Source organism: Pipistrellus hanaki (assembly GCF_964339955.1).
Source record: "Pipistrellus hanaki genome assembly, chromosome: 4".
NCBI classification, from domain to species: domain Eukaryota; kingdom Metazoa; phylum Chordata; class Mammalia; order Chiroptera; family Vespertilionidae; genus Pipistrellus; species Pipistrellus hanaki.
In genome coordinates this window covers 90,338,481-90,409,260 of record NC_140506.1, presented here as the reverse complement: position 1 = coordinate 90,409,260, position 70,780 = coordinate 90,338,481, and the positions used below count along the sequence as shown (strand labels likewise).

Genomic DNA, 70,780 nt, shown 5'->3' with positions numbered 1-70,780 from the left:
ATTGATTTCAGAGAGGAAGGGAGAGATAGAAACATCAATGATGAGAGAGAATCATTGATTGGCTGCCTCCTGCACACTCCCTATTGGATCCCGTCTGGGCATGTGTCAAAACCATCACTTTTTTATAGCATCTTTTTATGCACAAAAGGTTTTAATTATATATTTTTTATTTTTTTAAATTAATGCCAAGAAATCTATGGCATTTCTTTTTTTAAAAATATATATTTTATTGATTTTTTACAGAGAGGAAGAGAGAGGGATAGAGAGTTAGAAACATCGATGAGAGAATCATCGATCAGCTGTCTCTTGCACATCCTCAACTGGGGATGTGCCCACAACCAAGGCACATGCCCTTGACCAGAATCGAACTCGGGACCTTTCAGTCCACAGACCGACGCTCTATCCACTGAGCCAAACCGGTTTCGGCACAAGGTTTTAATTTTAATGAGATCCAGTTTATCTATTGAATTTGCATTTCAATAATCACAAGTGAGGCTGAACATGAGATATATTTTTCCCTTATAGAAGTTTACAGTCTGATTAAACTAGGTAAAACAGGTAAAGCCATATATTCTGAATGGTATACGCTAGTTTTTAGTTTCCCCATCTGTAAAATGGAGCAGTTAGACAAATGTGACCATTAGAAAGGTAGGCTTGCCATTAGTAGGGAATCATGAACACCTTTCTCACTGGATCCTTTAGCTTTAGAACTCTTCCTCCCGAGAATATTCTTGGTCACTCGGAGCCTGTACCACTGGCTTGTGGGGTGTTTTCTCATGCTTCTCACGATCGTGCTCCTCCTCCCCATTCCCACCTGGACAAGTAGCATTGTTGTCCAAGCCAGAAAGCCAGCAGTTGGCCTACTTGGTTTCCATCTCCAGCTAACCCCCCACATGGCCCCCACAGCCTCTCCCTCACCCTGCCCTCTGTATTCCCAGCTGCTGCTGTCCATACCCGGGCCCGGACTCTAGCATTAGCCTCTCTCCCCAGGCTCCTGGCCTCTAGGCTTTGCTTCCAGTCTTCACGAGGCCTCCAGAATGATGTTTAAACTTTCCTTTGATGCTTTATTTGTATCCTACAATGTGGTGGGTTGAATAGTTGCCCTCCAAAACTTGATGTTCACTCGGAACCTCAGTATGTGACCTTATTTGGAACCAAGAAAGGGCTTTGCAGATGCAATTAGCTAAGGATCTCTGGATGAGATCATTATGAATTTAAGGGGGACCCTAAACCCAGGGTCTGGTGTCTTTATAATAAGAGGAGACACAGAGGCACACAGGGGAGAGGCCATGTGAAGGTGGGGGTGGAGACCGGAGGGATGCAGCCACCAGCCAAGGAGCACCAGGAGCCACCAGAACCCAAAGAGGCAGGAAGGATCCCTCCCTGGTGCAGCTCTCCTGGAAGCACGCCCCTGCCTTTCCCTTCCCCTTCCCCCTCCCACCAGTCCTCCCCTTCGAGAGGTCCCAGGCACATTACAGGTAGCTTACTCACTCCCAAGCTCCAAGGAACCTTCCTTTACCTCTATAACTTGTTTCCTAAGCACATTTCCTTTAGGAATTACTTTTTCTATCTCTGTGATTTTCCAAACAAGTGTTCTCTTACAATTTGGGGTTTGCCTCTGAATTATTTCCCAGCCAGAACCCAAGTAAAAAAAAAAGAGAGAGAGAGAAAAAGAGAGACAGGATCCTTCCCATGTAAAATAAAGAGAGAGAGAGAGAGAGAGAGAGAGAGAGAGAGAGAGAAAGAAAGAAAAAAAGAAAAGAGGAAGGATCTTTCCCTGGAGCCTGTGACACCTTGATTTTGGACTTCCCAGCGTCTCCCAATCTGGGAGATAATAAATTCCTGCTGTTTTAAGTGACCCAGTTGGTGGTCCTTTATTGATGGCAGCCCCTGGACACTAATACATACAGGTAAGCCATGTTCATTGTGGAAAACATGATAAAATACAGATAAATGTATTTTAATAATTTTAATAATTTAAAATGTAAAAAATTTTACATTTTAAATTATTAAAATGTAATTATTTAAATTATTAAATTTTACATTTTAAATTTAATTAAAATGTAAAAAAATTTTACATTTTAAATTATTACATTTTAATAATTTAAAATGTAAAAAAACATGATAAAATACAGAAAAGAAAAAAAGTAAAGAAAAAAATGTACACAAGCAAATTTCATCCCCCAGAGACAATCACCGCTAACATTTTAGCATCTATATTGTTAGAGTAATATTTCTACAACGCAAACTTCTAAAATGCTCAAATCTCCCCTCAACGCCTTTGGAATAAAGTCTAAAGCCCCTTCATCGGGCCTCCTGGAACACAGCCTGTTTGTCACAGGCAGTGTGTGGGTTCGTGGCTCTGTGTAGGAAAGATTTCACAGCAAGAGTCCAGGTGGCTTTGAGAGTATGTTTATTAAAGCTGTGGACAGCGAAACAACGGGAGGGCTTAAGGTAGGAGAGCAACAAGAGAGGAAAAGTCAGAGGAAAGGGGGCCCACTGCTCTCCAGGAGACAGGTCCGGGGTTGCCCACTGCTCTCCTGGTGACAAATCTCATGGGGTCCCGTAGATTTGAGGAGAAAACCAGCAAAGACACAAGGCATACACATCCTCTTTTGAGGGTGCACTGTGATCTTTTGTCTTGAGGCTTTTTATCTCTTTTTGGCCTGCCAGAATCCCAGGGGAAGTCTCAGGAGGAGGGTCTTAACAAAATATTAATTAGCTTTTTTTTTTTCTGTAAAACTTTTTTTATTGACTTTAGATTCTAAAGTTTAGAAAGAGAGGGCAGAGGGGGGGGGGAGAGAGAGAGAGAGAGAGAGAGAGAGAGAGAGAGAGAGAGAGAGAGAGAGCGCGCCATAAACGTGAAGAAGAAATAACAATCGGCTGCCTCCTACCTGTCCCCTACTGGGGACTGAGCCTGCAATCAAGGCTGGTGCCCTGACTGGGAATTGAACCAGCGATCTTTTGGAACATGGGACAATGCTCAACCAACTGAGCCACACCTGCCAGGGCTCATTAGCTTTTCAGATGTGTTCTTCAATGTGTTCTTTCATCCAAATGTGTGTATAGAGGGGACAGGGGTTATTTTTCTGGTTAGTTTCTTTTAAAAGAACGTCATTAGCCCTGACTGGTTTGGCTCAGTGGATAGAGCGTCGGCCTGAGGACTGAAGGGTCCCAGGTTCAATTCCAGTCAAGGGCATGTACCTTGGTTGCGGGTACATCCCCAGTAGGGGGTATGCAGGAGGCAGCTGATCTATGTTTCTCTCTCATTGATGTTTCTGACTCTCTATCCCTCTCCCTTCCTCTCTAAAAAAAAAAGCTAATGAGCCCTGGCAGGTGTGGCTCAGTTGGTTGAGCATTGTCCCATGTTCCAAAAGATCGCTGGTTCAATTCCCAGTCAGGGCACCAGCCTTGATTGCAGGCTCAGTCCCCAGTAGGGAAAAGGTAGGAGGCAGCCAATTGTTATTTCTTCTTCACGTTTATGTTTCTCTCTTTCTCTCTTCTCTCTCTCTCTCTCTCTCTCTCTCTCTCTCTCTCTCTCTCTCTCTCTTCGCCACTGCCCTCTCTTTCTAAACTTTAGAATCTAAAGTCAATAAAAAAGTTTTACAGGAAAAAAAGCTAATTAATATATATATAAATTTAAAGAATGTCATTAAGAATGTTATTGAAGCTGAAGCCGGTTTGGCTCAGTGGTAGAGCGTTGCTCTGTGGACTGAAAGGTCCCGGGTTCGATTCCGGTCAAGGGCATGTACCTTGGTTGCGGGCACATCCCAGTAGGGGGTGTGCAAGAGGCAGCTGGTCGATGTTTCTCTCTCATCGACATTTCTAGCTCTCTATCTCTCTCCCTTCCTCTCTGTAAAAAAAAATCAATAAAATATATTTTTTAAAAAAAGGCAATTATCTATACTTTATTAAAAAAAAAAAAAAAAAGAATGTTATTGAAAAAGGATCGGGACCAAGTCCATTCTGTCCTGAGATGATCTGAAATATGTAAACCATTTGCAATCCTTAGTGTCCTTGGTTAAGGAAGGTAAACCTTGCTCAGATTGTTTGGCCTGTTTCATTGTATTGTCTCAGCTTCCCCGTTCCACTTGTCAAGGAATCTGCCCAGCTTCTTACTCTCCTGCCTCAGTGACTCCTGGAGCCAGCGGGAGTGCAGCCTCTCCCATTCCCGACTGATTTCTGGATCCAGCAGGAATCCTGGAGTTGATATTCCTCTGAGGCAAGACAGACCATAAACAAACAGATAACCAATTACCAGTTCTGGGAGCCGCTAGGGGGAGTGTAAAGGCAGGGTTTGAGTCTGGAAAGCGTCCTATTTCCTCCCTCTCCCCAGAGGGAGACCGGACAGAGGTGGAAGAGCAGCTCCCAGGGTTGGTGCTACAGCGCCCTCTGCTGCCTGTGAGCGTTCCTACGTCACCTTTTCTCTGGATGTCCCAGCTCCAGCCTGCCTGCTCCCACAGCCCTGTAGCCATGGTCCTGGCCAGGCCTGGCAGCTTCCAGGCCCTGTGTGGTTTCAATCGAAGCATCCATCTTATATAAAAACTGCTGTTTGAAATTTTAACCCTGCTCTTTGGCTTTTGTAAATGCTTGTGTGGACGAAAGGAGCCACATGCTAACCTGACAAGCTCAGGGGAGGCCTGCTTGGCAGTCTTGCAAACCCAGAGATCTAAAATCACCACAAAAGAAGGTCTGAAAATTAAATATTTAACTACAAACAGGTTATGGTGGGCAGTCACGTCCTAGGCCGATATTTTCCCTGACAAAGACCAGCTTAGATCTTTCCTGAGCCCATTTGCCTTTTTGCCTCTAAGATAACATATCTGTGAGATGTCTGGGTAACTTGCAATTTCCATTTTTTTCTGGAGCCCCTGGTGCACAACCAGAAGTGGTGGGCGCCAGGACAGATGCCTCAAATTCCTTCATTATCATGTTAATTGTTGCTGCACTCACCTAAGAATGTATCCATCATTCTACTTTTTATCTAATCCCAGGGGTTTCCCACCACCTTGCTTTATCCCACCTCCTTAATCCGTCACCAATGAATTTCATGTAACCCACCTATGTCCCTCCTTTGATTGCAATGTATAAATACAAATGTAACCCGCTATTCTCCGGAGGATTATCTTAACCCATTGAGGTTCTGCTTCCTGGCATATGTCGACAGTTTGGCTCAAATAAACTCACAAAAATTCTTTTAAAAATATATATATTTTATTGATTTTTTACAGAGAGGAAGAGAGAGTGATAGAGAGTTGAAACATCAATGAGAGACAAACATCGATCAGCTGCCTCTCGTACACCCCCCGACTGGGGATGTGCCGGCAACCTGGGTACATGCCCTTGACCGGAACCGAACCTGGGACATTTCAGTCCGTAAACCTATGCTCTATCCACTGAGCCAAACCAGTTTTGGCTCACAAAAATTCTTTAAAGGTTTCAATGTTGTGTGTGTGTGTGTGTGTGTGTGTGTGTGTGTGTGTCTCCCGTTAACCCTTGCTTGCTTAAATAATAAGGAAAATAAGACTACTCCCACTTCAGAGAACATTAAACCTTCCCCGGACACGATTATCAGTGCTGGCACCAGGCCAGGCCTCTGGTTGAGGTCTCAAGGCTCCAGCACAGAGGGGCTCTTTAAGAACTTGCAAAGGAGGTCGGAAACACCCCAAATTTGGGAGACAAAGAAGGTAAAAACATATAAATAGGGAAAATTCCTGCATGTTGGGGCCCAGAATTTGAGAGACATTTTCCACTGGACCCGTGCCTAATAAAATGTAACTCCAGCCAAAACCAGTTTGGCTCAGTGGATAGAGCATTGGTCTGCGGACTGAAGGGTCCCAGGTTCGATTCCGGTCAAGGGCATGTACATTGGTTGTGGGCACATCCCCTGTGGGGGATGTGCAGGAGGCAGCTGGTTGATGTTTCTCTCTCATCGATGTCTCTATCCCTCTCCCTTCCTCTCTGTAAAAAAAAATCAATAAAATATATTTTTTAAATGTAACTCCAAACTCTCTGAGCATGAGTTGGTTTACTCCGGTTCTCTGTAACCTGGGGCAGGGTTCTTGTTTTACCAGTTTTTCCTGTTGCTAGGCACCTGGGGCTTTCCATCCTGGTGGCTTTCTATAGCTGCCCCTCATCCTTGCTCTGCTCATGCCTAACTGCCTACTACATCAGGATTATTTACTTAGTCTCTTCAGAGAGGTTAGCAGTTGAAGTTGTTTTTTAAAAATATTTTTAAATTTATTTCAGAGAGGAAAGAAATGGGAGAGAGAAACAGAAACATTCAATGCTGAGAGAGGATCATTGATAGGCTGCCTCCTGCATAGGGGGCATGAGCCCACACAGGGGATGAGCCCACAACCCAGGCATGTGCACTGACCCTAACCTATGAACCGTGACCTCCTGGTTCATAGGTTGATGCTCAACCACTGAGCCATGCCAGCTGGGCTTGAAGTTTTATTTCAGATGAATTATAACTGCCAGGCTTGATTATTTTTTATTTTAAAATACTTGGGAGCAGGCGGCCTGCTGAAAAGTAAGAGACCAATCAGTCAAAGCCCCATCACTTAAAAATGATACAATAGGTGGCATTCCCCTCAGGGGCCAGACCCTCAGCCTTGCACTGCAGAGCCCCCGGAGGCACAGTGGGAGCTGTCCCTGGAGCGGCCACAGAGCAGCAGGCAGGCTAACGGTGAAAGGAGTGTTTAGGGGTAAAACAGCAGGTCCGGGAAGTTTGGGGAATTAGGGTTCCATGGGGAGAACCACAGGCTGCAAAGCTGGGAGCTGCCCCCAGGTACACATTCACAGAATGAGGGAGCTGCCAGGAGGTGCACATTACAGATTAAAGGGCAGGAAGCCACTCATTCAGAGGAGGAGGAGGAGGGCCCAGGGAATAGAAAAGCCAAAGGGAGAAGAAGAGGGAACCTCACCTGAGGTTTGGGCTCCGAAGCCGCCACAGTGACCAATCAGAGGGGATGTCAGGCCACAAGGAACTGCAGCCTTTTTCAACCTTAGAAAAGGGACTTAGGGGGCCTCTGTCCCCTGCCCCAGCTGGGAGTCTGTGCTTGTTTCTCAATGAATTTCCTCCTTTTCCTACACCACCTTTTGTCTGTGGCTTCATTCTTTGACAAGAACCCAGGAAGCCACCTTTGCATGCTGCCCAGTTTGATTTGACTTTGGAGTTTCAAAGGTCCAGCAGACACATTTGTGGGGGAAAGGGGCCACCTGCTGACCTGACCAGCTCAGGGAAGGCCTGCGTGGCAGTCTTGCAAACTCAGAGACCTAAAGCAACCACACAGGATGGTCTGAAATTAAACTTTAACTAAAAGCAGTTACGGTGGGTAGTTACATTCTAGGCCGGTATCTTCACTGACAAGGTCAGCCTTCCCTTCACTGAGCCTATCCATCTTTTTGCGTTTATAATAACATACCCTTTGAAATGTTTGGGTAAATGTTCACTTCCCCTTTTCTGGACCCCTTGGGGTACAACCTAATGCTCCAGGACAGACACCACAAACTCCTTCATTGTTATCATCTTCATTGTTCCTGCACCCACCTAAGCAGCTGTCTATCATTTTACCTTATGTCCAATCCCAGGGGTTCCCTCACACACACACACACACACACACACACACACACACACACACGCGCACGCGCGTGCGCGCTCACGCACGCACACCCATTGCGTTGCTTTCTCCCATCTCTCCAGTCTATCACCAATGGATTTCATGTAACTCACCTATATCTCTTCCTTTGATTGCAATTTATAAATATAAATGTAACCCGCCATTCTCCTGAGTATTATCTCACTCCCTTGAGATCCTGCTTTCCGGCAATTGTCGACAGTTTGGCTCAAATAAACTCACAAAAATTCTTTACAGGTTCGAATGTTTTTATGTTAACACATTCATTTACATATACTGTTGGAACTGTGGACTAAAGGAGTCACATGCTAACCTGACAAGCTCAGGGACCTAAAATCACCACAAAAGATGGTCTGAAAATTAAATATTTAACTACAAACAGGTTATGGTGGGTAGTCACGTCCTAGGCCAATATTTTCCCTGACAAAGATCAACTTAGATCTTTTACTGAGCCCATTTGCCTTTTTGCCTCTAAGATAACACATCTGTGAGATGTCTGGGGAATTTGTAACTTCTTTTTGACCTTAGACCCCTCAGGACACAGCAAATGGCAGTGGGACATTCCCTCATTGTTATTGTTATCAAGTTAATTGTCAGCTGTTAATTACGTTAAAGTATCCTGTACCCATCTCTGTAAAAGAAGCTCATGTCCATCATTTAACCTTTTACCCTATCCCAGAGGTTTCCCGGCTTTGGTTTATCCCACCTCTTTAATCTATCACCAATGAATTTCATGTAACCCACCTATGTCCCTCCTTTGATTGCAATGTATAAATATAGATGTAACCACCGAAACCGGTTTGGCTCAGTGGATAGAGTGTCAGTCTGTGGACTGAAGGGTCTCGGGTTTGATTCCGGTCAAGGGCATGTACCTTGGTTGCAGGCACATCCCCAGTGGGGGGTGTGCAAGAGGCAACTGATCAATAATTCTCTCTCATCCCTCTCTCTTCTTCTCTGTAAAAAAATCAATAAAATATATTTTTAAAAATATAGATGTAACCCTCCATTCTCCAGAGCATAATCTCAATTCGTTGAGGTTCTGTTTCCTGGCATATGTTGACAGTTTAGCTCAAATAAACTCACAGAAATTCTTTACAGGTTCCAATGTTGTTGTTGTTTTGTTTGTTTTTTAACAGCACAAATTCATAATATTAAAAGAAGTAGAGCCGAAACCGGTTTGGCTCAGTGGTAGAGCGTCGGTCTGCGGACTGAAAGATCCCGGGTTCGATTTCAGTCAATGGCATGTACGTTGGCTGCGGGCACATCCCCGGGTAGGGGATTTGCAGGAGGCGGCTGGTCGATGTTTCTCTCTCATCAACGTTTCTGGCTCTCTATCTCCCTCCCTCCTCTCTGTAAAAAATCAATAAAATATATATATTTTTTAAAAAGTAGAAAAAACCTAAATGCCCATGTATAGAATATTAGTTCAATAAACTGAAATAAACAGGCATTAAAACAGGAACTCTGGCCAAAACCGGTTTGGCTCAGTGGATAGAGCTGCGAACTGAAAGGTCCCAGGTTCAATTCCAGTCAACGGCATGTATAATACCTTGGTTGTGCGCACATCCCAAGTAGGGGGTGTGCAAGAGGCAGCTGATCGATGACTCTCTCATTGATCTAGTTCTCTATCCCTCTCTCATTGATTTCTAGCTCTCTATCCCTCTCTCTTCCTCTCTGTAAAAAGTAAATAAAATATATTTAAAAAATAATAATAACCACAGGAACTCTGTATCCACATGGTTCTCAAGGCACACATGTCAGGCAGGCTGTTGCTCAGTACCGTGAGCTAGGTAGGCAGATGCAGAGACACAGGATGGTGGGTGCTGGGCCGTGGGTGGTGGGTGGGGGGTGGGGGGTGGGGGGTGGTGAGCTTGATTGTTATTTTGTCTGTGTTGGGGGCCCTCCCTGAGGGTCCTCCCCTGCAAGACTTTCCCCAGGAGGCCTCAGACCCCTCCTGCTGGTCTTCCCAAGATGCCCCTTGGTCATCCAGGGACTGAAGCTCTGTTTCCATAACAGGCTCGGGGTCCTCTTCAAATGACTCAGAATTATGGAATCTTTGGCCTCACGCCGCCCCCCCCCCCCCCCCCCCCCGCCCCCTGGCACTGCTCCTCCTGTCTGGGGCTTCAACTACACACTGAATGGCCAGATTATTATGATCTCTGAACTCATAATAATCTGTCCACTCAGTATCCTATCTAATAAAAGAATAATATGTAAATTGACTGTCACGCCAACATACAAGATGGCTGCCCCCATGTGGTCAAAGATGGCTGCCCCCATGTGGACAAAAGATGGCCACCACAAGGTGGCTGGCAGGGGAGGGAAGTTAGGGGCAACCAGGCCAGCAAGGCAGGGCAGTTGGGGGCAATTGGGCCAGCAGGAAAGCTGTTAGGCATCGATCAAGCTGGCAGGGGAGTGGTTAGGGGGTGATCAGGCTGGCAGGCAGAAGCGGTTAGGGTCAGGCAGGCAGGCAGGCAGGCAGGTAGGCAAGTGTTTGGGAGTCAGTAGTCCTGGATTGTGAGAGGGATCTCCTAGATTGGAGAGGGTGCAGGCTGGGCTGAGGGATACCCCTAGCCTGCCAGTGCATAAATTTTGTGCACTGGGCCTCTAGTCCTATATAATAAAAGAGAAACATGTAAATTGACCATACCTCTGCTACGCTCAAAAGCCAGTCAGGAGCCAGTATGCTATATTAACCCCACAAAGATAGTGGTTAAATTGCATACGCAGGCACCAAGCGGCCTGGGTCCCAGGAACATCCTTGGGACCCAGGCTGCTCCTAGCCTGTAGGCCCACGCTTAGGCCCTGAGTGGCAGGGGTCCCAGAATGCCCCCATGCCACTACGGGCCTATGGGTGCAGGTGCCAAGCAGCTGGGGGCGGGGCAGGAACATCCCGGTGTCTCATGTGCAAGCAGCTGGGGGATGTTCCCGCCCTGCCCCCAGCCGCTTGCACGTGCGCTGGTGCCAAGCAGCCCAGGTGTGCCCGCATACCCCCTAGCCCAGCACCCACAACATGGGGCTGGCTGTAGGGCTCTGGGGCATGCAGAGACCTCGGCGGCCACCGCTGCAGGGTCTGGGGTCTCCACACGCCACCCCCCTCCCCAGCCCGGTGCCCAAGATGCGGGGCTGGCTACTGGCCTTGGGAGCATTTCTCCTCCCACCCTCCCCCTGGTGGTGGGAACATGCCCAAGCCCAGTGGACACAACACAGGGGTCCTCTGACACATGAGCTGCAGAGGAAATACCATTTCTTTAAAATATATATATATATATAATATATATATATATATATATATATATATATATATATATATATATATATATAATTTATAGATTTTTTTTTATTTTATTTTTTACAGAGAAGAAGGGGTAGGGATAGACCGTCAAAAACATCAATGAAAGAGAAACATCGATCAGCTGCCTCCTGTACACTCCCCACTGGGGATGTGCCTCCAACCAAGGTACATGCCCTTAACAGGAATCACACCAGGGACCCTTCAGTCTGCTGGCCGACAGTCTATCCACTGAGCCAAACCAGTTTGAGCGTAAATACCTTTTCTGACCACTCATTGGCTAAGCAGTATTCTTGGTAACTTGGGTTATAAGAATCCAAGAAGGTGATCTAGGTTTTCCACCTCACTCCTGGAGGAAAAAAGGGAGGTCCAATGCTGGAGGGGCTATGAAATGTCATATCCTGCCCTAGCTGGTTTGGCTCAGTGGATAGAGCCTTGGCCTGTCAACCGCAGGGTCCGGGTTCAGTTCTGATCAAGGACATGTACCTAGGTTACAGGCTCCTTCCTGGCTGGGGCCCAGGTCAGGGCTCATGCAGGAGGCAACCAATCAAAGTGTCCCTCTCACACTGATGTTTCTCTCTGTCTCTCCCTCTCTCTTCCACGTTCTCTAAAAATCAATGGAAACATATCCTCAGGTGAGTATTTTTTTTTTTTTTTTTTTTTTTTTTTTGCTTTTTTTTTTTTTTTTTTAATAAATTTTTATTGTTCATATTATTACAAGTGTTCCTTTTCCGCCCCCTTCCCACCCCACCCTCTGCCCTTTCCCCAACCCCCATTGTCCTCATCCATAGGTGCACAGTTTATGTTCAGTCTCTTCCCACATTCCCCTGTCCCCTTTTCCCCAAGAATCATCAGTTCACTCCCCTTCCATACCTCTGATTCTATTATATTCAACAGTTAATATTGTTCATCAGATTTTTTTTTTTAATTTCCTTGGTTTTTAGATTCACTTGTTGATAGTTACGTATTTGTTGTTCATATTTTTATCTTTATTTACTTTCTCTTCTGAAAGAACCCCCTTCAGCAATTCATATAATTCTGGTTTGGTGGTGATGAACTCCTTTAGCTTTTTTTTATTAGTGAAGCTCTTTATCTGACCTTCGATTCTGAGTGATAGCTTTGCTGGGTAGAGTATTTTTGGCTGTAGGTTCTTGCTATTCATCACCTTGAATATTTCTTGCCATTCCCGTCTGGCCTGCATGGTTTCTGTTGAGAAATCAGCTGACAATCGTATAGGTGCTCCTTTATAGGTAACCACCTGCTTAGCTCTTGCTGCTTTTAATATTCTCTCTTTGTCCTTTGCTCTTGGAATCTTAATTATGATTTGTCTTGGTGTGGTCCTCTTTGGATTCCTCTTATTTGGAGTTCTGTGTGCTTCCTGGACTTGTAAGTCCAATTCTTTCCCCAGGTGGGGGAAGTTTTCTGTCACTATTTCTTTCAGTATGTTTTCGATATCTTGCTCTCTCTCATCTTCTGGGACCCCCATGATTCTGATGTTGGATCGTTTGAAGTTGTCCCAGAGGTTTCTTACATTATCTTCAATTTTCTGGATTCTCTTGCCTTCTAGCTTCTGTGGAGGAGTGTCTTCTGGCTCTTTATGTTCCAAATCTTTGACTTGATTCTTGCGATCTTCCCTTCTGTTTTTAGGACTCTGTAGAATATTTTTTATTTCAGACAATGTATTCTTTATTTCTTGTTGATCCCTTAGCATTTCTTGTTGATCCCTTTTCATATCCTCATAGGTCTCATTTATTTTATCGGCCTTTTCTAGGAGTCTCTTGAAAAACCCTATAAGTGTGGTTTTGAACTCTATATCCAGTCGCTTTTTGTCCTCCATTTCTTTCCTTTGTGATCTATTTGGTTTAGGCATTTTCGCAGGCAGCTTTCCTGATGGGGCGGCGTTTCAGGGTGGAGCCTACAGCCTCGGCTTCCGTCAGCCCCGCCCTATGCGACTCCTGAGACTCAGGGTCCTTCAGTACTTGTTGTAAGCGCCTCTGAGAGAAAGGTGCCCTCGATTTTCGCCTGCTATCAAACAGTGTAAGCTCTCCCGCAATGGGCCCGAAACTGGGGTTCAGTTCAGTTGGAAGTGGAGTTGGAGGTGGCGTTCACAGCAGTCTGGAGCCCCAGTCTCCTTCCCGTCAGGGCAATCCCGCGGCACAGCCGGCCGTCCCTTCTCTGGGGGCAGTGAGTGCGCCTCCGGGACCTCCTTTCTCCGCTACCCCGGGGTTCCGACTTACAGCCCAGCTCCCTATGGCTGAGCCTGAGTCCCCGGGGTCTGGCCCAGAACTGGGGTTCAGAGCAGTCGGGAGCCCAGCACAGTCGGAGTTTTATCTCCTTTCCGCTAGGGAACGCCCGCCAGGCACTCGGCCTCCCTCCTCTCCAGCTCCGTCCTCTCCGCGTGCGCCGCGTGTCTCCGTACCTTAGGCTTTTACAGCTCCTCCGTGCTTCCTTCTGGTTTTCTCCTTGCTTCTTGTTGTAGGATTTCCAGTCAGTCGACTTTCCTGTAGTTCTGGGTAATGTCCATTTTATATTTTAGTTGTATTTATTAAAATTGTTGTGTGCGGCTGCGGCTAGTTGCCTACCCGAGCAGCCATCTTGTATTCTCCTCTCAGGTGAGTATTAAAAAAGAAAGAAAGTAAGAAATGTCTTATCCTATAAAAGACACATCTTGGAAATGCCTAAAGAAAGCTGTCATTTTTTCACATTCAAGGGACCAGAGTCCATGTTGATGAAAACACCTTGGTGGCTGTGGTGGCTGGCAGTGGCTGCAGCAGTGGGGTAATGGGCTGGCGCCTTCCCTTGATCAGCCCAGTCACTTCCTGCAGAAGGCAGCAGACAGACCCAGGGGGAGCAGGCCTAAGCCGTGATTAGGACATCCCCTGAGGGCTTGCAGTGGGTGAGAGGGGGCAGGCTGGGCTCAGGGAACCCCCTTCTGTACATCAATTTTATGCACTGGGTCATTAATATATATATATAGATAGATAGATAGATAGATAGATAGAGAGAGAGAGGCAGAGAGAGGCCTGGTACATGAATTCATGCATAGTTGGGGTCTAGCCAGCCTGGATAGGGGAAGGGGACATGGGTGGTTGTCCAACTTGCCTGCTGGTTGAACAGCTGGTTGGGGGAAAATTTCCAAATTAGCCTTTTATTATATACAGATTATTATGCGTTCAGAGATCATAATATTCTGGTCACTCAGTGTATTTCTCCTCTACCAGCCATGCCGAAAGCCTGCCCAGGAATCAATTTTCTCCCTCTGACCCTCACCCTCAGTTGTGCTTAGTTGACTCCCTAAAGGCTATGTGTTAACTGCTTTTTCGGCAGGGAAAGTGAAAGGGAAACAAAATAAAATGAGACATAATAACCTCAGGAAAAAGGTCACATGATTTCAGTGGAACCACTGGGTACACAGTGGGGAAGAGCTGGAAGCAAACTCCCAAGTCTATTTCTGGGTCAGACCAGCCAGAGCAGCAGGAGAGCAGTTGGTTCTTCCTGAAGGTGAGAGCAGGGTGAGGGGCAGGGGCACCGGGAAGGAGAGCTGCCTCTGCAAGAGGTGGGAGTCCACCAGGGGAGGGGGCTTGTGATCCGGAACAGGGCGGCAGCCTTAGACTTCCCCCTGGCTGAGGACCCCAGAACGGGGTCCTCAGCCAGGGAAGGCCCAGGTACAGCAGGGAAATGATTTGCATGCAGGACTCAGCTCTTCCTTCTAGAAGGGGCGACTGAGGACAAAGGGTGAGGGCCTGGCCTTGGAAGGTGTGCCTTCGGATGTGTAGGGGGATTTGGGCAGGGAGTGTGAGTGGGTCAAGGACCCCCACTTTCCTTCCCTCTGTCCACAGGGGACCACCCCTCACCCCACTGTCACCTGTCAGATGACCTCCCCCCCTAACCCCCCTCAGAACATCCCCAGGTTTGTCCCATGGCAAGTTCTTATCCATGGGTCCTGCTGGGAGCGGTGAGCTGGGTGGAGGGGTGTCAGGAATTCTGAGCAGCCAAATGCAATACCTGGTGGACAGGGCAGCTGGTGAGCATCCCCATATGACCCAGGGAGCAGAGGACAGGGGCCCAGGGACCCAGGAGCCAAGCCTGGGTTTTCAAGGTCTGGGGGTACAGCCGGAGGGGGGTGAAGGGGATGGGCAGGAGGTGGGGCAGAGCCTGGGCCGGTGGCCACAGAAGCTCCCTCAGACAACACTTTCCCAAGGTGGGTGAGGAGACCGTGTGAGGAAGGCTCACCCGTCTGAATTCCAGTAACGGACTCAGAGACAGAAGTCTGGCGAAAATGGACTTTTAAAACTTTCTGGAGAGCAGGTGTCTGCTGGTGCAGCCCCTGAATTAGCTGCACAGGCAGTGTTTATCCCGTTGTGTGAAAGCCCTCCTCCAGGTCTTTGCTGAGTACATGGAGTTTGCAATCTATCCCATAGGGCCCCAGGTCTTATTGGGTTTGTATATTTTGTGTGTGTGTGTGTGTGTGTGTGTTTTCATTGGCTGAGGCCTTTTGTAGTTGTCTCCACCTCCCTTTGTCTAGCGAGTCTTCCTGGAAAATGTGCTGCAAGCCAGGAGCACAGCTCTCATATCCTCTCCCCACCTCCCCTCCCACATCCTGTTTGCTCTGGGGAATTCAGTAACTGACTGGCCATATGCTGTTTCCTTTCTATGAAGATGAATTCCACAACGGGAAGCCCCAGCCAATTGGGGAGCTCAGAGGCAAAAGGGGGGAGTGGGGAGGTGAGCTTCCCCCCAGGCCTGCAGAGGAGACTCCTGAGCCCAAGGCAAAGCCAGGCCCTGGGACTCCACAGACAGAGCCCTGTCCCCCCACGCCCAGAGAGTGGGCCCTCAGCTCTCCTGTTGTCCAGGTGACCCCTGTAGGCAGGGTCCCTGTGAGGGTTGGGACCTGGCTTCTGCCTTGCAGGAGCAGATCCCAGGGCCCTGGGGGAATTGGAGTGTGTGGGAAGGTGACTTGTGGTGTTCTCTCCACAGGTGTGAGCTCTGACTTTTTGAGAAGATGGTGGTAGAAGAAAGTAGCAGGTTCCTGCGCAATTTGGTGAGATCAGCCAGACCTGGCCATGCCCAGCCACCAATTAATGGGCCAAACACAGGACTCTGGTCATTTCCCCACGGACAGGGTGCACCCAGGACAACTAAGGGCCTGGACACATGGGGGGGAGGCATCTCAAGCGACAGGCCAGGAGTTCTCAGGTGATGGGGCAGAAATAGAATATCGGGGACCAACTGAAATTGTAAGAAATATTAACCGTGTTCTGATAACCGTGATTGTTTAGTTCCGATGAAAGAAGGCACAGGGCTGGGAGCTCACCTGGAAATGCAGCCCATCCCCCCACCAGGGAGCTGCCTATTGTCCTGGGAAGATTAACAACCTGGTGGTGGAAACCAGAGCCTGAGCCCTTCCCATTTCCCCAGGCCTTTGAGGACCCCCAGCCTGTGCATACCGCAGGCCTTGGCAAATCTCCAGCCTGTGTTACCTGCAAACTGCCCACTGGGCATTCCCTTGCCTACTTCCCCATGTAATCTTTGTCCTTCTACCCAATATAAGCAGCTGGTTTAGCAGGTGTTTGTGGATGACCTGCTGCTCGCTGACACTGCCAGCAGTATTGGAATTAATGCTCACAATGATTCCATCCTGTCTCTGCTTCATTGGCTCAAGGAGTGACAGCAGCAGGGATCCACTGATTGTCAGGTTACACAGGGACCCCTCAGCCTCCATCCCCTGCTGGGGTGTCAGAAGGGCCACCTCCTCCAGAGCCTGAAGGACCCTCTGCAGTGAGCCCAGCTCACCCTGTGAGCAGTTCCACTGGCCACTTGCTTTCTCCCTCCAGCCCAGGGGTTGGAGAGTGCCATCCCCATGACCTATGAGGTGGCAGGGCCCAGAGGGCCAAGGGCCATCCTGAGGCCACCAGTTGCTCACTACAGAGGTGGGAGCAGAGCCAGCATCTCCCGCTCAGCTCAGTGGATGGGGCCATTCCTCCCTCTGGTTCCACCCATCCTGTCAGCGGGACCCTGAGCCCACAGTCCCCTCAGTGTCTCTATCCTGCGGGGTGAGCCTGGGCTCACAGGTCACCCTTCCCCTTTCTTCCTCCTTATAGGGATCGATCAGTGTGAGATCAGGAAGAGTGTCCGGTGGGTTTCTGCTATCCATGACTGCGATGGCAGTAGGTTTAATAGGAGTCGGCATCGGCATCTTCTGGGATAAGGTGTGTTAACATAAAAACAAAAAACAAAAAAACCCAACACATTGAAACCTGTAAAGAATTTTAGTGAGTTTATTTGAGTCAAACTGTTGACATATACCAGGAAGCAGAACCTCAATGGGTTAAGATAATGCTTCAGAGAATAGTGGGTTACATTTGTATTTATACATTGCCATCAAAGGAGGGACATACCGGTAGGTGGGTTACATGAAATTCATTGGTGATGGATAAAGGAGGTGGGATAAAGCAAAGCGGTGGGAAACACCTGGGATTGGATAAAAAGTAAAATGATAGACACATACTTAGGTGAGTGCAGGAACAATTAACATGATAATGAAGGAATTTGAGGCGTGGGTCCTGGTGCCCACCACTTCTGGTTATACACCAGAGGCTCCGGAAAAAGGGAAGTTCAAGTTTCCCAGACATCTCACAGATATGTTATCTTAGAGGCAAAAAGGCAATGGGCTCAGGAAAGATCTAAGCTGACCTTGTCAGGGAAAATATCAGCCTAAGACATGACTGCCCACCATAACCTGTTTGTAGTTAAATATTTAATTTTCAGACATTCTTTTGTGGTTATTTTAGATCTCTAAATATGCAAGACTGCAACACAAATAGCGTAAGTGGCGCTTTGGGAATGGATCTCCGGAGTAACCTGAGGACCTGCCGTACAACGGACAGGAATCCTTTCCAAGCCCCTGGTCAGAAGGAGAAGGCTCCACCTTCCCAGGGAATGTGTGAAGCAGCATGCTATACACAGTTTATATTTTCATTATGAACAACGTCAACTTGGAGCAAAATAAAAATAAAATGCATACTGTGTGCCTGGCTCTTCCATTACCAGACTCTTTATCCCAGGATTCCTTTGAGACCCAGCCCTGGGGCCTCCCCAAACCCCATCAGCCCCCACCTGGCCCTTCCCCAGGCTGCCTGACCTGATTCATCTTTCAGACACAGGGCCACTGGTTCTTTTGGGGCCTCCTCAGGGCCCGGAAAAGAACAGCCAATTCTGTTTCTCCTCCACAGCACTCACAGCCACATCCCAGCTGTGTGCCATTTCCCCCACTAACCTGCTTCCAGTTCTCTGGGACACCGACTTTGTTTCCTCTGATTTAACTCAATTCTGACACCAACAGGAGGTATTTAAGACCCCACCAATCTGCCCCAACTTCAAAAGCCAGTCCCAGATTATGGGTGCCAGGTTACCCACAAATTTCTTTCCAGGGATTCCCACAACTTCTCCTTGGGTTCAATAATTTGCTAAACTGGGAGTCAGACATCCCTCTCACAATCCAGGTCCACTGGCTTTTAACTGCTCACCTGCCTGCCTCCCTGCCTCATTGTCCCTAACTGCCCTCAGTGCCAGCCTGATCACCCCTAACCACCTCTGCCTTTGGCCAGGTCACCCCCAATTGCCCACCCCCCTAAGGCCTGTTAGTCTCCAACTGCTCCCCCTGCTGGGGTAGTCACCCCCAACTATCCCCCCCACCCCTTGCTGGTGTAGTTGCCCACAACTACCCCTCTGCTAGCCTGGTCACCCCCACCTGCCCCCCTGCTAGCATGGTCGCCCCACACAGCCTGCTGTTCAGTCATTTGGTCATCCCTCACTAACCCCCTTGCAGGCCTAGTCGCCCCACACAGTCTGTAGTTTAGTTGCCTGTCTCGTTGTTTCATTCGGGACGGCTCCTAGCTCTTTATATATTAGGAAACTCGGGAACAGGGGACTGCTGAAAAGTAAGAGACCAATCAGTCAAAGCCCCATCACTTAAAAATGATACAATAGGAAGTGGCATTCCCCTCAGGGGCCAGACCCTCAGCCCTGCACTGCAGAGCCCCCGGAGGCACAGGGGGAGCTGTCCCTGGAGGGGCCACAGAGCGGCAGGCAGGCTAAAGCTGAAAGGAGTGTTTAGGGGTAAAACAGCAGGTCCGGGAAGTTTGGGGAATTAGGGTTCCATGGGGAGAACCACAGGCTGCAAAGCTGGGAGCTGCCCCCAGGTACACATTCACAGAATGAGGGAGCTGCCAGGAGGTGCACATTACAGATTGAAGGGCAGGAAGCCACTCATTCAGAGGAGGAGGAGGAGGAGGAGGGCCCAGGGAATAGAAAAGCCAAAGGGAGAAGAAGAGGGAACCTCACCTGAGGTTTGGGCTCCGAAGCCGCCACAGTGACCAATCAGAGGGGGTGTCAGGCCACAAGGAACTGCAGCCTTTTTCAACCTTAGGAAAGGGACTTAGTGGGCCTCTGTCCCCTGCCCCAGCTGGGAGTCTGTGCTTGTTTCTCAATGAATTTCCTCCTTTTCCTACACCACCTTTTGTCTGTGGCTTCATTCTTTGACAAGAACCAGGAAGCCACCTTTGCATGCTGCCCAGTTTGATCTGACTTTGGAGTTTCAAAGGTCCAGCAGACACATTTGTGGGGGAAAGGGGCCACCTGCTGACCTGACCAGCTCAGGGAAGGCCTGCGTGGCAGTCTTGCAAACTCAGAGACCTAAAGCAACCACACAGGATGGTCTGAAATTAAACTTTAACTAAAAGCAGTTACGGTGGGTAGTTACATCCTAGGCCGGTACCTTCACTGACAAGGTCAACCTTCCCTTATCTGAGCCTATTCGTCTTTTTGCGTTTATAATAACATATCCTTGAAATGTCTGGGTAACTGTTCACTTCCCCTTTTCTGGACCCCTTGGGGTACAACCTAATGTGCCAGGACAGACACCACAAACTCCTTCATTGTTATCATGTTATTTGTCCCTGCAACCACCTAAGTACCTGTGTATCATTTTACCTTATGTCCAATCCCAGGGGTTCCCTCTCAACCCCCAACCCCCCTCCGCCACATTGCTTTCTCCCACCTCCTTATTCTATCACCAATGAATTTCATGTAACCCACCTACCTGTGTCCCTTTCCTTTGACAGCAATGTATAAATACAGGTGTAACCCGCCATTCTCCAGAGCCTTATCTGAATTCGCTGAGGTTCTGCTTCCCAGCATATGTCGACAGTTTGGCATATAAACTCACAAAAATTCTTTACAGGTTCCAATGTTTTTTGTTTGTTTGTTTTGTGTGTCTTTTAACAGCACAAATTCATAATATTAAAAGAAGTAGAAAAAAAACTAAATGTGCCGGGACCGGTTTGGCTCAGTGGATAGAGACTCGGCCTGCGGACTGAAAGGTCCCGGGTTCGATTCCTGGCAAGGGCATGTACCTTGGCTGCGGGCACATCCCCAGTGGGGGGTGTGCAGGAGGCGACTGATCGATGATTCTCTCTCATTGATGTTTCTAACTCTCTATCCCTCTCTCTTCCTCTGTGCGAAAAATCAATAAAATATATTTTTTAAAAAACCAAAAAACTAAATGCCCATCGATAGAATATTATGATTATATCAATGAACTGAAATAAACAGGCATTAAAACAGGAACTCTGTATCCACATGGTTCTCAAGGCACACATGTCAGGCAGGCTGTTGCTCAGCACGGTGAGCTAGGTAGGCAGATGCAGAGACACAGGATGGTGGGTGCTGGGCCATGGGTGATGGGTGGTGGGCCATGGGTGGTGGGTGGTGGGTGGCGGGTGGTGGGCTTGATTGTTATTTTGTCTGTGTCGGGGGCCCTCCCTGAGGGTCCTTCCCTGCAAGACTTTCCCCAGGAGGCCTCAGGCCCCTCCTGCTGGCCTTCCCAAGATGCCCCTTGGTCATTGCCCTCCCAGGCCCAGTGTTACCTCCTCCAGAAAGTCTCCCAGGACTGAAGGCTTCTGGCTGATTGAGAATAAACAAGTAATCTTTTCTGTCAAAGAACAGTTTTGGCAGCCGTCATTCGGGCTCCAGTGACTTGACGCCAGTATTTTGGTCCTCATGACTGGCAGCTCCCCTGGAGGCCACCATCTTGGGCTCTGACTTCCCCTTCCACTTCCTCTGAAATAGCCAGTCTCAAAATAATGGGAAGCCGAGCTCTGAGCCTGAGCGATCAAGTCAGAGTTCAAAGTGAGGGCAGGGCCGACCCTGGGTCAGGAAATTAATGACCGATTGGATTTCCCTTCCCTTGTGCTTTGCCCTTGACTTCCAGCTGGCCAGAGCACCCTTCTGCGCAGGGGTAAATTGGCCTTGCCCATACACGCTTGAGTGTTTGCCTCATTGCTGCGACACCGTTGAGAGCATTTCTAACACTGAGCTTCCAGAGGAAGGGCCTTTGCCAAAATGTTGGCTCCGGGGATTCTGAGTACGGGATGGGCTGCAGACTGGGGCCGACACTGGACCTGAAGCTCTGTTTCCATCACAGGCTCGGGGTCCTCTTCAAATGGCTCCGAATTATGGAATCTTTGGCCTCATTCCCCACCACACCTGACACTGCCCTCCTGTCTGGGGCTTCAACTATACACTGAGTGGCCAGATTATTATGATCTCTGAACTCATAATAATCTTGCCACTAAATATATATATCTCCAGCCACGTGTTGCTGTGGCTCAGTCTGGTTAAATGGAAAAGAAAGAAAAGCGAAAGCACACATTCCTAATATGTTTTATTTCACAATGCTTGTGGATATTCAATATTTTTTGTTCTTCTATTGTCTGAGCAGATATCGAGGTTGTCTGGTTCGCCGACTCTTGAACATTCAATATATAATTGTCCATTTGAGAAGCAATCCGAGTCTAGATCTAAACCGCACAATTCTAAAGATTGGCCCTGAGCTTCGTGATTGCAAACGCCAATCGAATTGGGAATTGCAATCTCTTACATTGAAATGGCATATCCATTAGAATCATAGGAATGCTAGGAATGAGGACATCTTCACCTTTGAAAGGTCCTGTCACTATTGTTGCTTCTACAAAGTAGCTCATTAATTTTTTGTTCTGTGAGCCTCGTGCCGTTTGATATTGAAAGCTTTGGCTGGTTTATATTTCACATGATAACTGGCACGCGGATTTTCAATTGCAGTAGGTGCGGTGGCATCCCTGGCAGATCGAGTGAATTCAAAAATTCTGTTGGATAATTAACCCCTTCACCTGCTTCCACAACAGTGTCAACAGACTTGTATGGGACTGCCTCGCTCTGACTGTTAGACTGAAGAACGTTGTTAAGTTCGTAGACGTCTTTGTTCTTGGCCACAAGAATAGCTCCTTCACTCAGCCAATCGTGTTTCTTATAATTGGTTTAAATATTGGGAAATACTTTTTCAACCAATTCATCTTCCAACATCACTAAATTGCAGAAGTTATGAGGCATTGAAATTGGTCCTGAGGTCAACCGGCACCTTTCCGTTCCCAATTTCCAGCAATTGATGTGAGAATATCTCAGGGGATCAATCGTTTTGCAGCTGAACCTGCATATTTGTCATTCATTTTAACTTCTTTACGTGTCGCCACAAAGTAGAGTATTTCAGGCAAGCATTTATTTCATCTGCTGGTGTCCATCGAGGATTTCAGGTAATGTTTGCCTGAAATCTCCTGCAAGCAGTATTAATGCGTTCCCAAATGGTCTGATGATTCCACACAAATCTTGCAATGATCGATCAAGAGCCTCGAGGGATTTTTTGTGCGTCACTGTGCATTCATTCCAAACAATAAGTTTGCATTTCTGCAATACCTTTGCCATGCTGGATGCTTTGGAAATGTTGCACGTGGCAGTTTCAATGAATTGCATGTTCAATGGCAATTTCAAAGATGAATGAGCAGTTCTGGTAGCAATGTCACAGTTATTCCCAATGACACAAGAGCTAAAGCTTTGTCATTTTGGGATCCAGTTGCTGCCAGAATCAATCTAATTGGGAAAGTTTTACCAGTTCCTCCTGGTGCATCTAAGAAGAAGATTCCTTCAACCCCGTTATTGACAGTTTGCATTATTTGATTGTAAATGCCTTTTTGTTCAAGTGTTAGTTTAGGAATATTTGATTGCACATATGACAAAAGGTCACCTGTGTTGTAATTTTGTTCACTACGCAATTCTCCATCGAACGAAGCAGCAGCAGATGGAGTCGGTGATGGCATTCCCAATTGACTGAGAACTTTGTTCGCAATTTCTAAGCACAAATCTTGAATCATTATCAATATTGAAATGGTATAGTTAAAACTGGAAATTTGGAAATGGTAAATAGATCATAAATCGAAAACATTGAAATGGAATCCTAAAATATTTAGTATAGCCGGGACCGGTTTGGGTCAGTGGATAGAGCGTCAGCCTGCGGACTGAAAGGTCTCGGGTTCAATTCTGGTCAAGGGCAGGTACCTTGGTTGCGGGCATTGTTACGCCCAGACTTCGTGATCCCCAAGGACCACCAGGGAGCCGAGTCCGATACAATAAACAAAAGAGCCTGTACCATGCTAGCATGCGCTCTTCCCACCCACACCTGCAGCATGGCGGAAGAGAGCGAACTTCTCCCAGTCCAGGGGTTTTACTCCGGTCCGTGGTGATGTCACTGCCTCGGCTAACCCTGATTGGTTGGTTGAGGCCTAGGGATAACTCCACCCTGCAGGGCGGAGTTGGGAGCTCATCCTTGCCCCGCCCTGCCCTCTCATTCCCCCCTTGTCTAATGTGCCTAGTCAAATGATTGACTCAGCCTACTTCTTTTCAGCATAAACAACAAATACAGTTACCAAGACCCTTAGTACCACAGTTCCCATCAGTATTGTCCTCACTGAAGTCCAGTTCCCCTCCTGCAGGCATCAGTTCTCCTCCTGGCCTGTAGTTGCCAGGATCCAGGCCATGCAGGAGCTGGGAGTCATGTAGTCAGGTCTGGGTACCATCTACTTCAACACCAGTGGGCGTGCACAGGATAACAGTGCAACATCCCTTTGAGTCCTTGGGTAGCGAATTTCTTTACCCACATTGAGTTCCGGGGCTACAGGGTCTGCGGTGGGCACTGGCAGTGCATCTGGAACAAGCAAACTGCAGAGCCTGTAAGGACTTGAGCAAGGAAATGGTTACCATACATGATCCCCTCCCAAAAAGGGGAAACTTGTCCCAGTAAGGGATACACCTGGCCCTCAAGAGGGCAAAGGACAGGGGGTTGGTCCAACTTTCACCGATTCTAAGACACATTTAGTTAAACCCCCTTTTCCAGAGTCTCACTTACCTGTCCTAAGGCTAGAGCTATACTCTGAGATACCTTAGCTACCAAGGTGGGGCTGTTATCTGATAGTGGGGTATACCTCAACCTAATCTGAAGTGTCTATAAAAACTAGACCTTAATGCTGGTGGTTTAATCTCTGAAATCCACCTACCAATGCTCTCCTGGGGAGGTTCCCTTGGACCCGAATTCCCAGGGGGACCCCCTTACCTTGCTTAGCATTTACCTGTGCACAGACAGTACTTCTAGCAACTCTGCCTCACAGAAGTTCAGAAGTCTTGGTGACACTTAACTGGTGTCACCGGGCAACTCTGACCTAGAGCCTCTGGGACCAACAGTCTTGTCATCTGGAGGGTCCATCAACCATCTGGTCCTTCAGTGGCTTGCTTCTGTTCAGCCAATTCCTTCTGGCTGCAGTTGGTAACCCTCTTTCCTCTGTGGATGGCACAGTGTCTCCATCAATGGGCCTGGATTAAGGCCAAAAGTTCTGGAACTGTGCCCAAATGGTGTGGTCCAAGGTGACTACCACTGCCCCTGCATATCAGGTCCCATCCTGAGCGTAACTGCTCCCATCCGTGAACAGTACGTTGTCGTTTGTTACCTCTGTGCAGTCATGAATGGGTTCCTCATCATCATCTGGAAGCAGGCTGGCAGGGTTGATGGCCAGAGTCCTATGAAACGGGACACAGGGCTGGTCCAGGAGAAAAGCTTAGCTCCTGGCCCAGAGTCTGCTTATCTGCCTCCTTCACCAGCAGTGCTGTGGTGGCCACTGCCTGGGAGCATGCTGGCCACCCTGCTGCCACAGGGTCCAGTCTCTTAGACAGATAGGCAACAGGTCTCTTCCAGGGACCTAGAGTCTGAGTGAGAACCCCTTTGGCAATGCCTCTTACCTCACTCACGTAGAGGTGGAAGGGCTCCACGACATCTGGCAAGGCTAGGGCAGCTGCTGAGATGAGAGCCTTCTTTAGTTCCTCAAAGACTCGTTGTTCCACTTTGGACCAGTTCAACAGCTGCATTCCCCCAGTACGTGTTCCTTCCGAGGACCACAGTCCTTCTTGATGTCCAAGAAAAACAGCAGTTTGTCCGGTGGCTTCCTGGGCTGATGTACGGGTCCTATTGGCTCTCTCAAGACTAAATAGGCTGCCCCAATGCCCATCAGGAAACTAACAGGCTTGCCTCTCCTAGCTAACCTGTCAGGACATACTCTTTGCAATTTTTATAAAAATCTTATTTTCCAAAAATACATAACCGTGCCTCAAATTTTAAAGAAAAGGCAAGGGAGGAGGGAGCAGGTCCAGTACCTGTTCCCAGGCCTCCAGCCTCTTGAAATTTAAAATGGTACATTTTTCCTACAGATACAGATCTATCTGCATTTCTAAGCCCCCTCTACTGCCCCCCGCAGAACATCGGTGAAAATTGTCCAAGCAGTCGCAGGGGGTTAAATAATATAAATAATTGTTTTCATATTGTTTTAACACAATTCTAAATATTGTAAATTATAAACCTTTGTGATGAAGTCTACTTAAACCTATAAAGTAGATACACATGACTGAAACCAAAAATGATTCCCAAAGTTTAAACAAAATACAAGATGCAGGTACAAGCCCAAATTCAACAACAATGGCATATGAGAAAAGCAAAACAAAATAAATCAAATATAAAAGTTTCATGTTACATTAAACATTACTTCAGAAAAACTGACTTAAAATAATTTTTTAAGTGTAAGCATTACATACTTTTTCATCTGACAAATGAGAATAAATCAATCCTTGAGATCTTTGATTATTACTGCTTATTCTAAACACATATAATACAGTTTAGGCTGCCATATTCTAGGCATCTAGTTACTGCAATTAATTTTTTCTAATTCAATTTATACTTTGAGCTTTTAAAGCTGGCAAGTCAAATATATTTGGCATTTTTTTAGATTAATAACATTACATTTTTAATACATCCTGCTTACTTAGGGTAAAGTTTCAGCGACAGATCTGGTCACACATGTGTTGTTTTTTTTTCCAGATCTTAATTTTTTTTTCTTCTGAAGTTCAAACAAAGCACTGAATAATTTCTTTGCAGGAGAGCTAATAGTCTTGGGCTCTCCGGCCTTCCCTAGAAGGCAGTTTACTAAGATTTAAGACAATGTCAGAAAAAAGAATGAATTTTGTTCATAGGTCAATCACAATTCATACTTAAGTAGCTATATGACTCTGCTTAACTGATACCAATGACAAGGAAGACTAATCATTGTATGCAAGGCCATCTGGGCAGCTTCACCACGTTATCACCTGCCACTCCCTGCAGATCACTGGAGTAGCATTCAAATGCAAATGAACACATTCTTTAGCTTAAGACTCCTGGCCATTCTGGGCCATTCACATAAACACTTTACCATTACCATCTAGTTTCCGCCTCACGGCTGGGAATTTCAAAAGCTGCTTACAATGACTCGGGAAATCAGTTTTAATTTATCTCCCAGTTATCTCCACCACTTTTAAAACTTATTCTGTACCCAGAAAAGTGTTTTTAAGCACAGCCCAAAACTATGTGCACTTGTTTTGAACTGGCCTTTTCTCTTTACTGAGCACAGAGATTTGCCCTTGAGCTCTTTTCCGGTACCTGATGTCACCAGGGACCGGATGTCTCCACCCTGGCCCAGGCCCCTAGGGCCCAGGCCCCCGGAGCGAGGCTGCTTTGGCCACCCCAGCCACACTACTCAGGCGGCCCCCGAGGAGAAAGCGCGGGTCGCCCCAGCGGCTTCCTGCTCCACTTCCCCTTCTCCAGGCAGCCAGCAAATTAACCCAGGTGCCTGCTCCCCGAGCGAGGCCACCACTGCCCAGCCGCACTCCACCGTGCAGACTGAGCCACGAGGGAGCCCCCCCTCTGACCCAACGCCGCCAGGGGGCCCCACACCGCCACGACGGCCACACTTCGCCGGCTCCATCCTGGGGCGCCATGTCGCCCGCAGATACCAAACTCAGACCTGGGAAAGGCTCACTTTCCGCAGGTGAGGCAACGGCTCACGCCATTCCTCTCCCCATACGAGGGTCCCTCTCGGGCCCTCCCGGGAGGTCAGAAAGTCTTCTGATCCTCCTGCCCGTGGCCTTCATGGTGCGTCCACCAGGCGTTTTAGGGCACCAATTCCACAAGGGGTTTTATGTCCCTCCAGAGCGCGCACACAAAAACACAGACACACACACACCTATGGCGGCCAGTCAGGCTCTCCGGATCGGGTTCCTTATGGTCTTGGGGATCCCGGACGAATTCCCCCATATGTTACACCCAGACTTCGTGATCCCCAAGGACCACCAGGGAGCCGAGTCCGATACAATAAACAAAAGAGCCTGTGCCATGCTAGCATGCGCTCCTCCCACCCACGCCGGCAACATGGCGGAAGAGAGCGAACTTCTCCCAGTCCAGGGGTTTTACTCCGATCCGCGGTGATGTCACTGCCTCGGCTAACCCTGATTGGTTGGTTGAGGGCTAGGGATAACTCCGCCCTGTGGGGCGGAGTTGGGAGCTCATCCTCGCCCCGCCCTGCCCTCTCAGCACATCCCCGGTGGGGGGTGTGCAGGATGCAGCTAGTCGGTGTTTCTCTCTCATCGACGTTTCTCACTCTCTGTCCCTCTCAATTCCTCTCTGTGTAAAATCAATAAAAAATATATATTTATTAAAATATTTAGTATAGCCTGTGTTGCTTTTATGTCCAATAGATGGCGCTGTTTTTTTTTAAACTCATGTTTTTACCTTTCACAGGTGTGACATCTATACAATAGTAGGTATAGAAAAACACTTGGGTATTCAAATGCAACTTTGTGTCAAAATTTCAAAGCAATCGGTGAAGAACTTTCAGAGATTTAAGATTTTGAACAAACAAATATTTACATTTTCATTTATATAAAAGATATACACACACATTGGAGGACTGGTGCATGAATTTGTGCATGGGGGTGGGGGGGTTTCCGGACAGCCGGGCCAGGGGAAGGAGACATGGGTGGTTGGCTGACCTGCCTGCTGGTTGAACTCTTGGTTGAGGGGACAATTTGCTTACTAGCCTTTTATTATATAGAACTATTATATATGATATACACTGAGTGGACAGATTATTATGCGTTCAGCGATCAAAATAATCTGGCCACTCAGTGTATTTCTCCTCAACTAGCCATGCGGAAAGCATGCCCAGGAATTAATTTTCTCCCTCTGTCCCTCGCCCTCAGTTGTGCTTAGTTGACTCCCAAAAAGTTATTTATTAACTGCTTTTTCTTCCCAAACTCCCAAGTCTGTTTCTGGGTCAGACCAGCCAGAGCAGCAGGAGAGCTGTTGGTTCTTCCTGAAGGTGAGAGCAGGGTGAGGGGCAGGGGCACAGGGAAGGAGAGCTGCCTCTGCAAGAGGTGGGAGTCCACCAGGGAGGGGGCTTGTGATCCGGAAGGGCGGCAGCCTTAGCCTCAGGGAACGGGGTCCTCAGCCAAGGGAGGCCCAGGTACAGCAGGGGAATGATTTGCATGCAGGACTCAGCTCTTCCTTCTATGATAGAAGGGGCGACTGAGGACAAAGGGTGAGGGCCTGGCCTTGGAAGGTGTGCCTTCGGATCTGTGGGGGGAGTTGGGCAGGGAGTGTCAGTGGGTCAAGGACCCCCACTTTCCTTCCCTCTGTCCACAGGGGGCCACCCCTCACCCCACTGTCACCTGTCAGATGACCGCCCCCCTCAGAACTTCCCCAGGTTTGTCCCATGGCAGGTTCTTATCCATGGGTCCTGCTGGGAGCGGTGAGCTGGGTGGAGGGGTGTCAGGAATTCTGAGCAGCCAAATACAATACCTGGTGGACGGGGCAGCTGGTGAGCATCCCCATATGACCCAGGGAGCAGAGGACAGGGGCCCAAGACCCAGGAGCCAAGCCTGGGTTTTCAAGGTCTGGGGGGTACAGCCGGAGGGGGGTGAAGGGGATGGGCAGGAGGTGGGGCAGAGCCTGGGCCGGTGGCCACAGGAGCTCCCTCAGACAACACTTTCCCAAGGTGGGTGAGGAGACCGTGTGAGGAAGGCTCACCCGTCTGAATTCCAGTAACGGACTCGGAGACAGAAGTCTGGCGGAAATGGGACTTTTAAAACTTTCTGGAGAGCAGGTGTCTGCTGGTGCAGCTCCTGAATTAGCTGGCACAGGCAGTGTTTATCCCATTGTGTGAAATCCCTCCTCCAGGTCTTTGCTGAGTACATGGAGTTTGCATTCTGTCCCATAGGGCCCCAGGTCTTATGGTCTCCTAGTGGGTCTGTTTGTCTTTTTCCATTGGCTGAGGCCTTTTGTAGTTGTCTCCACCTCCCTTTGTCTAGCGAATCTTCCTGGAAAATGTGCTACAAGCCACAAGCACAGCTCTCATATCCTCTCCCCACCTCCCCTCCCACATCCTGTTTGCTCTGGCCATACGCTGTTTCCTTTCTATGAAGATGAATCTTAGAGCCATGTCTCCCACAACAGGAAGCCCCAGCCAATTGGGGAGCTCAGAGGCAAAAGGGGGGAGAGGATAGGTGAGCTTCCCCCCAGGCCTGCAGAGGAGACTCCTGAGCCCAAGGCAAAGCCAGGCCCTGGGACTCCACAGACAGAGCCCTGTCCCCCCACGCCCAGAGAGTGGGCCCGCTCCAGGGCAATTAACCCTCAGCTCTCCTGTTGTCCAGGTGACCCCCGTAGGCAGGGTCCCTGTGAGGTTGGGACCTGGCTTCTGCTTTGCAGGAGCAGAGCCCAGAGGCCCTGGGGGAATTGGAGTGTGTGGGAAGGTGACTTGTGGTGTTCTCCCCACAGGTGTGAGCTCTGATTCCCTGAGAAGATGGTGGTAGAAGAAAGTTACAAGTTCCTGCTCCAATTGGTGAGATCAGCCAGACCTCGCCATGCCCAGGCACCGGTTAATGGGCCAAACACAGGACTCTGGTCATTTCCCCCATGGACAGGATGCACCCAGGACAACTAAGGGCCTATATGGGGCCCAGTGCTCCCCCCTGGACTAAGGCCCCAGGACACATGGGGGGGGGGGGGGGGAATCTCAAGCTATAAGCCAGGAGTTCTCAGGTGATGGGGCAGAAATAGAATATTGGGGACCAACTGAAATTGTAAGAAATATTAACCGTGTTCTGATAACCGTGATTGTTTAGTTCCGATGAAAGAAGGCACAGGGCTGGGAGCTCACCTGGAAATGCAGCCCATCCCCCCACCAGGGAGCTGCCTATTGTCCTGGGAAGATTAACAACCTGGTGGTGGAAACCAGAGCCTGAGCCCTTCCCATTTCCCCAGGCCTTTGAGGACCCCAGCCTGTGCATACCGCAGGCCTTGGCAAATCTCCAGCCTGTGTTACCTGCAAACTGCCCACTGGGCATTCCCTTGCCTACTTCCCCATGTAATCTTTGTCCTTCTACCCAGTATAAGCAGCTGGTTTAGCAGGTGTTTGTGGATGACCTGCTGCTCGCTGACACTGCCAGCAGTATTGGAATTAATGCTCACAATGATTCCATCCTGTCTCTGCTTCATTGGCTCAAGGAGTGACAGCAGCAGGGACCACTGATTGTCCGGTTACACAGGGACCCCTCAGCCTCCATCCCCTGCTGGGGTGTCAGAAGGGCCACCTCCTCCAGAGCCTGAAGGACCCTCTGCAGTGAGCCCAGCTCATCCTGTGAGCAGTTCAACTGGCCACTTGCTTTCTCCCTCCAGCCCAGGGGTTGGAGAGTGCCATCCCCATGACCTATGAGGTGGCAGGGCCCAGAGGGCCAAGGGCCATCCTGAGGCCACCAGTTGCTCACTACAGAGGTGGGAGCAGAGCCAGCATCTCCCGCTCAGCTCAGTGGATGGGGCCATTCCTCCCTCTGGTTCCACCCACCTGTCAGCGGGACCCTGAGCCCACAGTCCCCTCACTGTCTCTATCCTGCGGGGTGAGCCTGGGCTCACAGGTCACCCTTCCCCTTTCTTCCTCCGTATAGGCAATGGGCATTCTGAAATTTAAGGTACGAGTAGCAGGACCCAGTGTGTCTGTGCTACCCACGGGTGTGACGGCAGTAGTTTTCATAGGAATTATCGTCATCTTCTCGGATAAGGTGAGTTAAGGTAAAAAATACATTGAGACCTGTAAAGAATTTTAGTGAGTATATTTGAGCCAAACTGTCGACATATGCCAGGAAGCAGAACCTCAATGGGTTGAGATAATGCTCCGGAGAATAGAGGGCTACAATTGTATTTACACATTGCAATCAAAGGAAAGACATAGGTGGGTTACATGAAATTCATTGGTGACGGATTAAGGAGGTGGGATAAAGCAAAGTGGTGGGAAACCTCTGGGATTGGATAAAAAGTAAAATGATAGACACATACTTAGGTGAGTGCAGGAACAATTAACATGATAATGAAGGAATTTGAGGCATCTGTCCTGGCGCCCACCACTTATGGTTGTGCCCCAGGGGCTCCGGAAAAAGGGAAGTTACATGTTACCCAGACATCTCACAGATATGTTATCTTAGAGGCAAAAAGGCAAATGGGCTCAGGAAAGATCCAAGCTGATCTTTGCCAGGGAAAATATTGGCCTAGGACATGACTGCCCACCATAACCTGTTTGTAGTTAAATATTTAATTTTCAGACCTTCTTTTGTGGTGATTTTAGGTCTCTGGGCTTGCAAGTCTGGCAACGAAGGCCTTCCCTGAGCTTGTCAAGTTAGCACGTGGCTCTGTTCGTCCTCAGGTGAGTGCAAGCCTGGTGGGGCTGGCTAGGCCTGGGGATCGGGGCTGCATATATGTAAGAGGGAGGGTGGGATCATTTGAAGGAGGCACAGTTCAGTTCTGAAAAGGTAGTGGGGCCCTTCATTTGCCAGAAGATCTGGCAGCCCCTCCAAACTGACTGCCCATACCCTCTTCCCATTGTCAGTTCCCGGCCCTATCTGACACACCAAACTTCTTTTGCAGGCCAGTGAAAACAATTTCCAGACAAGGCAGTCTTCTGAGTCTTCCAAGTCTGCCGGTTACCGTGGACACAACATATGTTTTTGGGTGGTTATGTCAGGAATTGTTATCTTTCTTTTAATTTTTTTTTACTGTTTCATTTCATTTCTGACTTATGGCGAAAATGGTATTAAGTTGCGCCTTGGGAACAAATATCTGGGGTTACCTTAGGACCTGCTGTATAATTGACAGGAATCCTTTCCAATCCCACCCCTCTCATGCCCTCCTCCCTCCCCTCCCTGAACAGCTGGATAAAAGAAGCACCTGTGCCGCTTTTTGGCGCGAACTGCCCTGGCCCACCCTCGGACCAGCGAGCTTCCCGGGAGCGCAGATTAAAACCTCCCCCTTTAATCGCCTGGACTCCGTGTCTTGCTTCTGCGTCACAAACCTCTCAGCTGGAACCTTACATTTTGGTGGGAAACCCGGGGTGGGGCATGTGCCTTGTGTGACGTTTCACAGTCTGGGGTGCTCCACGTGGCTCAGGAACCCTCAGGCTTCTCTCCAGCTCAGCAGCGTCAGAGTCAGCGGGTGAGTCCCAGTCCCTATTGACTCCTAGTGATCATTCTTCCGGCATCTCTGTCCGTAAACTGCGGAAACTGCAGCCTGTGTCAGAGGTTGCCTCTGGGCATAGCCCTCCTGGCCTTCCAGGGAGGTTCCGAGTCTGGGGAGGTCTACGGACTTTTTGGCCTCACTCTGGATCCCAGGGGGTAAGGGAGATGTCCCCTGCCGTCCCATGGGTCCCTGGTCTGTAGCCTCGACTCAAAGATTGGGATGCCGGTCCTTGGGCCTCTGTTACTGACCCTAGGTTTCAAAATGGGCAACCAAAGATCCAAATCTGATCCTAAGATGCCACTAGGGTATCTCCTCACCAATCTGGCTAAGCTAGGCCTGACCCAGGATCTGCATCCTAAACGCCTCAATTTCTTCTGTAACATGGGATGGCCTCAGTATGAATTGGACAACAGGTCAAATGGCCTGAACATGGGACTTTCAATTTTAACATTCTGACTGACCTCAACAATTTCTGTCAATGAGCTGGGAAGTGGCTGGAGTCCTTTTCGACCAACCCCACCGCATCCCTCAAGGAATTCTGATACTTTCTCAGGCCTATGACCTCGCCTGGCATGACATCCATGTCATTCTCTCTCCCTCCCTAACATCAGATGAAAGGGAGAGTGTCTTAGGAGCGGCAACGGACCACACAGATCAGATCACCTTACAGATGCCTCTATGCCAGTGGAGGCCCAGGCCGTTCCTCGTCAGGAACCAGGCTGGGAGTCCCTACTAGATACCCCCGAAGGGCGAAACGGGCGCCGAGGTCACAACCAGATGCTCCAATGCCTAATAGCCGGCCTACAGGCCGTCTCCCGCAAGGTAGTTAATTTTGAGAAGCTGAGGGAAGTTACTCAGGGACCATTTGAGAACCCCACAGTCTTCCTAACAGGTTGACTGAGGCTCTGACCTTTTATACTCGCCTGGACCCTGGGTCCCTGGCCGGAGCAACAGTTCTAGCCACTCACTTCAATTCTCAGTCAGCCCCAGATATTCGAAAAAAAGAGTTAAAAAAAAAAGGCAGAGGATGGCCCTCAGACTCCTGTCCTGGATCTGGTGAATATGGCATTTAAGGTTTTCAATGCCCATGAGGAGCAGGCAGAATCAGATTGGGAGGCCCGCCTTCGACCAAAGGTGAACCTGCAAACTCAAGCCTTGGTATCAGCCCTAACGCCGGCAGCTGTGCATGGTCCTAGGGGGGCTGTGCGTGATGGGGGTGCAACAAAACGACAAGCGCCACCTGGAGGATGCTTCAAGTGCAGAAACGAAGGCCACTGGGCTAACCAATGCCCGCAACCCCGGGGCTCCAACCAAGCCCTGCCCGGCGTGTGGTCAAAGCGGCCACTGGAAAAGTGACTGCCCCTGGAAAAACGACGGGCCCTCTGCTTCTCAAAGTAGAGGGGCCGTCCTTCCAGGTCATGACCCGCCACTGGCCATGCTGGGACTGGCCGACTGAAGATGCCTGGACTCGACAACCCCCGTCACCCTCGCCGAGCCCCAGTCAAAGCTTAAGTTAGCAGGTAAGCAGATCTCCTTGATCGATACGGGAGCTACCTTTTCTGTTCTGCCCTCTTTTTCTGGGCCACTGTTCCCTTCCAAGATCTCAGTCATGGGTACTGACAGCAAATCCACCTGCCCAGTGGCCATTGGGCCCCTTCCCTGTCTCCTCGACAATAGCCCTATAACCTACTCTTCCAGGGGGGTTCCGAGTCTGGGGAGGTAGTGAAGAGGCAGACAGCTGGCCTCCTCAACTTTCTAGGGGACAAAGGATACCGTGTGTCTCCTGCCAAAGCACAACTGTGGGCTCCCACTTTGTGCCCTGTACCCCTTTTAGGACGAATATCCTCGCCAGACTAAGGGCCATGCTGCAGCTCACTCGGAGTCCTTCAGTCTCTCTGCTTCTTCCGCTCCTGGCTCCCTCCCTTTACAGGAACACTGATCCCCCACTGCCTGCGTCCCTTGTCAACCCAAAAGTATGGGACACCTCTACCCCGGTGGTTACTAGGCACCATACCCTGGTCAGGATCAGACTTAAAGACCCCGCCTTGTTTCCCTCCCGTCCCCAGTTTCCTATTTCCCTAACTCATCATCGAGGCCTCAAACCTCTCATTACTCTGCCTCTTGGAGCAGGGTATCCTCATACCTATTGACTCTTCCTGCAACACCCCATTCCCCCTGTTCGGAAGGCAGACAGGACTTACCGGCTGGTGCAGGACCTCCGACTAATCAATGAAGCGGTGGTCCCCATCCACCCGGTGGTCCCCAATCCTTACACTCTCCTTTACCACATCCCATCTGGTACCACCCACTGTTCTGTCCTCGACCTCAAGGACGCCTTCTTTACCATCCCTCTGGATCCAGACTCTTACCATCTGTTTGCATTTACTTGGGAGGACCCAGACAAGAAGGTATCCCACCAACTTACCTGGACAGTTCTGCCCCAGGGATTCAGAGACAGCCCCAATCTGTTTGGCCAGGCCTTAGCCAGAGATCTCCAGCCATGCTCATTAGAACCCAGCACTCTTCTCCAGTATGCAGATGATCTTCTTCTCTGAAGCCCCTCTTTAGAAATTTCTCAGAGGCAGACAGCTGGCCTCCTCAACTTTCTAGGGGACAAAGGATATCGTGTCTCCTGCCAAAGCACAACTGTGGGCCCCCACTGTCACTTACTTGGGGATCTGTCTGACGTCCAATTCCCGAGGACTGACAGTTGACTGAGCACAGGCAATACGAGACCTACAGCCACCCACTTCTGCGGAACAGATCTTGTTCGTTCTAGGGCTGGTAGGATTCTCCGCCATTGGGTACCAAATTTTGCTCTCCTAGCTAAGCCTCTATACCAGGCCGCTAAAGAAACACCTCTCCTCACCCTCCCTTGTTCGCCAGGCTTTTTCTAAGTTCCGGGATGCCCTTCTGGCATTTCCCTCTCTCTCTCCCGGGCATCTCTAAGCCTTTCCAACTATTTCATGATGAGGAACAGGGAAAAGCCATGGGGGTCCTCACACAGCCCCTCGGGCCAGCCTTCACCCCCATAGCCTACTTGTCCAGACAGTTTGATCCCACACTTTGGGGATGGCAGCCCTGCCTCCGGGCTCTGGCTGCAGCCGAGGCTCTCACCAAGGAGGACCAAGAGATCTGCCTCTAGCAACCCTTACAGGTCTTCTCCACCAATAAACTACAGGATCTGTGGTCACACTGATCCTTATCTCTCCTTGCCACCTCTTGAATGCAGGAACTCTGTCTCCTGTTTCTCCAGAGTCCTGACATCTCCCTAACCCTGAACCCAGCCACTCTCCTTCCTGCTGCCTCCACCCAAACTGCAGCAAAGCACACCTGCCCCAAGATAGTCAGAGGCCCTCACTGAACCTCGGGCGCGACTCTCAGATCTTCCTTTCTCTAATCCTGACTTAACTGTTTGTGGATAGAAGCTCTTTCCTAGACCCCCAGAGACATCGGAAAGCCTCCTATGCGGTAGTAACCCTAAGCAGCAGATTCTGGAGGCGGCCCAGCTCCCAGAGGGTACCACCTCTCAAAAGGCTGAGTTCATTGAGCTGACTGGGGCCCTGCATCTGGCCAAAGGGAGGAGGGTAAACATATATACAGACTCCAAATAGTCCTTTCTGATAGCTCATTGCCACGCGTTATTTGGAGGGAGAGGGGCTTTCTCTCTACTAAAGGCTCACCTATTATTAATGCTAGACTCATAACCTGCTTACTTGATGCCTTACAGCTTCCCTCCCAGGTAGCCATCTTGCACTGCCAAGGCCATCAGACTGACTCCTCGATGGTTTCGTGGGGAAACGCCAGAGCAGACGTGGTGGCCAGTGGCTTAACTCAGGGTGAAGGGTCCCCAGCCCCAGTCCTGTTCCTTTCCCTTCCCTCCATTACCCCTCAGTATACAGAAGAGAAAAAATAAACTCCTACAACGGGGAGGCTCTTCTGGTCCTGAGGGATGGGTCTTCATAAATAACAAGATCGCCCTTCCCAAGGCTCAGGTAGGGCCCATTGTCCAATAGGTCCACCGGTCATTGCCCATTGGACCACTGGCACTTTGGAGGTTTCTCAAACCACTCTTTACCTCGCCCACGCTGCGAGAGGCAGTCATGAGTGCCTGCTCTTCCTGCTCCACATGTGCTGCTGCCTCACCCCAGGGAGGAATGCACCCCAACTTTCCTACCCATCAAATGAGGGGACACCTCCCAGGGCAAGACTGGCAGGTAGACTTCACCCATATGCCTCCCTACAAGAAGACCAATTATCTGCTTACCATGGTAGACACCCTGAAGGGTGGGTAGAGGCCTTCTCTACCTGCAAGGAAACTGCTGAGGTTGTGGCTGAGACCCTAATAACACACATAATCCCAAGGTTCGGCCTCCCCACCTCCATACAGTCAGACAAAGGCACGGCTTTTATATCAAGGGTCGTTCAGCAGGTTAGTACCTCACTTCACATCTCCTGGAAACTGCACATATTCTACCGTCCACAATCAGTGGGTAAGGTCGAGAGGGCCAATGGCCTCCTTAAAGACCATCTAACAAAACTCTCTCTAGAAATCCACAGCTCCTGGCCGGATCTCCTGCCCATGGCCCTGACCAGAATCCGGGCTACACCAAGAAGCCCCACCTCTTAAGCCTTTTTGAACTCCTATATGGGAGACCCTTCTTGCTCAACCATCGTCTCCCTACTGACCCTCCCCCCCTGGCTACTTATCTTTCATACCTGTCTCTACTCAGGCAGCTGCTCCGCGAACACGCTGACAGGTTTTTGCCCAGGCCAGAACCAGCTGACCAAGGCTCCCGAGGACCAGCCCTTCAGCCCGGGGACTCAGTTCTCCTTAAGAATCTATATCCTAAAGCCTTGGAACCCAGGTGGACGGGACCTCACACAGTCATCCTCACAACCCCCACGCGGCCAAACTACTTGGCTATTTGTCTTGGCATCACCTCTGCAGAATCAAGAGGACCCTGGAGCAGCATGACTTCTATGAATGTGAGGAGGTGTTGGGCCTCACTAAGGTCTGCCTTAGCCGCCCTCCCCCTCCTCCTTCTCCTCCCTGCCCTGGGCAACCTACACTCACCCCCACCTGCTTATGAGTGGAGGTTCAAGGTCAGTGAAACCTACGACCAGGACAGCAGACACGTCACCCGGCAGGTAGGATCTCAGGACTGCCCTCTGGTCAGATCCCAGATGGAGATTCTGATTGCTGTCAAACTCCAGTCAGTGTCCAACGGTGGTCGACCATATGCCTGCTTTGCTTACGACCAGCGGAACCCAGACAGGTGTAATCAAGACATCAACATCTGTTGGGGTATTCGCCTGTCAGGTGGTGTCATCCATGATGCCTACAACGAGGTCAGGTCTGGACCCTTTTTCTGGAAGGAAGGGACCTTCAACATCAGGGTCCGGGACCCCTGGGACCAGTGATGGGTTGCGGGCGTTATGGAAAAACTATATGGGGGTGGTTGGAGCTGGACTCCTTCAGGGACCATCTACATCTCCCGGGAGTATGTCATGGCCCAGGAGGCCCAAATCCAGGTCTCCAACAGCATCCTACAGGCCAACAGTCCCTTTAAGGGAAGCTGCCTGATTCCCCCCGGGTAGAAGTCCTGTCTTCTTGGCTCCAACTTATCCAGCACACTTTACTATTCCTTAATGAGACCCGCACCCTGCCCAATGTCTCCCACTGCTTTCTATGTGTCTCTCTCTCCAAAGACCTTTGCTGGCTGCCATCCCACTCATGACTCCTCCAGGAACCCAAGGACATCGTGAGTGTCAGCCTCCCCTGGCTGGCATTCCCCTCTGGGAACCCGAAACTCCAGAACCCAGCTTGCCCCCACGGATATGCTACCAGACCAGCAACCCGGTAACTGGGAGACGGGTCACTTGGAACTGTACCCAAAGCCACACCGCAGCCAGTCCCACCAAGGCCATCCCGGGCACATAAACTCCTCTGACCCCGGGCCTGGCTTCATGGTCACAGTAGTTCCGCAACTAACCTTGTATGGGGAGTCAGAGCTTGCCTCGTTGCTCCCTTCATCCCACCCCCGGGCCCACCAGGCCGCCTTCCTCCCTGTCATGTTGAGGGTAAGTATCACTGCCTCAATAGGCCTAGCTCGGGGGGGCAGGGGGCGGCCCTGGGTAACAGCATAATCTCTGCTCAGAATTTCAATGACAAACTCCAGATAACCTTGGAGTCTACACTATCTCCTTAGTTTTCCTACAGCGGCAAGTAACATCAGTAGCCCAAATAGCCTTGCAGAACAGAAGGGCCTTAGACCTTCTTACCGCAGAAAGAAAAGGAACCTGCATGTTCCTTCAAGAAGAATCTGCTCAACGAGTCTGGAGTGGTGGAACAGAATGTGCAGACCCTGACTGAGCTGAGTGAAGAATTATGTGCAAGACACTCCCGGGACAACTCTCTTTCGGCTGGCTCCAAAGCTCTTAAGCTACCTGGATCCTACCTCTGATAGGGCCCCTAATGCTCATCTGTGTCTTTTTCCCCCCAGCTCCTTGCCTACTCAAATTCATCTGCTCCCGGATCGCTGAAATGTCTCCAATGACTGTAAACCAGCTCCTGCTCCGTCCCTACACTTGGCTGTCCTCAGATCTGCCTCTGCCTGACCCTGGCCTTTAACATCCCCAACCCTCTTCGCCCCTGGTCAGCAGGAAGTAGCCAGGACGATTTCAGGCCGGGATGTTAAGGCCAGGCAGGGGGAAAGTCCAGAGCCAATGCAAGTATCTGCAAGGTAAATGGTGACAAAGATAGCTAGAGCCTTCCTAAACCCCTGGCCTGAGGCAGGAATTCCACACCTCTCAAGTCCTCTGCCCTGCATCCACTAAACAGCTGTATAAAAGAATTACCTGTGCAACTTTCTTTGGAGAGAACTTCCCTGGCCCACCCTCGGACCAGCGAGATTCACCCAGGAGTGCAAGATTAAAACCTCCCCACTTTTAATCGTCTGGACTCTGTGTCTTGTATCCTGTGTTGAAAACCTCTCAATATGGAGTTTACATTCTATCCCATAGGTCCCTAGATCTTTTGTTTTTTTTTTTAATAAATCTTTATTGTTTATATTATTACAAATGTTCCTCATTTTTTTCCCCTCCATTGCTCCCCTCCACCAGGTTCCCACCACACCCTCTGCCTTTCCCCACCCCCCATTGTCCTCATCCATAGTTGCACAGTTTATGTTCAGTCTCTTCCCACATCCCCCTCTCCCCTTTTCCCCGAGAATTGTCAGTCCACTCCCCTTCCATACCTCTGATTCTATTATATTCACCAGTTAATATTGTTCATCCGATTTTTTAATTCCCTTGGTTTTTAGATTCACTTGTTGATAGTTACATATTTGTTGTTCATAATTTTTATCTTTATTTTCTTCCTCTTCCTAAAGAACTCCCTTCAGCAATTCATATAATTCTGCTTTGGTGGTGATTAACTCTTTAGCTTTTTTTTTTAATTGTGAAGTTCTTTATCTGGCCTTTGATTCTCAACGATAGCTTTGCTAGGTAGATTATTTTTGGCTGTAGGTTCTTGCTATTCATCACCTTGAATATTTCTTGCCATTTCCGTCTGGCCTGCATGGTTTCTGTTGAGAAATCAGCTGACAACTGTATGGGTGCTCTTTTATAGGTAATTACCTGCTTTTCTCCTGCTGCTTTTAATATTCTCTCTTTGTCTTTTGCTCTTGGAATTTTAATTATGATGTGTCTTGGTGTGGTCCTCTTTGGATTCCTTTGGTTGGGGTTCTGTGCGCTTCCTGGACTTGTAAGTCTAATTCTTTCACCAGGTGGGGGAAGTTTTCTGTCACAATTTCTTCCAGTATTCTTTCGGTATCTTGCTCTCTCTCTTCTTCTGGGACCCCCATAATTCTGATGTTAGTTCGCTTGAAATTGTCCCAGAGGTTTCTTACATTATCTTCAACTTTCTGGATTCTCTTGTCTTCTTGCTTCTGAGGAGGAGTGTCTTCTGGTTCTTTATGTTCCAAATCTTGACTTGCTTCTTGTGATCTTCCATTCTGTTTTTAGGACTCTGTATAATGTTTTTTATTTCAGACAATGTATTCTTTATTTCTAGTTGATCCCCTTTCATATCCTCATAGGTCTCATTTATTTTATCGGCCTTTTCTAGGAAATTCTTGAAAAACCTTATAAGAGTGGTTTTGAACTCTATATCCAGTCACCTTTTGTCCTCCATTTCTTTAGTTTGTGATCTGTTTCCTTGTCTAAGCATTTTCGCTGCTTCCCTGAGTTGGTAGGGTGGCTTTGTGTGCTAAGGTGTCCTATATGGTTCATTGGGTCAGTCTCCCAGTTACCTGAGGTGGACAATCTTGGTGACCCCTTTTGTGGACTGTGTGTTCAGCCTTGTTGTAGTTAAGTCTTGATTGTTGTTGGTATCACTGGGAGGAACTGACCTCCAGGCCAATTGGCTGTGAGGATCAGCTCTGTCTATGCCAGGAGACAGACTTATTTGACTAGACTTGGAAAGTTGCAAAAGTCTATGTGCTCAGCTTGGATGGGGCAGAGTTTCAGGGTGGAGCCTACAGCCTTGGCTTACCGTCAGCCTCACACTATGAGGTTCCTGAGTCTCAGTTTTCCTCAGTGTCCTTCGGTACTCGCTGCAAGCACCTCTGAGAGAAAGGTGCCCTCGAGTTTTGCCTGCTACCAAACAGTCTACGCTCTCCCCCAATGAGCCCAGAACTGGGGTTCAACGCAGTTGGAAGTGGGGTTGGAAGTGGGATTCAGAGCAGTCTGGAGTTTTTGTCTCCTTCCCGCTAGGGCAATCCAGCAGCACAGTCAACAGTCTGTCCTGTGCACACAATGTGCGCGCCTCCGTGATTTCCTTTTGCAGCTCCCCTGAGTTTCCGCCTTACAGCCCAGACTCCCTCCATATGAGCCTGGGTCCCCAGGGTCTGGCCTAGAACTGGGATTCAGTGCAGTTGGAACTGGGATTCAGCACAGTTCCGGAGCTTTTATCTCTTTCACGCTAGGGAACGCCAACCAGGCACTCAGCCTCCCCCTCCTCTCTGGCTCCTTCCTCTCCCCCCATGCACTGTGTCTCCGTACCTTAGGCTTTTACAGCTCCTCTGATTTTCCTTCTGGTTTTCTCTTTTGTTCTAGTTGTAGAATTTCCAGTCAGTCAACTTTCCTGTAGTTCTGGATAATGTCCATTTTGTATTTTAGTTGTATTCTTTTTGAAATTGTTGAAATTGTTGTGTGAGGCTGCAGTTAGGCATTTACCTATACCGTAATCTTGGTTTCTCTCCCCAGTCCCTAGGTCTTATTGTCTCCTATAGGGTTTGTATATTTTGTTTGTTTTTGTTTGTTTGTTTGTTTTTTGTTGTTGTTGTTTGGTGTGTGTGTGTGTTTGTTTGTTTCTTTCCATTGGCTGAGGCCTTTTTAGTTATTGCCACTTCCCTTTGCCTAGGGGATCTTCCTGAAAAATGTGCTACCAGCCAGGAGCACAGATCTCATATCCTCTCCTCCCCTCCCCTCACCCATCCTGCTTGTTCTGGGGTAATTCAGTAACTGACTGACATATGCTGTTTCCTTTCTATGAAGATGAATCTTAGAGCCATGTCTCCCACAACCGGGAGCCCCAGCCAATTGGGGAGCCCAGAGGCAATGGGGAGAGGGTAGGTGAGCTCTTCCCCCAGGCCTGCAGAGGAGACTCCTGAGCCCAAGGCAAAGCCAGGCCCTGGGACTCCACAGACAAAGCCCTGTCCCCCCACGCCCAGAGAGTGGGCCCGCTCCAGGGCAATTAACCCTCAGGTCTCCTGTTGTCCAGGTGACCCCTGTAGGCAGGGTCCCTGTGAGGTTGGGACCTGGCTTCTGCCTTGCAGGAGCAGAGCCCAGAGGCCCTGGGGGAATTGGAGTGTGTGGGAAGGTGACTTGTGGTGTTCTCCCCATAGGTGTGAGCTCTGATTCCCTGAGAAGATGGCAGAAAAAGAACATTCCGCATTCTTAATGGTTTTGGTGAGACTTAGCCAGACCCTGCCATGCCCAGGCACCAGTTAATGGGCCAAACACAGGACTCTGGTCCTTTCCTGTGGACAGGGTGCACCCAGGACAACTAAGGGCCTATAAGGGGGCCCAGGGCTTCCCCCTGGGCTAAGGCCCCAGGACACATGGCGGGGGGCGGGCATCTCAAGCTACAGGCCAGGAGTTCTCAGGTGATGGGGCAGAAATAGAATATTGGGGACCAACTGAAATTGTAAGAAATATTAACCGTGTTCTGATAACCGTGATTGTTTAGTTCCGATGAAAGAAGGCACAGGGCTGGGAGCTCACCTGGAAATGCAGCCCATCCCCCCACCAGGGAGCTGCCTATTGTCCTGGGAAGATTAACAACCTGGTGGTGGAAACCAGAGCCTGAGCCCTTCCCATTTCCCCAGGCCTTTGAGGACCCCAGCCTGTGCATACCGCAGGCCTTGGCAAATCTCCAGCCTGTGTTACCTGCAAACTGCCCACTGGGCATTCCCTTGCCTACTTCCCCATGTAATCTTTGTCCTTCTACCCAGTATAAGCAGCTGGTTTAGCAGGTGTTTGTGGATGACCTGCTGCTCGCTGACACTGCCAGCAGTATTGGAATTAATGCTCACAATGATTCCATCCTGTCTCTGCTTCATTGGCTCAAGGAGTGACAGCAGCAGGGACCCACTGATTGTCCGGTTACACAGGGACCCTCAGCCTCCATTCCCTGCTGGGGTGTCAGAAGGGCCACCTCCTCCAGAGCCTGAAGGACCCTCTGCAGTGAGCCCAGCTCATCCTGTGAGCAGTTCCACTGGCCACTTGCTTTCTCCCTCCAGCCCAGGGGTTGGACAGTGCCATCCCCATGACCTATGAGGTGGCAGGGCCCAGAGGGCCAAGGGCCATCCTGAGGCCACCAGTTGCTCACTACAGAGGTGGGAGCAGAGCCAGCATCTCCCGCTCAGCTCAGTCAATGGGGCCATTCTTCCCTCTGGTTCCACCCATCCTGTCAGCGGGACCCTGAGCCCACAGTCCCCTCACTGTCTCTATCCTGCAGGGTGAGCCTGGGCTCACGGGTCACCCTTCCCCTTTCTTCCTCCTTATAGGGATCGATCAGTGTGAGATCAGGAAGAGTGTCCGGTGGGTTTCTGCTATCCATGACTGCGATGGCAGTAGGTTGAATAGGAGGCGGCATCGGCATCTTCTGGGATAAGGTGTGTTAAAGTAAAAAAAAACAACAAAAAAAACCCACATTGAAACCTGTAAAGAATTTTAGTGAGTTTATTTGAATCAAACTGTCGACATATACCAGGAAGCAGAACCTCAATGGGTTAAGATAATGCTTCAGAGAATAGTGGGTTACATTTGTATTTATACATTGCCATCAAAGGAGGGACATAGGTGGGTTACATGAAATTCATTGGTGATGGATAAAGGAGGTGGGATAAAGCAAAGCGGTGGGAAACACCTGGGATTGGATAAAAAGTAAAATGATAGACACATACTTAGGTGAGTGCAGGAACAATTAACATGATAATGAAGGAATTTGAGGCATGGGTCCTGGTGCCCACCACTTCTGGTTGTGCACCAGAGGCTCCAGAAAAAGGGAAGTTCAAGTTTCCCAGACATCTCACAGATATGTTATCTTAGAGGCAAAAAGGCAAATGGGCTCAGGAAAGATCTAAGCTGACCTTGTCAGGGAAAATATCGGCCTAAGACATGACTGCCCACCATAACCTGTTTGTAGTTAAATATTTAATTTTCAGACATTCTTTTGTGGTTATTTTAGATCTCTAAATATGCAAGACTGCAACACAAATAGCGTAAGTGGCGCTTTGGGAATGGATCTCCGGAGTAACCTGAGGACCTGCCGTACAACGGACAGGAAGCCTTTCCAATCCCCTGGTCAGAAGGAGAAGGCTCCACCTTCCCGGGGGATGTGTGAAGCAGCATGCTATACACAGTTTATATTTTCATTATGAACAACGTCAACTTGGAGCAAAATAAAAATAAAATGCATACTGTGTGCCTGGCTCTTCCATTACCAGACTCTTTATCCCAGGATTCCTTTGAGACCCAGCCCTGGGGCCTCCCCAAACCCCATCAGCCCCCACCTGGCCCTTCCCCAGGCTGCCTGACCTGATTCATCTTTCAGACACAGGGCCACTGGTTCTTCTGGGGCCTCCTCAGGGCCCGGAAAAGAACAGCCAATTCTGTTTCTCCTCCGCAGCACTCACAGCCACATCCCAGCTGTGTGCCATTTCCCCCACCAACCTGCTTCCAGTTCTCTGGGACACCGACTTTGTTTCCTCTGATTTAACTCAATTCTGACACCAACAGGAGGTATTTAAGACCCCACCAATCTGCCCCAACTTCAAAAGCCAGTCCCAGATTATGGGTGCCAGGTTACCCACAAATTTCTTTCCAGGGATTCCCACAACTTCTCCTTGGGTTCAATAATTTGCTAAACTGGGAGTCAGACATCCCTCTCACAATCCAGGTCCACTGGCTCCTAACTGCTCACCTGCCTGCCTGCCTGCCTCATTGTCCCTAACTGCCCTCAGTGCCAGCCTGATCACCCCTAACCACCTCTGCCTTTTGGCCAGGTCACCCCCAATTGCTCACCCCCCGAAAGCCTGTTAGTCTCCAACTGCTCCCCCTGCTGGGGTAGTCACCCCCAACTATCCCCCTACCCCCTTGCTGGCGTAGTTGCCCACAACTACCCCTCTGCTAGCCTGGTCACCCCCAACTGCCTCCCTGCTAGCATGGTCGCCCCACACAGCCTGCTGTTCAGTCATTTGGTCATCCCTCACTAACCCCCCTGCAGGCCTGTTCGCCCCACACAGTCTGTAGTTTAGTTGCCTGTCTCGTTGTTTCATTTGGGACGGCCCCTAGCTCTTTATATATTAGGAAACTAGGGAACAGGGGACTGCTGAAAAGTAAGAGACTAATCAGTCAAAATCCCATCACTTAAAAATGATAAAATAGGGCTGGGACCGGTTTGGATCAGTGGATGGAGCGTTGGCCTGCGGACCGAAAGGTCCCGGGTTCGATTCCGGTCAAGGCCATGTACCTTGGTTGCGGCCACATCCTCAGTGGGGGGTGTGCGGGAGGCAGCTGGTCGGTGTTTCCCTCTCATCGACATTTCTAACTCTCTGTCCCTCTCAGTTCCTCTTTGTGTAAAATCAATAAAATATATATTTTTTTAAAAAATTATAAAATAGGAAGTGGCATTCCCCTCAGGGGCCAGACCCTCAGCCCCGCACTCCAAAGCCCCCGGAGGCACAGTGGGAGCTGTCCCTGGAGGGGCCACAGAGCGGCAGGCAGGCTAAAGCTGAAAGTAGTGTTTAGGGGTAAAACAGCAGGTCCGGGAAGTTTGGGGAATTAGGGTTCCATGGGGAGAACCACAGGCTGCAAAGCTGGGAGCTGCCCCCAGGTACACATTCACAGAATGAGGGAGCTGCCAGGAGGTGCACATTACAGATTGAAGGGCAGGAAGCCACTCATTCAGAGGAGGAGGAGGAGGAGGAGGGCCCAGGGAATAGAAAAGCCAAAGGGAGAAGAAGAGGGAACAGTCACCTAAGGTTTGGGCTCCAAAGCCGCCACAGTGACCAATCAGAGGGGGTGTCAGGCCACAAGGAACTGCAGCCTTTTTCAACCTTAGGAAAGGGACTTAGTGGGCCTCTGTCCCCTGCCCCAGCTGGGAGTCTGTGCTTGTTTTTCAATGAATTTCCTCCTTTTCCTACACCACCTTTTGTCTGTGGCTTCATTCTTTGACAAGAACCAGGAAGCCACCTTTGCATGCTGCCCAGTTTGATCTGACTTTGGAGTTTCAAAGGGGCCACCTGCTGACCTGACCAGCTCAGGGAAGGCCTGCGTGGCAGTCTTGCAAACTCAGAGACCTAAAGCAACCACACAGGATGGTCTGAAATTAAACTTTAACTAAAAGCAGTTACGGTGGGTAGTTACATCCTAGGCCGGTATCTTCACTGACAAGGTCAGCCTTCCCTTATCTGAGCCTATTCGTCTTTTTGCGTTTATAATAACATATCCTTGAAATGTCTGGGTAACTGTTCACTTCCCCTTTTCTGGACCCCTTGGGGTACAACCTAATGCGCCAGGACAGACACCACAAACTCCTTCATTGTTATCATGTTAATTGTCCCTGCACCCACCTAAGTACCTGTGTATCATTTTACCTTATGTCCAATCCCAGGGGTTCCCTCTCAACCCCCAACCCCCCTCTGCCACATTGCTTTCTCCCACCTCCTTAATCTACACCAATGAATTTCATGTAACCCACCTACCTGTGTCCCTTTCCTTTGACAGCAATGTATAAATACAGGTGTAACCCGCCATTCTCCAGAGCCTTATCTGAATTCGCTGAGGTTCTGCTTCCCGGCATATGTCGACAGTTTGGCTCAAATAAACTCACAAAAATTCTTTATAGGTTCCATTGTTGTTCGTTTGTTTGTTTTCTGTGTCTTTTAACGGCACAAATTCATAATATTAAAAGAAGTAGAAAAAAAACTAAATGCGCCGGGACCGGTTTGGCTCAGTGGATAGAGATTCGGCCTGCGGACTGAAAGGTCCCGGGTTCGATTCCTGGCAAGGGCATGTACCTTGGCTGCGGGCACATCCCCAGTGGGGGGTGTGCAGGAGGCGACTGATCGATGATTCTCTCTCATTGATGTTTCTAACTCTCTATCCGTCTCTCTTCCTCTCTGTGAAAAATCAATAAAATATATCTAAAAAAAAACCAAAAAACTAAATGCCCATCGATAGAATATTATGATTATATCAATGAACTGAAATAAACAGGCATTAAAACAGGAACTCTGTATCCACATGGTTCTCAAGGCACACATGTCAGGCAGGCTGTTGCTCAGCACGGTGAGCTAGGTAGGCAGGTGCAGAGACACAGGATGGTGGGTGCTGGGCCGTGGGTGGTGGGTGGTGGGTGGTGGGTGGTGGGCTTGATTGTTATTTTGTCTGTGTCAGGGGCCCTCCCTGAGGGTCCTCCCCTGCAAGACTTTCCCCAGGAGGCCTCAGGCCCCTCCTGCTGGCCTTCCCAAGATGCCCCTTGGTCATTGCCCTCCCAGGCCCAGTGTTACCTCCTCCAGAAAGTCTCCCAGGACTGAAGGCTTCTGGCTGATGTGAGAATAAACAAGTAATCTTTTCTGTCAAAGAACAGTTTTGGCAGCCGCCATTCGGGCTCCAGTGACTTGACGCCAGTATTTTGGTCCTCATGACTGGCAGCTCCCCTGGAGGCCACCATCTTGGGCTCTGACTTCCCCTTCCACTTCCTCTGAAATAGCCAGTTTCAAAATAATGGGAAGCCGAGCTCTGAGCCTGAGCGATCAAGTCAGAGTTCAAAGTGAGGGCAGGGCCGACCGTGGGTCAGGAAATTAATGACCGATTGGATTTCCCTTCCCTTGTGCTTTGCCCTTGACTTCCAGCTGGCCAGAGCACCCTTCTGCGCAGGGGTAAATTGGCCTTGCCCATACACGCTTGAGTGTTTGCCTCATTGCTGCGACACCGTTGAGAGCATTTTTAACACTGAGCTTCCAGAGGAAGGGCCTTTGCCAAAACGTTGGCTCCGGGGATTCTGAGTACGGGATGGGCTGCAGACTGGGGCCGACACTGGACCTGAAGCTCTGTTTCCATCACAGGCTCGGGGTCCTCTTCAAATGGCTCCGAATTATGGAATCTTTGGCCTCATTCCCACCCCTCCTGGCACTGCCCCTCCTGTCTGGGGCTTCAACTATACACTGAGTGGCCAGATTATTATGATCTCTGAACTCATAATAATCTTGCCACTAAATATATATATCTCCAGCCACGTGTTGCTGTGGCTCAGTCTGATTAAATGGAAAAGAAAGAAAAGGCAAAAGCACACGTTCCTAATATGTTTAATTTCACAATGCTTGTGGGTATACAATATTTTTTGTTCTTCTATTGTCTGTGCAGATATAGAGGTTGTCCTGTTAGCCGACTCTAGAACACTCAACATATAATTGTCCATTTGAGAAGCAATCCGAGTCTAGATCTAAACCGCACAATTCTAAAGATTGGCCCTGAGCTTCGTGATTGCAAAAGCCAATCAAATTGGGAATTGCAATCTCTTACATTGAAATGGCATATCTGTTGGAATTATAGGAATGCGAGGAATGAGGACTTCTTCACCTTTGAAAGGTCCTGTCACTATTGTTGCTTCTACCAAGTAGCTCATTAATTTTTTGTATTGTGAGCCTTGTGCTGTTGCAAAGCTTTGGCTGGTTGATATTTCGCAACATGATAACTGGCACGCGGATTTTCAATTGCAGTAGGTGCGGTGGCATCCCTGCAGGTGGAGTGAATTCAAAAATTCTGTTGGATAATTAACCCCTTCACCTGCTTCCACAACAGTGTCAACAGACTTGTATGTGACTGCCTCGCTCTGAATGTTTGACTGAAGAATGTTGTTAAGTTCGTAGACGTCTTTGTTCTTGGCCGCAAGAATAGCTCATTCACTCAGCCAATCGTGATTCTTATAATTGGTTTGAATATTGGGAAATACTTTTTCAACCAATTCATCTTCCAACATCACTAAATTGCAGAAGTTATGAGGCATTGAAATTGATCCTGAGGTCAGGTCAACCGGCACCTTTCCGTTCCCAATTTCCAGCAATTGATGTGAGAATATCTCAGCGGATCAATCGTTTTGCAGCTGAACCTGCATATTTGTCATTCATTTTAACTTCTTTACGTGTCGTGACAAAGTAGAGTATTTCAGGCAAGCATTTATTTCGTCTGCTGGTGTCCATCGAGGAATTACTGGTAATGTTTGCCTGAAATCTCCTGCAAGCAATATTAATGCGTTCCCAAATGGACTGATGTTTCCACGCAAATCTTGCAATGATCGATCAAGAGCCTCGAGGGATTTTTTGTGGACCACTGTGCATTCTTTCCAAACAATAAGTTTGCATTTCTGCAATACTTTTTCCATACAAGATGCTTTGGAAATGTTGCACGTGGAAGTTTCAATGAATTGCATGTTCAATGGCAATTACAAAGCGGAATGAACAGTTCTGGTAGCAATGTCACAGTTATTCCCAATGACTCAAGAGCTAAGGCTCTGTCATTTTGGGATCCAGTTGCTGCCAGAATCAATCTAATTAGGAACGTTTTACCAGTTCCTCCTGGCGCATCTAAAAAGATTTCTCCAACCCCATTATTGACAGTTTGCATTATTTGATCGTAAATGCCTCTTTGCTCAAGTGTTAGTTTAGGAATATTTGATTGCACATAGGACAAAAGGTCACCCGTGTTGTAACTTTGTTCACTACGCAATTCTCCATCGAATGAAGCAGCAGCAGATGGATTTGGTGATGGCATTCCCAATTGATTGAGAACTTTGGTAGCGATTTCTAAGCACAAATCTTGAATCATTATCAACATTGAAATGGTATCATGAAATTGGAAGTTCGGAAATGGTAAATGGATCATAAATCGGAAACATTGAAATGGAATCCTAAAATATTTTTTTTTCTAAAATTATTTATTTATTTATTTTTAATATATTTTATTGATATTTTACAGAGAGGACGGGAGAAAGACGGAGAGCTAGAAACGTCGATGAGAGAGAAACATTGACCAGCTGCCTCTTGCACACCCACTACTGGGGATATGCCCGCAACCAATGTACATGCCCTGGACCGGAATCAAACCAAGGACCTTTCAGTCTGCAGACCGACACTCTATCCATTGAGCCAAACTGGTTTCAGGGAATCATAAAATATTTAGTATAGCCTGTGTTGCTTTTATGTCCAATAGATGGCGCTGTGTTTTTTTGTTTTTTTTTTTTTTTTTTTACCTGTCACAGGTGTGACATCTATACAATAGTAGGTATAAGGTATGTAAAAACACTTGCGTATTCAAATGCAACTTTGTGTCAAAATTTCAAAGCAATCGGTGAAGAACTTTCAGAGATTTAAGATTTTGAACAAATGAACATTTACATTTTTATTAATATAGAAGATATACACACACCTTAGAGGCCCAGTCCATGAATTTGTGCATGGGGAACGGGGGTCTGGCCAGCCTGGCCAGGGGAAGGAGACATGGGTGGTTGGCTGACCTGCCTGCTGGTTGAACTCTTGGTTGAGGGAACAATTTGCTTATTAGCCTTTTATTATATAGAATTATTATATATGTTATACACTGAGTGGCCAGATTATTATGCGTTCAGTGATTAAAAAAATCTGGCCACTCAGTGTATTTCTCTTCTACCAGCCATGCCGGAAAGCCTGCCCAGGAATCAATTTTCTCCCTCTGACCCTCACCCTCAGTTGTCTTTAGTTGACTCCCTAAAGGCTATGTGTTGACTGCTTTTTCGTCAGGGAAGTGAAAGGGAAACAAACTAAAATGAAACTTAATAACCTCAGAAAAAAAAAATCACATGATTTCAGGGAAACCACTGGGTACACGGCAGCGCAGAGCTGGACGGAAAGTCCCAAGTCTGTTTCTGGGTCAGACCAGCCAGAGCAGCAGGAGAGCGGCTGGTTCTTCCTGAAGGTGAGAGCAGGGTGAGGGGCAGGGGCACCGGGAAGGAGAGCTGCCTCACCAAGAGGTGGGAGTCCACCAGGGGAGGGGGCTTGTGATCCGGAACAGGGCGGCAGCCTTAGCCTCAGGGAACGGGGTCCTCAGCCAAGGGAGGCCCAGGTACAGCAGGGAAATGATTTGCATGCAGGACTCAGCTCTTCCTTCTATTAGGTCTAGTAATAATTAATGTCGTTTTCGAATACTTTTTTAAATCGAATTTATTTAAACAATACAACAAAATTTAATCAACAATATAGTTGCCGTTGTTTTCTACTACTTGTGCCCAACGCTCAGGAAGCATTTTAATCCCTCTGTTGTAAAATTCTTGTGATTTTGATGCAAAAAATTCGGTCAATGCATTTTTGAGGCATTCTTCATTATTAAATTTTTTTCCAAGAAGAAAGTTTTGCAAAGAACGAAACAAATGGTAATTGGAAGGGGCAATATCAGGAGAATATGCAGGTTGAGGGAGAACTTCCCATTCCAAGTGGCGCAGTTTTTCAGCAGTGATTCTTGCAGTATGCGGTCGTCCGTTATCGTGGTGAAGAATTACGCCCTTCCGATTAATCAGCGCGGGTTCTTTTTCTCTTAAAGCTTGGGCTAACCTTTCCAATTGGGCACTATACACTGCACTTGTAATGGTTTGGTTAGATGGTAAAAGTTCATAATGAAGAATTCCTTTAAAATTCCACCAAACACACAACATCACTTTTTTCGCATGCAAGTCAGGTTTTGGCGTGGGCTGCGGAGCCTCATTTTTGTCCAACCACTGAGGCCGCCTTTTCAAATTAACATACAGCACCCATTCTTCATCTCCGGTAACCATTTGCTCTAAAAACGGCAAACGGTTTTGACGAGAGAGGAGCGAACTGCAAATTGTGACTCTTTGATTACGGTTGTTGTCGGTCAACTCATGAGGAACCCATTTTCCAAACTTTTGGACTTTGCCAAGTGCACGCAATTGATTGGAAATTGTTTTTTGTGAACAATTTAAAGTTGTCGCAAGCTCTTGTTGGGCAATTTGAGGATTTTGCACAAAAGAGCTTGAAGAGCTTCTTGATCAAAATTGGACACACAGCCTCGACCACTCTTGTCATCTAACGAAAAATTTCCCTCGCGAAATTTCTCAAACCAACGCTGGCATTTTCTGGCGCTAACTGCATCTTGACCAAGAGCACTACAGATGTTTTTTGCAGCCTCACTTGCTTTTCTTCCTAATTGGAACTCGTAAAGCATGCAGTGCCGAATATGCTCTTCATCCGCCATCTTCTTAGCCCTAGTTTTGCAACAAAAACCAAACCAAACACAAACTTTTTCAAGCAAAACTAGTTCATTGCACTTCACACGTTCTGTAGATACCACGTGTTTGAAGGTTATGTCAATACAAGTCAACGCCAAGCAAGATTTTAAACGAATGTTAAAAACGACATTAATTATTACTAGACCCGATAGATGGGGCGACTGAGGACAAAGGGTGAGGGCCTGGCCTTGGAAGGTGTGCCTTCGGATCTGTGGGGGGAGTTGGGCAGGGAGTGTGAGTGGGTCAAGGACCCCAGCTGTCCCTCTCTGTCCCCAGGGGGCCACCCCTCACCCCACTGTCACCTGTCAGATGACACCCCCCTCTCAGAACTTCCCCAGGTTTGTCCCATGGCAGGTTCTTATCCATGGGTCCTACTGGGAGCGGTGAGCTGGGTGGAGGGGTGTCAGGAATTCTGAGCAGCCAAATGCAATACCTGGTGGACAGGGCAGCTGGTGAGCATCCCCATATGACCCAGGGAGCAGAAGAGAGGGGCCCCGGGACCCAGGAGCCAAGCCTGGGTTTTCAAGGTCCTGGGGTACAGCCGGAGGGGGGTGAAGGGGATGGGCAGGAGGTGGGGCAGAGCCTGGGCCGGTGGCCACAGGAGCTCCCTCAGACAACACTTTCCCAAGGTGGGTGAGGAGACCGTGTGAGGAAGGCTCACTGTCTGAATTCCAGTAACGGACTCGGAGACAGAAGTCTGGCGAAAGTGGGACTTTTAAAACTTTCTGGAGAGCCGGTGTCTGCTGGTGCAGCTCCTGAATTAGCTGGCACAGGCAGTGTTTATCCCATTGTGTGAAATCCCTCCTCCAGGTCTTTGCTGAGTACATGGAGTTTGCATTCTGTCCCATAGGGCCCCAGGTCTTATGGTCTCCTAGTGGGTCTGTTTGTTTTTTTCCATTGGCTGAGGCCTTTTGTAGTTGTCTCCACCTCCCTTTGTCTAGCGCAGTGATTCCCAAAGTGGTCTATATCGACCCCCAGGGGTCTATGACAACCTGCAAGGGGTCTACGTCAGCCAAAAAAAATTTGGGGGTCCATGAAATGAAAATGGGAGTCCACGATGGTGGATCTCAACATACACTGATAGTACCTATTTACTTACATCATATTATCTTATAATATAAAAACATATACATTATTTATAAAAGTACCTATGAAGTAAAAAATTTATTATATATGTTTATAAAATTGTGTAAGTTGTAGGATAAAAACCTGCACATAATGATATACCAGTATCATCTTGTTACAAGCATACGCGCAGTAAACATTCTTGCCAATTTTTGTCTCAAAGCTTCGCGAACTTGCACCGACTTGTTCAATTCGTCACTCTATAAATATGAATGTGAGAAAAATACGTTCATTCGTTTCCTGAATCTTGAATAGGAAAGTGCTGAGAAAATATTTAAAAAAATATAAACTGGTAGTTTATCATACAAATTATAGTGAATCAGTGTTATTTTGTTTGAGAATGCCGGAGAAAAGTAGGTACATTATTTTGAAACTAGGTTTGATGATGTTTTGACTATGGTAATACCACCGTGGATAATTAACCCATATGGTGAAATAGAAGAAACGAATGTCATAATACAAGAGGAACTGACTGAAATAAGTACAAACGAAGAACTTAAGGTTCAGTTTAAAAACGGATATCAGCAATTCTGGCTGCAAAAAAACATACCCGTTACTTATCCCGTATTATGGAATATAGTGAGGAAATTTTTTATTTCCTTTCCATCGTCATACCTTGTGGAAAGGGGGTTTAGCGCTGTTACCAATCTCCTAATGAAAAAAAGAAACAGACTGGACATCATTAGCCGAGGAGATTTAAGATTAAACCTTACAAAATTGACACCAAATGTTGATAATTTAGTATTAAAGCATCAGGTTCATCCTTCCCACTAAAAACATTTACTTATTGCTTACTTTATTTTATGTTACGTATATTTTATATAACAGATACAAAATTTTATTTTGAGTAGTTTTAATTTAAATTCAATAAATAAATGTATAAAACTTAACATGTGTTTTTATTTCAAGTTTTTAACACTAAACTTCACTACAGTTAGAAATTTACAAAAAAATCAATATCGGGTAAGTAGGGGTCTACCCAAAACCGAAAAACATGGCAAGGGGTCTACGGCACAAACAAGTTTGGGAACCTCTGGTCTAGTGAGTCTTCCTGGAAAGTGTGCTATATACAAGCCACAAGCACAGCTTTCATATCCTCTTCTCCCCTCCCCTCCCACATCCTGTTTGCTCTGGCCATATGCTGTTTCCTTTCTATGAAGATGAATCTTAGAGCCATGTCTCCTACAACGAGAAGCCCCAGCCAATTGGGGAGCTCAGAGGCAAAAGGGGGGAGTGGGGAGTTGAGCTTCCCCCCAGGCCTGCAGAGGAGACTCCTGAGCCCAAGGCAAAGCCAGGCCCTGGGACTCCACAGACAGAGCCCTGTCCCCCCACGCCCAGAGAGTGGGCCCGCGCCGGGGAAATTAACCCTCAGCTCTCCTGTTGTCCAGGTGACCCCTGTAGGCAGGGTCCCTGTGAGGTTGGGACCTGGCTTCTGCCTTGCAGGAGCAGAGCCCAGAGGCCCTGGGGGAATTGGAGTGTGTGGGAAGGTGACTTGTGGTGTTCTCCCCACAGGTGTGAGCTCTGATTCCCTGAGAAGATGGCGGAAACAGCATTCTTACTGGCTATGGTGAGATTCAGCCAGACCTGGCCATGCCCAGCGACCAGTTAATGGGCCAAACACAGGAATATGGTCATTTCCCCATGGACAGGGTGCACCCAGGCCAACTAAGGGCCTATAAGGGGGCCCAGGGCTTCCCCCTAGACTAAGGCCCCAGGACACATGGGGGGGGGGCATCTCAAGTTACAGGCCAGGGGTTCTCAGGTGATGGGGCAGAAATAGAATATTGGGGACCAACTGAAATTGTAAGAAATATTAACCGTGTTCTGATAACCGTGATTGTTTAGTTCCGATGAAAGAAGGCACAGGGCTGGGAGCTCACCTGGACATGCAGCCCATCCCCCCACCAGGGAGCTGCCTATTGTCCTGGGAAGATTAACAACCTGGTGGTGGAAACCAGAGCCTGAGCCCTTCCCATTTCCCCAGGCCTTTGAGGACCCCCAGCCTGTGCATACCGCAGGCCTTGGCAAATCTCCAGCCTGTGTTACCTGCAAACTGCCCACTGGGCATTCCCTTGCCTACTTCCCCATGTAATCTTTGTCCTTCTACACAATATAAGCAGCTGATTTAGCAGGTATTTGTGGATGACCTGCTGCTCGCTGACACTGCCAGCAGTATTGGAATTAATGCTCACAATGATTCCATCCTGTCTCTGCTTCATTGGCTCAAGGAGTGACAGCAGCAGGGACCCACTGATTGTCCGGTTATACAGGGACCCCTCAGCCTCCATTCCCTGCTGGGGTGTCAGAAGGGCCACCTCCTCCAGAGCCTGAAAGACCCTCTGCAGTGAGCCCAGCTCATCTTGTGAGCAATTCCACTGGCCACTTGCTTTCTCCCTCCAGCCCAGGGGTTGGACAGTGCCATCCCCATGACCTATGAGGTGGCAGGGCCCAGAGGGCCAAGGGCCATCCTGAGGCCACCAGTTGCTCACTACAGAGGTGGGAACAGAGCCAGCATCTCCCGCTCAGCTCAGTGGATGGGGCCATTCTTTCCTCTGGTTCCACCCATCCTGTCAGCGGGACCCTGAGCCCACAGTCCCCTCAGTGTCTCTATCCTGCGGGGTGAGCCTGGGCTCACAGGTCACCCTTCCCCTTTCTTCCTCCATATAGGGAATGGGAGGTGTGAAATTTGTGGCAGGGGCAACAGGGATCTCTGCAATTCTGCTATCCGTGGGCTTGGTGGTAGTGGCAATCACAGCAATCACAGTACTTGGAGTCTACTACTGGAAAAAGGTGAGAGCAAGCTTGGTCTGGGGTTGGCCGGGACTGGGGATGGGGGCTGCATATGTGTAAGAGGGAAAGTTGGGGGTGGTTTGAAGGAGGCACAGTTCAGATCTGAGAAGGTAGTGGGGCCCTGCATTGGCGTGGAGGTCTGGCTCTCCCTCACACTGACTGCCCAGACCCTCGTCCCATCGTCTGACATGCCTGCCTTCTTTTGCAGGTCCAAAAAAACAAGAAACAGAAAATGCATTGACAGGAATCCTTTCCAATCCCCAGGCCAGAAGGAGAAGGCTCCACCTTCCCGGGGAATGTGTGAAGCAGCATGCTATACACCGTTTATATTTTCATTATGAACAACGTCAACTTGGAGCAAAATGAAAATAAAATGCATACTGTGTGCCTGGCTCTTCCATTACCAGACTCTTTATCCCAGGATTCCTTTGAGACCCAGCCCTGGGGCCTCCCCAAACCCCATCAGCCCCCACCTGGCCCTTCCCCAGGCTGCCTGACCTGATTCATCTTTCAGACACAGGGCCACTGGTTCTTTTGGGGCCTCCTCAGGGCCCGGAAAAGAACAGCCAATTCTGTTTCTCCTCCACAGCACTCACAGCCACATCCCAGCTGTGTGCCATTTCCTCCACTAACCTGCTTCCAGTTCTCTGGGACACCGACTTTGTTTCCTCTGATTTAACTCAATTCTGACACCAACAGGAGCTATTGAAGACCCCACCAATCTGCCCCAACTTCAAAAGCCAGTCCCAGATTATGGGTGCCAGGTTACCCACAAATTTCTTTCCAGGGATTCCCACAACTTCTCCTTGGGTTCAATAATTTGCTAAACTGGGAGTCAGACATCCCTCTCACAATCCAGGTCCACTGGCTCCTAACTGCTCACCTGCCTGCCTGCCTGCCTCATTGTCCCTAACTGCCCTCAGTGCCAGCCTGATCACCCCTAACCGCCTCTGCCTTTTGGCCAGGTCACCCCCAATTGCCCACCCCCCAAAAGCCTGTTAGTCTCCAACTGCTCCCCCTGCTGGGGTAGTCACCCCCAACTATCCCCCCCACCCCTTGCTGGTGTAGTTGCCCACAACTACCCCTCTGCTAGCCTGGTCACCCCCACCTGCCCCCCTGCTAGCATGGTCGCCCCACACAGCCTGCTGTTCAGTCATTTGGTCATCCCTCACTAACCCCCCTGCAGGCCTGGTCGCCCCACACAGTCTGTAGTTTAGTTGCCTGTCTCGTTGTTTCATTCGGGACGGCTCCTAGCTCTTTATATATTAGGAAACTCGGGAACAGGGGACTGCTGAAAAGTAAGAGACCAATCAGCCAAAAGCCCATCACTTAAAAATGATACAATAGGGAGTGGCATTCCCCTCAGGGGCCAGACCGTCAGCCCTGCACTGCAGAGCCCCCGGAGGCACAGGGGGAGCTGTCCCTGGAGGGGCCACAGAGCAGCAGGCAGGCTAAAGGTGAAAGGAGTGTTTAGGGGTAAAACAGCAGGTCCGGGAAGTTTGGGGAATTAGGGTTCCATGGGGAGAACCACAGGCTGCAAAGCTGGGAGCTGCCCCCAGGTACACATTCACAGAATGAGGGAGCTGCCAGGAGGTGCACATTACAGATTGAAGGGCAGGAAGCCACTCATTCAGAGGAGGAGGAGGAGGAGGAGGGCCCAGGGAATAGAAAAGCCAAAGGGAGAAGAAGAGGGAACAGTCACCTAAGGTTTGGGCTCCGAAGCCGCCACAGTGACCAATCAGAGGGGATGTCAGGCCCCAAGGAACTGCAGCCTTTATCAACCTTAGGAAAGGGACTTAGTGGGCCTCTGTCCCCTGCCCCAGCTGGGAGTCTGTGCTTGTTTCTCAATGAATTTCCTCCTTTTCCTACACCACCTTTTGTCTGTGGCTTCATTCTTTGACAAGAACCAGGAAGCCACCTTTGCATGCTGCCCAGTTTGATCTGACTTTGGAGTTTCAAAGGTCCAGCAGACACATTTGTGGGGGAAAGGGGCCACCTGCTGACCTGACCAGCTCAGGGAAGGCCTGCGTGGCAGTCTTGCAAACTCAGAGACCTAAAGCAACCACACAGGATGGTCTGAAATTAAACTTTAACTAAAAGCAGTTACGGTGGGTAGTTACATTCTAGGCCGGTATCTTCACTGACAAGGTCAACCTTCCCTTATCTGAGCCTATTCGTCTTTTTGTGTTTATAATAACATATCCTTGAAATGTCTGGGTAACTGTTCACTTCCCCTTTTCTGGACCCCTTGGGGTACAACCTAATGTGCCAGGACAGACACCACAAACTCCTTCATTGTTATCATGTTAATTGTCCCTGCACCCACCTAAGTACCTGTGTATCATTTTACCTTATGTCCAATCCCAGGGGTTCCCTCTCAACCCCCAACCCCCCTCCGCCGCATTGCTTTCTCCCACCTCCTTAATCTACACCAATGAATTTCATGAAACCCACCTACCTGTGTCCCTTTCCTTTGACAGCAATGTATTGTATAAATACAGGTGTAACCCGCCATTCTCCAGAGCCTTATCTGAATTCGCTGAGGTTCTGCTTCCCAGCATATGTCGACAGTTTGGCATATAAACTCACAAAAATTCTTTACAGGTTCCATTGTTGTTCGTTTGTTTGTTTTCTGTGTCTTTTAACGGCACAAATTCATAATATTAAAAGAAGTAGAAAAAAAATTAAATGCGCCGGGACCGGTTTGGCTCAGTGGATAGAGATTCGGCCTGCGGACTGAAAGGTCCCGGGTTCCATTCCTGGCAAGGGCATGTACCTTGGCTGCGGGCACATCCCCAGTAGGGGGTGTGCAGGAGGCGACTGATCGATGATTCTCTCTCATTGATGTTTCTAACTCTCTATCCCTCTCTCTTCCTCTCTGTGAAAAATCAATAAAATATATTTAAAAAAAAAACAAAAAACTAAATGCCCATCGATAGAATATTATGATTATATCAATGAACTGAAATAAACAGGCATTAAAACAGGAACTCTGTATCCACATGGTTCTCAAGGCACACATGTCAGGCAGGCTGTTGCTCAGCACGGTGAGCTAGGTAGGCAGGTGCAGAGACACAGGATGGTGGGTGCTGGGCCATGGGTGGTGGGTGGTGGGTGGCGGGTGGTGAGTGGTGGGTGGCGGGTGGTGGGTGGTGGGTGGTGGGTGGCGGGTGGTGGGCTTGATTGTTATTTTGTCTGTGTCGGGGGCCCTCCCTGAGGGTCTTCCCCTGCAAGACTTTCCCCAGGAGGCCTCAGGCCCCTCCTGCTGGCCTTCCCAAGATGCCCCTTGGTCATCGCCCTCCCAGGCCCAGTGATACCTCCTCCAGAAAGTCTCCCAGGACTGAAGGCTTCTGGCTGATGTGAGAATAAACAAGAAATCTTTTCTGTCAAAGAACAGTTTTGGCAGCCGCCATTCGGGCTCCAGTGACTTGACGCCAGTATTTTGGTCCTCATGACTGGCAGCTCCCCTGGAGGCAACCATCTTGGGCTCTGACTTCCCCTTCCACTTCCTCTGAAATAGCCAGTCTCAAAATAATGGGAAGCCGAGCTCTGAGCCTGAGCGATCAAGTCAGAGTTCAAAGTGAGGGCAGGGCCGACCCTGGGTCAGGAAATTAATGACCGATTGGATTTTCCTTCCCTTGTGCTTTGCCCTTGACTTCCAGCTGGCCAGAGCACCCTTCTGCGCAGGGGTAAATTGGCCTTGCCGATACACGCTTGAGTGTTTGCCTCATTGCTGCGACACCATTGAGAGCATTTCTAACACTGAGCTTCCAGAGGAAGGGCCTTTGCCAAAATGTTGGCTCCGGGGATTCTGAGTACGGGATGGGCCGCAGACTGGGGCCGGCACTGGACCTGAAGCTCTGTTTCCCTAACAGGCTCGGGGTCCTCTTCAAATGACTCCGAATTATGGAATCTTTGGCCTCCCTCCCAACCCTCCTGGCACTGCCCCTCCTGTCTGGGGCTTCAACTATACACTGAGTGGCCAGATTATTATGATCTCTGAACTCATAATAATCTTGCCACTAAATATATATATATCTCCAGCCACGTGTTGCTGTGGCTCAGTCTGGTTAAATGGAAAAGAAAGAAAAGGCAAAAGCACACGTTCCTAATATGTTTAATTTCATGATGCTTGTGGGTATACAATATTTTTTGTTCTTCTATTGTCTGTGCAGATATTGAGGTTGTCCTGTTAGCCGACTCTAGAACACTCAACATATAATTGTCCATTTGAGAAGCAATCCGAGTCTAGATCTAAACCGTACAATTCTAAAGATTGACCCTGAGCTTTGTGATTGCAAATGCCAATCGAATTGGGAATTGCAATCTCTTACATTGAAATGGCATATCCATTAGAATCATAGGAATGCGAGAAATGAGGACATCTTCACCTTTGAAAGGTCCTGTCAATATTGTTGCTTCTACCAAGTTGTTCATTAATTTTTGTACTGTGAGCCTCGTGCTGTTGCAAAGCTTTGGCTGGTTGATATTTCGCAACATGATAACTGGCACGCGGATTTTCAATTGCAGTAGGTGCGGTGGCATCCCTGCAGGTTGAGTGAATTCAAAAATTCTGTTGGATAATTAACCCCTTCACCTGCTTCCACAACAGTATCGACAGACTTGTATGGGACTGCCTCGCTTTGAATGTTAGACTGAAGAATGTTGTTAAGTTCGTAGACGTCTTTGTTCTTGGCCGCAAGAATAGCTCGTTCACTCAGCCAATCGTGATTCTTATAATTCGTTTGAATATTGGGAAATACTTTTTCAACCATTTCATCTTCCAACATCAATAATCACAGAAGTTATGAGGCATTGAAATTGGTCCTGAGGTCAACCGGCACCTTTCCGTTCCCAATTTCCAGCAATTGATGTGAGAATATCTCAGTGGATCAATCGTTTTGCAGCTGAACCTGCATATTTGTCATTCATTTTAACTTCTTTACGTGTCGCCACAAAGTAGAGTATTTCAGGCAAGCATTTATTTTGTCTGCTGGTGTCCATCGAGGATTTCAGGTAATGTTTGCCTGAAATCTCCTGCAAGCAATATTAATGCGTTCCCAAATGGTCTGATGTTTCCACGCAAATCTTGCAAGGATCGATCAAGGGCCTCGAGGGATTTTTTTGTGGACCACTGTGCATTCTTTCCAAACAATAAGTTTGCATTTCTGCAATACTTTTTCCATACAAGATGCTTTGGAAGTGTTGCACGTGGCAGTTTCAATGAATTGCATGTTCAATGTCAATTACAAAGCGGAATGAGCAATTCTGGTAGCAATCGCAGTTATTCCCGATGACTCAAGAGCTAAGGCTATGTCATTTTGGGATCCAATTGCTGCCAGAATCAGTCTAATTAGGAACGTTTTACCAGTTCCTCCTGGCACATCTAAGAAGATTTCTCCAACCCCGTTATTGACATTTTGCATTATTTGATCATAAATGCCTTTTTGCTCAAGTGTTAGTTTAGGAATATTTGATTGCACATAGGACAAAAGGTCACCCGTGTTGTAACTTTGTTCACTACGCAATTCTCCATCGAACGAAGCAGCAGCAGATGGATTTGGTGATGGCATTCCCAATTGATTGAGAACTTTGTTAGCGATTTCTAAGCACAAATCTTGAATCATTATCAACATTGAAATGGTATCGTAAAATTGGAAATTCAGAAATGGTAAATGGATCATAAATCAGAAACATTGAAATGGAATCCTAAAATATTTAGTATAGCCTGTGTTGCTTTTATGTCCAATAGATGGTGCTGGTTTTTTTTTTTTTTAAAGCATGTTTTTACCGGTCACAGGTGTGACATCTATACAATAGTAGGGATAAGGTATATACAAACACTTGCGTATTCAAATGCAATGTTGTGTCAAAATTTCAAAGCAATCGGTGAAGAACTTTCAGAGATTTAAGATTTTGAACAAAGTAACATTTACATTTTTATTTATATAGAAGATATACACACACCTTAGAGGCCCAGTGTATGAATTTGTGCATGGGGGTCCGGCCAGCCTGGCCAGGGTAAGGAGACCTGCCTGCTGGTTGAACTCCTGGTTGATGGGAGAATTTGCTTATTAGCCTTTTATTATATAGGATTATTATATATGATATACACTGAGTGGCCAGATTATTATGCGTTAAGAGATCATAATATTCTGGCCACTCAGTGTATTTCTCTGCTACCAGTCATGTGGAAAGCCTGCCCAGGAATCAATTTTCTCCCTCTGTCCCTCACCCTCAGTTGTGCTTAGTTGACTCCCTAAAGGCTATGTGTTAACTGCGTTTTCGGCAGGGAAAGTGAAAGTGAAACAAAATTAAATGAAACATAATAACCTCGGGAAAAAAGTCACATGACTTCAGGGAAACCACTGGGTACAAAGCGAGGCAGAGCTGGAAGGAAAGTCCCAAGTCTGCTTTTGGGTCAGACCAGCCAGAGCAGCAGGAGAGCAGTTGGTTCTTCCTGAAGGTGAGAGCAGGGTGAGGGGCAGGGGCACCGGGAAGGAGAGCTGCCTCTGCAAGAGGTGGGAGTCCACCAGGGAGGGGGCTTGTGATCCGGAATGGCGGCAGCCTTAGCCTCAGGGAACGGGGGCCTCAGCCAGGGAAGGCCCAGGTACAGCAGGGGAATGATTTGCATGCAGGACTCAGCTCTTCCTTCTAGAAGGGGCGACTGAGGACAAAGGGTGAGGGCCTGGCCTTGGAAGGTGTGCCTTCGGATGTGTAGGGGGAGTTGGGCAGGGAGTGTCAGTGGGTCAAGGACCCCAGCTGTCCCTCTCTGTCCCCAGGGGGCCACCCCTCACCCCACTGTCACCTGTCAGATGACCTCCCCCCCTAACCCCCCTCAGAACATCCCCAGGTTTGTCCCATGGCAGGTTCTTATCCATGGGTCCTGCTGGGAGCGGTGAGCTGGGTGGAGGGGTGTCAGGAATTCTGAGCAGCCAAATGCAATACCTGGTGGACAGGGCAGCTGGTGAGTATCCCCATATGACCCAGGGAGCAGAGGACAGGGGCCCAGGGACCCAGGAGCCAAGCCTGGGTTGTCAAGGTCCTGGGGTACAGCCGGAGGGGGGTGAAGGGGATGGGCAGGAGGTGGGGCAGAGCCTGGGCCGGTGGCCACAGGAGCTCCCTCAGACAACACTTTCCCAAGGTGGGTGAGGAGACCGTGTGAGGAAGGCTCACTGTCTCAATTCCAATAACGGACTCGGAGACAGAAGTCTGGCGAAAATGGGACTTTTAAAACTTTCTGGAGAGCAGGTGTCTGCTGGTGCAGCCCCTGAATTAGCTGGCACAGGCAGTGTTTATCCCATTGTGTGAAATCCCTCCTCCAGGTCTTTGCTGAGTACATGGAGTTTGCAATCTATCCCATAGGGCCCCAGGTCTTATGCTCTCCTAGTGGGTCTGTTTGTTTTTTGTTTTTGTTTTTGTTTTTTGTTTTTTTTTCCCCCTAGTTGTCTCTACCTCCCTTTGTCTAGGGAATCTTCCTGGAAAATGTGCTACCAGCCAGGAGCACAGCTCTCATATCCTCTCCTCCTTTCCCCTTCCACACACATGCTGTTTACTCTGGCCATACGCTGTTTCTTGTCTATGAAGAGGTACCATAGAGCCATGTCTCCTATAAGGGACCACTCCATCCCGGCTGGGGAGCTGAGGCAAAGGGGAGAGGGTAGGTGAGCTCTTCCCCCAGGCCTGCAGAGGAGACTCCTGAGCCCAAGGCAAAGCCAGGCCCTGGGACTCCACAGACAGAGCCCTGTCCCCCCACGCCCAGAGAGTGGGCCCGCGCCGGGGAAATTAACCCTCAGGTCTCCTGTTGTCCAGGTGACCCCTGTAGGCAGGGTCCCTGTGAGGTTGGGACCTGGCTTCTGCCTTGCAGGAGCAGAGCCCAGAGGCCTGGGGAATTGGAGTGTGTGGGAAGGTGACTTGTGGTGTTCTCCCCACAGGTGTGAGCTCTGACTTTTTGAGAAGATGGCGGAAAAAGAAAGTCCCGAGTTCCAGCTCACAGTGGTGAGATCAGCCAGACCTGGCCATGCCCAGCCACCAGTTAATGGGCCAAACACAGGACTCTGGTCATTTCCCCCATAGACAGGGTGCACCCAGGGCAACTAAGGGCCTATAAGGGGGCCCAGTGCTCCCCCCTGGGCTAAGACCCCAGGACACATGGGAGGGTCATCTCAAGCTAAAGGCCAGGAGTTCTCAGGTGATGGGGCGAAAGGTTCCGAGTTGGGCCAGGGTCGCACAGAACCGACTCAAGTAAGGTGACCAGACGTCCTGAGTCAAATTGTTAAAAATCGGGACTGTCCCGCCAAAAGCGGGGCATCTGGTCACCTTCGACTCAAGGCTCAGTGTAGTCAAAATTATATTTATTCAAGGCATCTGGGTGCAGAGAGGCTGTGTGAGAAAGAAGTCAGCAGTGAGTGGGGGAGGGAGTAGGCTTTCTGTGTGCTCAGGGAGAGCGGCAGGTGGCTTCGGGTGACACTGTGTCTGGGCTGGGCTGCCGGGGGCTTCTGTTGACCCATGTATCAGGGCTGTGCAAGAGTTGTAGTCTCATAAGTTCATGTAAGATGTTCTCAAGGGGAAGATGTTTTTGCAAAGCTTAGGCTTGCAGAACGAACTTAGTTTCTGCTAAGTTAGAGCCCAATTTATTTTCCTTTTCTTTTTTAAAAATATTTTTATTGATTTCAGAGAGTAATGGAGAGGGAGAGAGAGATAGAAACATCAACGATGAGAGAGAGAATCATTGATCAGCTGCCTCTTGCATGCCCCACAGTGGGCATCGAGCCCACAACCCAGGCATGTGCCCTTGACCAGAATTGAACCTGGGACCTTTCAGTCTACAGTCCAACATTCTATCCACTGAGCCAACCAGCTAGGGCTGTAAGAAATATTAATCATGCTCTGTTACCATGATTGATTTGTTCTGATTAAAGAAGGCACCTTCTAGCCTGGCTGGGAGCCACCTGGAAATGCAGCCCATCCCCCCCATGACCTATGAGGTGGCAGGACCCAGAGGGCCAAGTGCCAAGGGGCACTCTGAGGCCACCAGTTGCTCACTACAGGGAGCTGCCTATTGTCATGGCAACCAGAGCCTCCAGCCCTTTGCATATCACAGCCCTTTGAAGACCCCCAGCCTGTGCATACCACACGCCTTGGCAAATCTCCAGCCTGTGTTACCTGCAAACTGCCCACTTGGCATACCCTTGCCTACTTCCCCATGTAATCTTTGTCCTTCTACCCAGTATAAGCAGCTGGTTTATGGTGGGGTGCAGAGCAGATTTCTGTGGATGACCTGCCTCTTTCTTCCTCCATCTAGGAAAAGAGTTCGCATTCTGTAACTCTGAATGTCCTGGGAAAGGGGGCTGCTGCCGTTGTGCTAGCCGTGGGCTTTGTACTCATATGCGCACTCTGCATACTATGCTGAAATAAGGTCAGAGCAAGCCTGGGATTAGCATCTGGGGAGGTCTGGGGCTGGCTAGGGAGGAGGATGGGGGCTGCCCACAAGTAAGAGGGAGTGCTGGGGATGGTTTGAAGGAGGCACAGTTCAGATGTGAGAAGGTAGTGGGGCCCTGCCTTGGCCTGGAGGTCTGGCTGCCCCTCACACTGACTGCCCAGAACCTCCTCCCATTGTCTGACATTCCCGCCTTCTTTTGCAGGCCCCCCGAAAACAAGACCCAGAGAATGCATTGACAGGAAGCCTTTCCAAGCCCCTGGCCAGAAGGAGAAGGCTCCACCTTCCCAGGGAATGTGTGAAGCAGCATGCTATACACAGTTTATATTTTCATAATGAACAAAGTCAACTTCGGAGCAAAATAAAAATGAATTAAATACACATTTATTGAGTGTATACTGTGTGTCTGACTCTTCCAGAACCAGACTCTTTATCCCAGGATTCTGGGTCCTTTGAGACCCAACACCTTCCGCACACCCCATCAGCCCCCACCTGGCCCTTCCCCAGGCTGCCTGACCTGATTCATCTTTCAGACCCAGAGCCACTGGTTCTTCTGGGGCCTCCTCAGGGTCTGGAAAAGAAAAGCCAATTCTGTTTCTCCTCTACAGCACTCACAGCCACATCCCAGCTGTGTGCCATTTCCCCCACCAACCTGCTTCCAGTTCTCTGGGACACCGACTTTGTTTCCTCTGATTTAACTCAATTCTGACACCAACAGGAGCTATTGAAGACCCAAAGGTTAAGGGTTCAGTCCCACCAATCTGCCCCAACTTCAAAAGCCAGTCCCAGATAATGGGTGCCAGGTTACACACAAATTTCTCTCCAGGGATTCCCGCAACTTCTCCTTGGGTTCAATAATTTCCTAGAAGCGCTCACAGAACCCAGGTAAATGGTTCACTTATTAGATCATTAGTTTTTGTGTGTGTGTGTGTGTGTGTGTGTGTGTGTGTGGGTGTTTCAAATATATTTCATTGATTTTTTACAGAGAGGAAGGGAGAGGGATAGAGAGCTAGAAACATCGATGAGAGAGAAACATGGACCCCTGCCTCCTGCTCACCCCCTACTGGGGATGTACCTGCAACCAATGTACATGCCCTTGACCGGAATCGAACCTGGACCTTTCAGTCCGCAGACCAACGCTCTATCCACTGAGCCAAACCGGTTTGGACTAGATCATTAGTTTATTATAAAGGATATGACACAGGCCCTGGTTGGGTGGCTCAGTTGGTTGGAGTGCCGCCCCTTTCATCAAAAGGCTGAGGGCTCAAATAAAGTCAGGGCACATCCCTAGGTGGTGAGTTCCATCCCTGGTTGGGGTGCATTCGGAAAGAGCGGTTGGAGACTGAAAACCAGGTGACACAGGCTTTATGAGAGGAGAAACCTGCCGGGCTGTCTCGCAAGGGGAGAGCAGCAACCCGTGCAGAGGTGAGCACTCCTTTTGAGGGGAGGAAGGGGAAGGGATAGGGTTGTGGGTACTCAGCGGGCGCCGATTGGTGGCTTAGTGTATGGTCCATGTAAGGCACATAGTTAGGCACTCAGGTTCTCACAGTCGGGGAGTGGGTTTTTGAGGTTCACTAGCGGGCTACATAAAGCACCAGAGTGGAAGTGAGAGCACGGCCAATATGGACAGTAAAACTCCCCTATGTTGTCAGGGGCCCCTTTCTGGTGGTATTTCATACATAGATATTTGTGGTTGGTGGCATAGCTCCGATGCCACCCACCGCAGCTAGACCACCCCGGGGCCAAGGCCGCACAGGCATCAAAACAGAGAGTGACCCTGGAGGGTTTGCCATCCCAGAGAGGAGAATTGATGACTCTCTCATCATCCAAGGCCCGTTTTACCTGAAAAGACCAGAAACCTACCATGGTGTATTCATTGTTAGTTGCTTGTAGGAGGACTATGGTGAGGAGACAAGACATATAAAAAGGAATTTGAAAACCTGAGCTTCTTCTGGAGTAGAGAATTGGAGGGTCCCTTGCCAGGCAAGATCCACTCGCCATGAAGTTAAGTCTTCCGGGGAAGCAGATCTCGGTCTCCACCAGGACCAGTCCTCCAGGAGGACTATGGTGAGGAGACAAGACATATAAAAAGGAATTTGAAAACCTGAGCTTCTTCTGGAGTAGAGAATTGGAGGGTCCCTTGCCAGGCAAGATCCACTCGCCATGAAGGTAAGTCTTCCGGGGAAGCAGATCTCGGTCTCCACCAGGACCAGTCCTCCAGGACACACTGTGAATTCTGCTGCTGAGGTCACGGGGGCGGAGATTCACAGGAGAGAGGGCTTTGTTGGTAGTGGGCTGGATGAGGGTCGCAGCAGCATGATTTCCCCAAGAGAGTGGTTGGTGAAGTCTCCAGAGCGATCCTGTTGAGGGACTTGGGAGGTAAAAGCTGGACCTGAGGCTGCCACAGCGTCACCTGTCTGGTTTTGCTGCTTTTCTGGGCCTGGAGCTGAAAGACAACAGAGGCTTAGATGTTATTTTTTAAGAGGGGAAAGAGTAGGGGTTTCAGTTGCCTCACTAGTGATATGAAAGGAGAGAATAGATTACCCGGGGGGTGAGGTTCTTGTTTTCCCAGTTTTGCCCCTTGCTGGGCATCCACGTGTTTCTTGCAGATCCTGAGACACGATTGCAAAATAGGTGGAGCAGTGGTTAAGCTCCCTGTGGCTCATAACCCTGCTGTGATGCTGAGGGTTAGGAGAAGAGGGGTGATCCGGACTCCTCTTTTGTGTCAGATACGGTGGGTCATGAGGACAGGTAAAGACTGATTATTGGGGGCTACATCTACATTGGGTGAGAGATGTGAGTACAGGTCCCTGTCCAGCTCAAGGGGAGACAGATGTATGTGTTTTCCCCACAGAGGAAGAAAAATCCCTGATCACGGAGACAAGCTAATAGTTGTAAGGAGAAGAGGTGGACTAAAGGGCATGAAGTACCTTTTCTAGCTCCACACTCCAAGCTGAGAGGGTAGTCGCCATGGAACTACCAAAAAGGGGTGGCAGATGGGTGGTTGAGATTTTGCTGCAGTGAAAGTGGGAAGGAATGTTAGAATGGGCTGTTATCCAAGGGAAAAGAGAAAGGGAGGAAAGGAGCAGTAGAAGCCAGGGACCTGGATGGTTGGATAAGAAGTAAGACAGGCCAAAACCAGTTTGGCTCAGTGGATAGAGCGTCGGCCTGTGGACTGAAAGGTCCCGGGTTTGATGCCTGTCAAGGGCATGTAATCTTGGTTGCGGGCACATCCCCAGTAGGGGGTGTGCAGGAGGCAGTTGATGGATGTTTCTAGCTTTCTATCCCTCTCGCTTCCTCTCTGTAAATACTCAATAAAATATATATATATATTTTTTAAAAAAAAAACATAATACACACCCAGAGCCAGCTCCCTTCTGTGCTGATAACCCATGGGAGCTGCCTCCTCCCATGGAGCGCACAGAAGGCACTGGGGACTCCCGGCCGCCATCCTTCCACCCTCATGCTGGTGGGGGCAGCCAGGAGAACCTGGACAACGACACAGAGACGGACTGCTTGGTGTCTGCCCAGCGGGAGCGGCCTCGCAGGAGGGACGGCCCAGAGCACACAACCCGGCTAAACGGAACTGCAAAAGGGGAGCGGCGGCGAGAGCCCGGGGGTTATGACAGCTCGACCACCCTCATGAGCAGCGAGTTGGAGACCACCAGCCTCTTTGATTCCGAGGAGGATGACTCCACCAGCAGGTTCAGCAGCTCCACAGCGCAGAGCAGTGCCTCACGCCTGATGAGAGGACACAGCGGCGGCGGCGGAAGCAGAAGGTTTCCCGGCTTGAGCGGTCCTCATCCTTCAGCAGCATCACGGACCCCACTATGTCACTCAATATCATCACGGTCACTCTCAACATGGAAAAATATAACTTCTTGGGCATCTCCATTGTGGGCCAAAGCAACGAGCGCGGTGACGGAGGCATCTACCTTGGCTCCATCATGAAGGGTGGGGCCGTGGCTGCTGATGGACGCATCCAGTCCGGAGATATGCTGTTACAGGTAAACGAGATCGACTTTGAGAACATGTAATGACGACGCAGTCCGGGTACCGCGGGAGACTGTGCACAAACCAGGGCCCATCACCCTGACTGTAGCCAAGTGCTGGGACCCAAGTCCACGCGACTGCTTCACATTGCCCAGGAGCGAGCCCATCCGGCCCACTGACCCTGCGGCCTGGGTCTGCCACACTGCAGCCATGATAGGCACCTTCCCTGCCTACAGCATGAGCCCCTCCCTGAGCACCATCACCTCCACCAGCTCCTCCACCACCAGCTCCATCCCTGACACAGAGCGCCCAGACGACTTTCACCTGTCCATCCACAGCGACATGGCTGCCATTGTGAAAGCCATGGCCTCCCCTGAATCCGGGCTGGAGGTCCGAGACCGCATGTGGCTCAAGATCACCATCCCCAACGCTTTCATCGGCTCGGATGCGATGGACTGGCTGTACCACAACGTGGAAGGCTTCACTGACCGGCGAGAAGCCCGCAAGTATGCAAGCAACCTGCTGAAAGCTGGCTTCATCCGCCACTGTCAACAAGATCACCTTCTCCGAGCAGTGCTACTACATCTTCGGCCACCTCTGCGGCAACATGGCCAACCTGTCCCTCCACGACCACGACGGCTCCAGCGGTGCCTCCGACCAGGACACACTGGCCCCTTTGCCGCACCCGGGGGCCGCCCCTTGGCCCATGGCGTTCCCCTACCAGTATCCGCCGCCCCCGCACCCCTACAGCCCGCACCCAGGCTTCCCGGAGCTGGGGTACAGCTACGGCGGGGGCAGTGCCAGCAGCCAGCACAGTGACGGCAGCCGGAGCAGTGGCTCCAACCACAGCGGCAGCGACCAGCGG

General features: G+C 49.2%; 5 long non-coding RNA genes and 1 pseudogene across 6 annotated transcripts in view; all 6 read left to right on the top strand.

The window, feature by feature from the left end:
* The first annotated feature begins 14,318 nt into the window (after positions 1 to 14,318).
* On the top strand, positions 14,319 to 17,961 carry LOC311621957. Its single transcript, XR_014794904.1, has 4 exons — positions 14,319 to 14,436; positions 15,913 to 15,976; positions 17,037 to 17,144; positions 17,727 to 17,961. It is a non-coding gene; the product is annotated as an uncharacterized lncRNA (long non-coding RNA).
* Positions 17,962 to 28,467: 10,506 nt separating this feature from the next.
* LOC311621959 lies at positions 28,468 to 44,711 on the top strand. Its single transcript, XR_014794907.1, has 4 exons — positions 28,468 to 28,535; positions 42,628 to 42,691; positions 43,792 to 43,899; positions 44,475 to 44,711. It is a non-coding gene; the product is annotated as an uncharacterized lncRNA (long non-coding RNA).
* On the top strand, positions 28,611 to 32,513 carry LOC311621963. The gene is made up of 5 exons (XR_014794913.1): positions 28,611 to 29,718; positions 29,990 to 30,053; positions 31,156 to 31,269; positions 31,830 to 31,907; positions 32,129 to 32,513. It is a non-coding gene; the product is annotated as an uncharacterized lncRNA (long non-coding RNA).
* Positions 44,712 to 51,130: 6,419 nt separating the features above from the next.
* On the top strand, positions 51,131 to 56,852 carry LOC311621954. Its single transcript, XR_014794899.1, has 4 exons — positions 51,131 to 51,241; positions 55,206 to 55,260; positions 56,361 to 56,483; positions 56,692 to 56,852. It is a non-coding gene; the product is annotated as an uncharacterized lncRNA (long non-coding RNA).
* Positions 56,853 to 62,839: 5,987 nt separating this feature from the next.
* LOC311621955 lies at positions 62,840 to 66,305 on the top strand. Its single transcript, XR_014794900.1, has 4 exons — positions 62,840 to 62,949; positions 64,418 to 64,481; positions 65,788 to 65,901; positions 66,128 to 66,305. It is a non-coding gene; the product is annotated as an uncharacterized lncRNA (long non-coding RNA).
* Positions 66,306 to 69,285: 2,980 nt separating this feature from the next.
* Positions 69,286 to 70,780, top strand: part of LOC311621155 (segment polarity protein dishevelled homolog DVL-3-like) — a 1,895-nt pseudogene continuing 400 nt past the window's right edge. Inside the window, exon 1 of the transcript in view lies at positions 69,286 to 70,780. This exon is cut by the window's right edge and continues 400 nt beyond it. The product of the transcript in view is annotated as a segment polarity protein dishevelled homolog DVL-3-like (transcript).